At 33.7% G+C, this 60,948-nt stretch overlaps 3 protein-coding genes across 4 annotated transcripts; 2 read left to right on the top strand and 1 right to left on the bottom strand.

The window, feature by feature from the left end:
* Positions 1 to 13,996: 13,996 nt before the first annotated feature.
* On the bottom strand, positions 13,997 to 54,867 carry LOC132067756 (uncharacterized). Of its 2 annotated transcripts, none has more exons than XM_059461068.1 (33): positions 54,535 to 54,867; positions 52,014 to 52,075; positions 51,479 to 51,571; positions 50,236 to 50,407; positions 49,969 to 50,084; positions 49,729 to 49,815; positions 49,536 to 49,652; positions 49,383 to 49,446; positions 49,121 to 49,263; positions 48,737 to 48,784; positions 48,592 to 48,660; positions 47,757 to 47,832; positions 47,089 to 47,219; positions 46,303 to 46,362; positions 46,095 to 46,161; positions 45,879 to 45,943; positions 45,727 to 45,788; positions 45,522 to 45,645; positions 45,375 to 45,432; positions 45,122 to 45,234; positions 44,246 to 44,323; positions 44,068 to 44,130; positions 43,880 to 43,975; positions 43,654 to 43,763; positions 42,485 to 42,674; positions 41,808 to 41,922; positions 41,597 to 41,709; positions 41,415 to 41,492; positions 41,172 to 41,237; positions 40,663 to 40,794; positions 40,511 to 40,567; positions 40,343 to 40,423; positions 13,997 to 14,314 (listed from the first exon to the last, which is right to left on the bottom strand). In XM_059461068.1, the coding sequence occupies exons 1-33, from the start codon at positions 54,644 to 54,646 to the stop codon at positions 14,264 to 14,266; spliced, it is 3,069 nt and encodes a 1,022-aa protein (XP_059317051.1). In that variant the 5' UTR covers positions 54,647 to 54,867; the 3' UTR covers positions 13,997 to 14,263. The 2 variants fall into 2 exon arrangements, with proteins under 2 accessions (XP_059317051.1, XP_059317050.1); XM_059461067.1 differs by lacking the exon at positions 13,997 to 14,314 and adding an exon at positions 39,938 to 40,254 and having other exon boundaries at positions 54,535 to 54,865.
* Positions 34,625 to 36,068, top strand: LOC132067084 (uncharacterized). The gene has a single exon (XM_059460221.1). It carries the CDS (start codon positions 34,625 to 34,627, stop codon positions 35,930 to 35,932), a length of 1,308 nt encoding a protein of 435 aa, XP_059316204.1. The 3' UTR covers positions 35,933 to 36,068.
* A 1,814-nt stretch (positions 54,868 to 56,681) lies between the features above and the next one.
* On the top strand, positions 56,682 to 57,630 carry LOC132066196 (F-box protein At3g07870-like). The gene is made up of 2 exons (XM_059459559.1): positions 56,682 to 57,282; positions 57,545 to 57,630. Exons 1-2 carry the CDS (start codon positions 56,682 to 56,684, stop codon positions 57,628 to 57,630), a joined length of 687 nt encoding a protein of 228 aa, XP_059315542.1.
* Positions 57,631 to 60,948: the final 3,318 nt, after the last annotated feature.

Here is a 60,948-nt window from a genome sequence, read left to right on the forward strand (position 1 = left end):
AATCACTTATCATTTTGTTGATGAATGCCATTGAGACTCAAAATAAGGACGGAAACTTTTATCACATTGTTTTTGAGAATCATAAATTTTAAAGTTTTAAAAAAAGGTATATCTTTAATTTTGGAGCAATTAACGCTTGAACGGGTCAAGCAATATTAGTTAAAATTTTGGAGAGAAAAAATGTGTGGAACAAAATTGCTCTATAGTTATGTTAATTAAATTTTACAAGTACAGAGTACATTCTGATTATGAAGTTTAGACAAGTGGTTGTCATTACTAACAAGTAACAACTAATTGCAAATATCAAAAATCACGATTTCATTATGTAGGCATTCCTTTAATTGTGTTAACCGACTTTCATTTTGTTGCTTAGTATTGTGACTTGAAATCAGGATTTTTAAAACTGCCATATTATGTAAAATTATGAGAACCTTACATTTTAAAATTTTAGAAAAAAGAATAACTTTACTTTTTTCTTGGCTTCTTGCAATATGTATCTCGTGAAGAACATTGAAAGTGACTACAATGAGAGAAATATTTTACACTGAGCCTAAACGACGAGCAAACATTTGAACGAGTCAGGCAGTGTTAATTAAAATTTGGAGAGAGAAAAATATGTGGAACAAAATTGCTCTGCAGTCATGTCAACTAAAAGTACATAGTACATACTGATAATGAAGTTTTAGACGAGTGGTTGTTATTGTTAACGGCTAATTGCAAACCTCAAAAATCACCATACCATCGTGTTGTATGAAAAGTCTTATGGTGAGTGAGTCATGCCATGTCATAGTTGTGTGAGGATTTCATTAACCAACAAGTGTACATTTTGGGTCGCACTCCATATTACTTCTCCTTCTCTCTTAACCCACCCCCTTTTTCCTATCGCCCTACCAATACCCCACCTATAACTTACATCAAGAATCCTTGATTACTCATCTCCATTTGCCTAAAGCTTAACAAAAAATAACTTTTATGTTTTTTAGTTTGTTAACACGGGTCATTAATGGCACAAATTTAAAAACACACTAAGACATTGAAAGAAGTATGAATTTCTTGAAAATTGTATTTTCGCAGTTAATTAATGAAAGTCATTTAAAAGGAAGAAGGATAATGACAAGAAAAAAATATTGAATTACTCTTAAGTATAAGTTATATCTGAGCAAGAATAAACATCCACTAAAGTAGCCGTCTAGTCATTATGCTAACGCAGTGCATCGAGGTGTCATTGTACGCAGATGCAGATGTAGCCTTCTAATGTTGAGTTCCTTTTAACTCAATATATTTTACGCAAACTATAAATTTATATGTAAGAATCAACTAAAAGATTACAACAAATAGTAGATAAAACCCATAATTTTAAATATATAATGAGTTCAATGCTAAGAACCTTAAAAGTGAACGCATAAAACTTAAATCTTATATGCACCTCTGACTATCAAACATCAAACGGAGAAGACAAATATATGCAAGAAAATTAAAAAGAAAAATTGGTGAACAGAAAAAATCCATGACCAAAACCGATCTAGATGGAGCATCTTTCACTTATCTGTCTCAATTTAATGCCAAGCTTCATTTATCGAAAGTTAATTTAATTAATTTTTGAAACTAAATTAGATTATATCAACTCAATATTTTAAGATTAAAATTTAAATATTCAAAAGCTTTACAAAAAATACTACTCCATAAGTCGCAATTTTTTTCATCTTAATATTTGAAAAAATACATTCTAAAATATTATTCAAAGTTCACATAAATTAAATTTTGAAAAACAAAATATCTCACATAAATTGAGGTGAAAGGTGTATGTTTTTTTTTATGTAGGCGTTTATGACTTCTTTTCGTTTCAGGATTTCATGGAAGTAGTGTCAAAACTTACGTAATTAGTTGTCAGGATCCCGGTGTACTTTTTTTTTTTTTTGGAGAATATTTGATGAATTTAAGTGTCTTTGAAAAATAATGAAATTACTAAGAAAAAGAATTAATGTTATAGTGTAAGAATGTTAGAAATAGAAGAGTTAGGCCAGGAATTATAAGGACTTTCAGTGAATAGAAATATTAAGGTAGGAAGAAAAAAGTTTGTTCGAGTAAATAAGTAAAGCATTTGAAGCGCCCCCCCCCCCCCCCCCCCCCCCACACACACACACACACACACAAAAAAAAAAAAAAAAAAGAAGGAAGGTAGGAAAGGAAAGCAGCTGGACCGAATAGAAAATGAAAGAAATAGAGAGAGAAATAAGAATATAGGTGCTAGAGTAACATCTAAAGGCTTCTGAGCAATTTGGAAGATACTCATAAAGCAATAATTAAATAAAATAGATGTAGCAATTGGAAGACTCAACTGGATTGTTAGCGGTCATAGCCCTAGATTTATCTCTTCTCTGATAAAAATATGCTCTTTCTTGATTTGAAGTTCATTATTTGCTTTCTTTTATTTTTAGTTAGTTTATTTATATAACTTTGGATTTTATTTCTTGTTTAGATAATTAACATTAGTTTAATTTAGTAAATAGTTAATCATAATTCCCTGTGGGTACGATAGCTGAACTTTAATCCTATATTACTTGTACGACCGCGTATACTCGCGTGTGCGTTTGGGAGCAACACATCGTATATCGTTATTTAATCAATTTTTGTGCCTATAATTATATATATTATATACGTTATACACTGAGTATATGCTAACAACGATTACATACTATTATCGCCAGGCGGGTTTTTTTACCAGTTAAGAAATAGGCTCATCTTAAAAAGTATCTCCCGCTACCACCCATCATTACTACTTTAAAAAAGCGGACACCAACAAGAGTTTTGGTGGGATGGATAGGATTCCTCCATCTTTAACCAGAGGACTCGGGTCCGAGCCTCAGATATAAAAATAATCATGTTGAGAAGTGTTGCCCCTTAAATGAGCCTATACAACGCGAATTCGAATTAATCGGTTACCCAACATTTGTACCGAACACCGCGCAGAAAGAAAAAAGGAAAAACTATAATCAAATACCATTCGACCATCTTGTTTACAAAATATGTACACAGTGTATAGGTAGTGTATATACAGTTTATACTTAATCTATCTATCTATATCGATATTATTATAAAAACATGAATACAAATATTGATTGACCAAAATATCCTTTAATATTGAACGACTTTTATACCCTTTAAAAACTAAAAATATTTCTTTGTAGAAGCTATTACATGTTGGATTACTATTAAAATTTACCTAATATTGAAGATTTTGAATTCAACTAAAAATTGTTATTTGACTACAATAGTAAAAGTAAAATTCTATTGGGAATATGAGGGAGCCGACAAATAGTTTGTCTACTAATAATTTTGTAACCTCTGAAGATTTCCGATGGAAACACTTTAATTTTCTAATAAATACTTCATTGGAAACAATTGGAAAGATGTTATATCAAACATTTGCATTTTTTCTATTAATTCATGCAAGGAGGCTGAACCAATCTAGCAGGTAATTAGAAAATCAAAGTAAAATTAGCCAAACAAACGAATATTGATCTACTAGCCAACCATTGATTTGTCTATTCTTTAATTCATAAGACCTCATTTTTTCAAATCAATACCTAAAGGAAAGAAAAAAAAAATTGTGTAGTAATCCCCTAACTAAAGAATTATTTAAGAATCCTGATCGAAAACAACAACCATCTTACCAATTTAATTATTATTTATTTTATAATATTCAAATAATTTTAAATAATATTAAATCTAGATATAAGGTAAGTCACATGCAAGTAAAAATTTATCAACAATAATTACTACGTCTCAATCCAGAGTAAACTTTCATTAACCAGAAATTTCATTAAACTCTTCTTATTTTCATATTATTCTTTAGCATAATAATAATAATAATAATTTATATTTCCTATTGCATATAAATCTCTGATACAAGTAAAATATTTGTTACCGTGAATGCTAATTTTGAAATTATTGATAAGGGATATACACGTAAAACACGCTATATCTTATTGATTGACCAAAATATCTTTCAAATAGTGACGGACTTTTATAGCCTTACTATTACTACTAACATTTAATTAGTAATAATTCTAATTTTATTAAACTGCCAATCAGCCGTTACTATTTACAAATCCTTTTTTTTCTTTTTTGAAAACTAATTACCAATCCTATTTTAACTAACCTGCCTTATTGCAGACTTTTAGAACGGCTATTTACCAATCATCTCTTATTATAATCTTATTTCAATTGACCTACCTAATAGCTGACTTTTAGAACGTCTATTACTATACTAACGTCCTAATCCTATTTCGGTTGATCTTCTTCTCTTTTTCTATTTGAATTGTACTCATTACAACGGTTGATCTTATTCATCGTAATTTTTGTTACGGAGAAATGTTTTAATTGTTGTAGAGCCTTTGAGTCTTTACAAATTAAACCATCCTTTCAAAGAATGACTTTCAAGTTTCAATCCGTAGTTGGTTATACAAATAAGGATACGGAAAGGTCTCCAATTTGCTGCACTCCTATTTGGTCTAGAAGCCAAGTTCCCAATCAATGCCATGGGTTATGGGTTCAAATATTCATTTATATAAGGTTGCTGAAAGGGATCTCCAAAACTTGGTAATAAAGAGAAAATTTGGTTCCATGGTGTCCGATCAGATGGAAGAATCGAAAGGAGGCATTAAGCATATTGTTTGAAGCTTGGCGGTATATGTTAATATTGTAAAAGTTCCATGGTGTTGTGTCGAGCTTCCAGCATTGCAACCAACTAGCAGTGCGAAATGGGCGGGTCAAATCGGATATTGATGGGCTGAAAACGAGTTATACAAAAACGGATCAAATGTTCGATCTGCCCATGTCTAGCACAAATAATGGGTTACCCATGGATAATATGGATATTATATATCAGGAATAGTCAGGTGAGAACACAAGCTAAAAGTCAAAATAAGCTTAATCTCCTATAAAGCAAGAATTCATGAAAATTACAAAGCAGACAAATAGATATTAATAATACGGATATCCATATTATCCATCGAGTTCCATTTTTTTTTAATGGATAATATTTATAATTGTCCATTTTCTAAAAGTCGGTTATTCAACCCATATCTAATAGGTTGGATTGGATAGTTACTTGGTTTTTAACCATTTTACTAGGCTAATTGCAACTCAAATATCAAATTTACAGGTTGCTTTAGCCGATCCAATCATATACGGTAGAGCTATGCACTGAGAATTTGAACTAACTTAATGGAATGACTAAAACATAATTTTCACGCAAGGACAAAAGCTATTGCATATATAATACTTGCTTGTGAATTACCATAATTAGATAAATGTTGGAACGGACGCTAATGAGGATGAAATTTTGGTCGTGGATTTGAAATTAACTTGCACATAAGAAATAAAGCAAATCAGGGAGTTACTTGGACGAATACAAACTAAAGGTGAATATGATAAATGTACAATTTAAAATTTTAGTTGTATTTAATTAGTGCATGCTACAACTTCAATTCATATTTTTTCAATCTGTTAAGTTTTGAAAATAAAAATAGATTCTAATGTAACTTCAAATTAATTTTTTTCATTTTTCGGTTGCGCCCATAATAGATACTCGTTACAAATGCAAATGGAAATATTGCAGCCATCGGCTTGCAAAGCCTCACGTTAGGTTACTCTTGACACACCCTATCTTTTTGTTATTGAATTTCACTGCGAAAAGTTAGATTGAAAAAATAACTTACAATATAGATTGAAAAAATAACTTACCATACTAATAAAGTTTATATCTTTTAGAAATTAAGTTATTTCTTGAAGTAGAGAATTCCCAAGTTGGATAAAAGTATATAACGTTTAGGACTTTGAATTCAATTTCGAATATGTAAGTTTCAATTTAAGTGCAATATTTTGGCGGTTTATAAATCTGCTACCACAAATATCTTTGACTTTTCATTTACGAAGTAATCCTCACCTCTTTTGACATTAACAACACAAGTATACAATTCTAAAACATAAAGGATATATACCAAAAAGAACATTTTCATGGAAGTATTAAGTGAATATGATCAAACAATATTTGTATACTTTATAAAGTAAATAATATGTAATTTCAAATAACATTACCTAATATTTTTATGATTGACAGGGGATAACGTGCGAGGCACGTTCATAGAAACTAGTATTATATTAAAAGCAAGAAGGACCTTAGAAATATCAATTGAACTTTTTGCCCTTAATTAGAAACTCTACAGTAGATAAAATCGTCATTTTCTATTTACCTAATACTTAGGATTAAAAAATAATTTAAAAAAAAAAAAACTTGTTAAATCATTCCTTATTTGACATAGGTAGAAAACCTATTTAAGACTTTGAATTGAATTAAACTTACCTTATATACCATTTTCAGCCGCCTATTGCTTATATATGTATAACTCATTTGCACATTCTCACCATTGACGAATGGTTCTAGTGTCTTTTTAATTTTTTTTTATTATTATTATTAATAATTTTTTATTTTTTTTGTATTTTTTTTCATTCTAATTAGATGTGCACAGGATGCTTGTCCTCTTGTATGCATATGATCAAATTGACTAAAAGATGCAGCTTTCATTTCTTCGCGATCTTTTCTGTGTGATTTGAGATTTTATCTGCCTAATGTGTGTTGAATTTTATTTAGTATTTTAAAAAGTCGTTGTCACTGTCTGCGTCAAAAATTATATTTTCAATTCTTTTTCTAATTTCTAACAGGTGTTTAAAATACATATAGGCCATGAATAATTACACTGAATGCGCCATGTTATACGTCTGGTATGCAATATGCAAAACATCTGGAGTCAAGTGAGGAGGCACATCATTCTCTTTGTGAAGACCTTGATAATCAACCAAAATTTTAGCTTGAGCGGGAGAAAGCTCGCTCCATAGATGCAGGAACTATTTTGAGGTATAACTGCTACCCCTTAACTTAAAGTACGATTGTATAATTTTCTTTCTTTTTCGAAAGTTACGTCTACATAAAGCTATGCATTTTAGTCAACGAAAGTGATCCATGTTTTCTTTTTTAGTTAGAATTATGATATCTGTATAATAATAACGTTGCACACTATAACATTATCTGGAGTTCCTTTTGTAACAAGACTGAAAAATATAATTTAATTGGTTTTGCACCAACTTAGTATAAACAATAGAAATTGAGATGTTCTTTTATAAGTGTTATTTATTAATTTCTCCATGAATTTATAGGACTAAATCCCCTAAACAATATGCATGTGATCAGAGTCTATGTTTTTCATGAAAGAAATAAAAATACGACAATGTACAAACAAATAAAAGAAAATAAAAAAAAGTAAAAAAGAACATTAGAGTTCAATGATATTTTGACCTAGGCCAGTGTAGAAAATATTAGAATTCAATGGGATTTAGGTTAAAAGGTACACATAAATTATTTCTTGGGAGACTTCTTATGTAAATCAGAATTTAAAACCAAATACACTTAATATTGTACATTTTTAGTTTGTGTTTTATTTTATTACATGATATACTTGAGTTTAGAACTAATAATTTACAAAATATAACTCTGTGAGTACAAATTAGTGAAAGAAAAATAATGAAGTATTAATAAAGCACTTCCCTATTTGTACGTGCTAACAAAACAATAAAAAAAATATTTGATATGATCAATAGAAAGCCATATATCAATATGTTTCTGGAAGTAAAAAATAAACACAAATTAAAATAAGTACTTTTATGGAGCATAGTTTATTATGGAGCATAGTTTATTCTTTTATTGAATAAGCTAAATAGGATCTTAAATTATAGGAGATTCATCTTATGAATGAAGGTATTAAATATTTTTATCTGTAATTAATTTTATTATAGGGACTTAGTAGCTCAGTTAGTTGGCTACTTGAACTTTCACCTTGTTAGTGAGGGTTCGAATCCCCACATTATAATTCCCTCCCCATTTCCCCTTCCCCTACCCCCAATGTAATAAAAAACATTTTTTTTTTTAAAAAAGGGAGGTACATATCATGTTATTAAGGTGATCTTTATCAAATCAAAGACAGTCTATAATTAGGTATGATTATCAATTTCATATTGAGTTTTTTCTTTGTCTTTTGGCTTATTAATTCAATGTAACTATCTATGGAGAGCAGATTTTACATATTGCTTTTTCCTATATTTGACTGGAATCATGTATTTCACAGTGATGTGTTAGATAAGACGACTTTATATCACTCGGAGGCAACATATACGATAATTTATTTGTTCTAAACAGTTACAAGTTATTAGGAGTAGCTTAATTTTATATAATAAGTAATATTTGGTTCTTTATGTGTATTCGTGTGGTTTACTTCTTTTTGGGTAAAAATTTTTTTGGCATATATATTGTAGATGTATTTCTTTCTCCTTTTGTTATTATAGAATTATGTTAATCTAATTTATTAAGGTGATCTTTTTGCAATGTGTTAGATAAGATGACTTCGGATCACTCAGAGGCAACATTTATGATAATTTGTTTGTTCTAAACAGTTACAGGTTATTAGGAGTAGTTTAATTTTATATAATAAGTAATATTTGGTTCTTTATGTGTATTTTTGTGGTTCATTTCTTTTTGGGAAAATAACACTCTATGGCATTTTGGGTAAAGTATTTACCCGAAATGGCCATAGTTTTTTTCTTATATTTTGTAGCCTTCATCCCATTTTTCAAAAAAGTTAATTACCCGAGATAGCCACCATCCCTCCCCCCCCATATCAAACTCCAAGATGCTATTTTTTCCTTCCAAATCTCTTTCTAATGTTGGTGTTTTTTTAAGGGTAAAGTGTGTATAAAACACATACATTATGTTACACTTTAAACACTGTATAACACTGTAGAAGTGTGTATAAACACCTCTTATACGTTATTATACATTTTTATACAATGTTTATTCATTGTCTACAGTAGGTGTATAAAGTTGTATATTGTTGTATAATGTTGTATATACAAGCTGCGGCCATAATTTGTTGGGTCATAGGTTTGTAATTTAAAAATATGGCTACGCAAATGTAATTTTGTGTGCTAAATTGTACATTACTGAAGTTCCCCCTTTCTTTTTGGGTAAAACTTCTTCTGGCATATATATTGCGGATGTATTTCTTTCTCTCTTTTTTTTCTTTAATAGAATTATGTCAACCTAATATTTGATGTTTTCAATATATGAGTATTCAGAATATTTTAAAAGCGAGAGGGTATATAAGTATCAACCACATTATTACTATTATTTATTTTTTAAATTATATAGTGATCAAATACGGACACACACACTACGTTAAAAGCATGAACGTCTTTAACGAAATGTACATTCACATTTTTTTTAAAATAAAAGATTTTACACTAGACAAAATAGTCATTTTATTATTTTCCTAATATTTAGAATTTTAAAGTTAACTAAATTTTATGTAGTCACGTTAGAAAACTTTACCACCTTGGGTTCCCTTTTTTTTTTTTTTTTGGTTTCCCTTCCGGTATCCGGTACCCGCATTGGGGCCCGACTTTATGTTATTACAAAGAAAAATTCCTGTTAACATTTTCTTTTCCTTTAAGTTTTCTATCTATTGTTAATGATTAAACCACTTTTACATTAAAAAAAATAACGAATTTATAAGCCACCTCAAATTCTTTGTGCACATGTATAAAGTAAAAATTAACGCTATTCACGTTTGTGTTGCGGTATATTTCTTAAATTTATAAACAATTTATTATTATCTAATTTAGTATGAAAATGATCAAATCAATTCTCACTCAATAAAAAAAAAGTTAAAATCTAAAAATTTAAGAATAGATTTAAAAAATGGACAAGATTTCCCCATTATGTGAGATTATGCTGGGTATATTATTGTTGTTGTTATTTAATAATTTTTCTAATTATTTAGTACTTTCAAATTAAAGAAAATTTTGAGTACCAAATTATCCTTAATTGAGCGATCTAAGAACTCCTCATATGTAGAAATTTAATATTGAGAAAGATTTTACTTATATAAACATAAATTCTTTCCTTAGTTGAATTGTTATTTTTCGAAATTGTTATTCAATGTTTTTAAATTTTCCAAAACAATAGTAGTAGTTGTTAAATGACTCAATATACAAATCTTCTACCCAGAGAGAAACGTTAACCAATAACGTACACAAATTATTAACGTACACAAATTATTCAAAGGTAAATTAAAAAAAATAAGTTAAAAGTTTTTCTTAAAAAATATATAAAAATCCAATTCTCATCTCTTTAAAGTTAAAAACAACTAAGCATTATAACTAATTAGTGATCAACGTATAACCCTTTTATAAATGATAACTTTTACTTCTTTTTTATTTAATTAGTTATAATAAGTTTTATGTTAGGCAAAACTGTAAATTAATAATTTTTATAATATTTATTTAGAAGTAGACAATTATTAATCCCCTAAATTTATTTATTTTCTAATATTTAGGACTTTGAAATCAATGAAAATTTACATATTAAATATTTTATTATTAGAACTACCATATATGAAGTCCTAATATGTAGGATTTTCAAATCAACTAAAATTTGATAACTTAAATCTTTCTTTATTTGAACTACGTAAAGAAATCCTAATATTTAGGAATTCAAGATTGAGTAAGACTTTGCTTCTATATTTCACATAATATTCACCTATAAGTTAAAAAAATTGTACCACGTGATTAAGTAAGTTTGTATGCCAAAGCGATACTTCCCATGTAAATTTGATTTTTTTTTTTTCACATTTAAATTAAATTATAGGACAAATAGAAATTAAAGTATAATTCTCTATATAAATTATTGTACCCGCTTTGGTCACGCGCAAAGCGTGTATGCCGAAACTAGTATACATATATACATATACACTATTTATATCTACTTCGATCTTCCACCACATTTGATAAACTAAATGGCTGAATGATATATTTACATTAATTTCCAAAAAAGAAAGGGAGGCCGGGGTAAGGGGGTGCGGGTGGACAGTTGGATCTAGTGGAGGATAAGGGAGTGCGGATATATTTACATGCTGATATATATATAAATCGAATCCATTATTTCATTTCATGAAGAATAGTTTCTTTAAAGGAAATCATGTATGTATATTCTTAATTATGTGAATCATTTATCATTTTGTTGATGAGTGCCATCGAGACTCAAAATCAGGACGGAAACTTTTATCACATTGTTTTTGAGAATCATAAATTTTAAAGTTTTAAAAAAAGGTACCATATCTTTCCTTTTTTGAGCAAATAACACTTGAACGGGTCAGTCAATTTTAGTTAAAATTTTGGAGAGAGAAAAAATGTGTGGAACAAAATTGCTCTATAGTCAAGGTAATTAAATTTTACGAGTACAGACTATATTCTGATTATGAAGTTTAGACGGGTGGTTGTCATTACTAACAAGTAACAACTAATTTCAAACATCAAAAATCACGATTTCATTATGTAGGCAATCCTTTAATTGTGTTAACCATCTTTCATTTTGTTGATAAGTATTGAGACTTAAAATCAAGATTTTTAAAACTGCCAAATTATATAAAATTATGAGAACCATACATTTTAAAATTTCAGATAAAAGAATAATTGTACTTTTTTCTTGCAGTATGTATCTCGTGAAGAACATTGAAAGTGACTACAATGAGTTTACTCTGAACCTAAACAACGAGCAAACATTTGAACAAAGAATCCACCTGCAAAGGATGTGTACAGTCTTGCAAGAATGAGATCCACGGTGTATGAATCCGGATATAATCGGATTTCAATACGGATATCGAATATCGGATGAAAAAAAAAAAAAACATTTGAACGAGTCACGCAATGTTAATTAAAATTTGGAGAGAAAAAATATGTGGAACAAACTTGCTCTCAACAATCGTGCCAAATTGTCAACAAAAAGTACATAGTACATACTGATTATGAAGTTTCTAGATGAGTGGTTGTCATTGTTAACGGCTAATTGCAAACCTCGAAAATCACGATACCATTATGTCGTATCACTTTCACATAATTAAAATGCCACGTTAGTTCACCCTATCAATTATTTTTTGTTAAAAGAGCGAAAGTAAAAGAAAAAAAGGCTTTTGTTACTTTCACGAATGTCACAGTATCGAAAAATTGCTACAGCACTAGCAGATGGATAATACAACCAATTAGATTTGTTCTAAGCATGAAGAAGTCTTTCTAGTGGTCCATATAATGATGGGAAATTATTGAATTAAGAGTATATTTGGCATGACGTAAGTCTTCTTTCCATAAAAAGGAGTATTTTCCTTAGAAGATGTTTTCCCGTGTTTTCATAAATGGAAAATGTTTTCTGGGAAAAAATAATACTAATAAAGATTAAAAAAATATTAGTTAAAATATTCTCTGGTTCCTCTCTTAATCCATTGGTCTATATTTTTCGTTGCTTTATAGCATCAATTTGCTAAAGAAAAAAATACCAATATTCATCTCAAATACACATTTTAATTGAAGAAGAGTCATGCAATGTTAACCAGTGGAATGTTATATTTTGGCTTCCTTCGGTGTTGACACATCAACGAGCGTATAAAACTAGACCTGGGAGACAAAATTTGTAAACAATTTAATAAGATAGATTGAATAAAGATAATTTAAAGTCTTGTCAGTCCTTTATAACTTGCGAGCAATTGAAAACATGCAATTCGGCAGGAGCAGTGAACAATTTAATAAGATTGGAGAATGAAGATTACAAAGTCTTATCAGATCGTCGTAACTTGTGAACATTTGAACACATGCAAGTTACGTCAATCCCGCAAGACGTAGAAAAAATTTAATAAGAAAATGAAGATTGTACCAAAGTTATGCCTTCTTTGTCATGACTTGTGAAAACTAAGCACAAACAACTAGGCGATTCGGTCAACCAGACTTGTGAACAATTTAACAAGATAAGAGGATGAAAATTATACTAAAGTTCAGTCTCATCCTCATAACTTGTGAAAGATTAATTTTCCATTCTTCCGCTCTATAGAACTTGTGAAAAAGTTGTGATGCACTTGTAAAAGTTACGACGCATGAGGTTATTTTTTCACAAATCTTACAAACGAGTACAATGTTTAAATAGCCTTTTCAAATGATCCTATTTGTGCAAATCACCCTAAAAACCATTTCCTTAAAACATATTATTTTCAATGGCATACTCCACCATTCACATTGTCCAATGGAATCATAACTTCACAACTTATAAAACCAATCGAAGAATACCCACTTAAGCATCAAAGTAGAAACACACATGCATGATAGCCACTGTTCTAACTTTTTTTATTTTTTATTTTTTAATAAACAAGGTGTTCGGGCCAGCTTGCACCTACCTCAACTAATTCCACAGGGCACCTGCTACGTCGATGTTGTCAAACGAGCGCTTAAACCCCGAAGCGAGCCTCAAAACATGTTGAGTGCTTTGCCTCGCTTTATTTGCGCTTCAGTGTCATCATCAAAGTTTTAAGACATACTTTTCCTTGTCAATGAGCCTCTTTTGAAGGGATGTTACTAGATAATTGATATTTCACTTTATCGTAATATTTTTACAATTTCTCTATCCATATATATATTATTCATGCTTATATATATATATATATATATATTTGTATTTTTGCACCATTGCGTCTTTTTTCAGTAAACCCCTTGCTTTATTTGTGCTTTGCGCTTAAAGCCTATGTTTAACCATAGAGTTTTTTGCATTTTTCGTTGTTGATAACACTGCTACCTCCCACAAGCACAAATATCGGGCAACTATCCACCAAGACTTTGACAGATAGGACGAAATCACCTAGTAAAAACCGGGTTCTAACTCTTAACAACCTTACTAGGTTTGATATTCACTTTACACTGTCAATTCCAAATTATAATGACACCCAAAGTCACCAACCATCACAACTTTCTCAATCCATGACCTTTAAATGCTATAGTAAAAAAAAATTGAAGTAATTAGAATCAAGGTTAGAATAATATGAATACTAGGATGATCAAAATGGGGAAATTTGAAGCTAGGAAAATGCTTTTTCCAATAAATGAATGACACACATCATGTAATTTTACAAATGCCACAAATGAATATAAGTTATTACCTTAAATTACACACGTTTTAATTAAAGGAAAACAATTTTCTTTTATATAAAACTTCGCTTTACAAACAAACTCATAGCACTCACCAAGAACCAAATTGATGGGACAAAAACATCTTAGGCTAAAACCAGATACTTTCACAATTAACATTGTCCTCACCTTTTGTACAACAAAAGAATCCTCATTGCTTCAGCACCATTTGAATAGCATCTTGTTGAGCTTTCGTTAAACTCTGTAAACAACAGTTGTTAAAAGCATATAATTAGCGGTTCAAAATAAGATATCATATTGAGATGTTCCATTGAGTCATTTGAATGGACTCGTAAAAGATAATCGAAAATTGCTCGTCAAAATCAATGAGCATTTCTTGAGAAAATCTATGAGATAATTCACCAGATTTATCAGCAGACGTGATTAAATTGGATGGTCAGTTTAAATCAAGCTAGGATTTGATCCAATTGATCAAATCTAACACGGTATCAGAGCGGGAAGATCTGGACCGCACCAATTCATAAACACAGATCAATTCAGAACACAATTTCTCGAGAAATTGTAGTTGTTCGCAAATGTTTATTAAAAATCATAACTGTAAGTTTTCTTCTTCAAATCGAAGCTTGTTTTCAGTAAGTTGAAGCTAATTAAAGCATAAAAATGGAGAATCTCACAGTAGAGACACTAGAACATAGTCATCCCCTATATTTGCAACAATCAGATGCACCTGATATTGCTTTAATTGGTATAAAACTTACTGGTCCTGAAAATTATGGAATATGGAGAGATCGATGAGTTTAGCCCTAATGGATTAGCGACGGTGCAGCACCAAATTTAGTCACTACAATATTCTATGCTCCAAATGCAAAGTATGTGTGGGATGACTTCAAGGAACGATTCAATAAGTCAAACTTTACCAGAATTTATCAGATATGGACTGAAGTAGCATGCTTAAGACAAGGTACAGATTCTGTAACTGACTATTACACTAAAACGAAGAACTCGTGGGATGAATTTGATGTATTAATTCCTTCACCTTCATGTGGATGTGTGGAAGCTAAGCCCTATGTAGAATATTTACGTCAACAAAGGCTGTTAATGTTTCTAATGGGATTGAATGAGTCTTTTAGTCATGTGAGGAGTGATATATTGCTTAAATCTGATGTGCCTAGTGTGAATCAAGCTTATGCTACTGTTGTACAAGAAAAGAGTCAAAGACAGTTAGGAGTAGTGGAGGCTAACAAACAAGTTCTCACTATGTTAGCTGGTAGAGGACAAAATTTTAGAGGAAAAAGGCCAACAGGGACATTCTAATGTCTAGCTTGTGAGGTTTGTGGCTATAAAGGACATAAGACAGTGGACTGCTATAGGTTAGTTAGATACCCTGCTGATTTCAAAAGTAAGAAGAAAACAAATCAGACTGGTTCAAGTGGTTATGATCAACACTAAAACCAAATGCAGCATGGAGGTTATAAGCCTAGAAGTGCACAACAAGGTGAAACAAGCAGTTTCAGATCATATGCCAATAATGCGAAGGGGGGGGGGCAGAGCGGGGGGCAAGGACACCTTCTTGCGAAGAGAGCGAGAATCGATGAAAAATTTGCGTTTAACACGATTCGAACGAATGCAAGGCTAATATGGTAGGTATTGTTTCCTTAGTGTCTAATAATCCAAGTTCACATGATTGGATAGTAGACTTAGGGGCAACACACCATCTATCATCCTGCAAGGATCTGTTAAAAGAGATAAAGCGGTTAAAAAATTCAAGCACGATTCAATTACCAACAGGAAATAAGGCTTAAATCACTAGCACAGGCAGTTCCTTTGTGTTAGGTGATATAAAAGTGAAAGATGTCCTACATGTGCCTGATTTTAAGTTCAATCTTCTATCAGTTGCCAAACTTACTAGGGATTTACATTGCAGTATCAGATTTCCCCTCACCTTTTGTGTGTTACAAGATCTTTGCACTACCAAAGTGATTGGGATTGGTAGACAGTCTAATGATTTATACCTGCTGAAAAATGGAATAAAGGCAGCTGTGAATGCATCAATAAAGACTTCAGATACATTTGAACTTTGGCATCTCATACTTGGTCATCCTTCACTCAAGGTAATGCAACATATCTCAACCATCAAACAAGACTTGAAGAATCCTCTACAACAATGCTGCCAGATATGCCCTATGGCTAAACAAAGTAGATTACCCTTCCCTCATAGTACAAATAAGTCAGATCATTGTCATGACCCAACCCTCCATGACTGGCACCCACACTAACTCCTAGTGGGTGAACCAACACACAAGTCATCTAGTCCTTCAAGTCCGATTTTATATTAACGAAATTAGCCAGTTATTACTCATTCAAGCAAAAGATGACCAAAATAAGTCATGCCATAAATATACTGAAGTAACTACGGAAGTTCTAACTATTACAAATCCCCAATATCTGAAAGTCATCGTACAAGGACTCTAATCTAGAACATGTCTAAAGAATGAAATATGTCTAGCAAATAACCATAATATCCAGAATAGGAAATAGACATCATAAGAGGAAGATCTTCGGGCGGCCTGGCATGGATAGAAGCTCACCCTAAATCTGTCAGCAACGTCCTCAACGCTAGATGTGAGGGCGGGTAGCAATCTCTGTATCACAATCTGCACTCAAAAGAATGCAGCAAAGTAGTATTAGTACAAACACTATGTACGGGTAGATATCATAGGCTAACTAAGATTAGTATCATGCTTATCTCATAAAATCAATAGAATAAACAAGCCAGCCAACATACATGAAATAAATAACCATGAAAAGTCAACCAAGGACAAGCACTAATCAAGTCACCTAAAATATCAAGAACTCAGTCAACAAAAAACCACAACACGAGAATAAGTCTACTACAAATACCATAATCACTGTGCACACATGCTAACCGATGTCATTGCTCAGTAGTCATGACTTGCAGGGGACCCATGGTGTCCATGTACCACTTATTCTAGATATTCATCGGACCCGAGCATAAACCTCAGCTCAGGAAAGAACCTCGGACGCGGGCCATATCAATATATCCCTCATTTTTTAAACGAACCTCGAACCACGAGCTATAATCTAGGTCACATATGTGCCTTTCCATATATCTGTACGTAACGGTATTTCCTGCCCTCTTATTATCAATGCTCAAATCATCATTTCGTATCACAATATCACCGAGAAGATCATATTAACTTCTCATCACAACACATTAACTGTAGATTCAACACACATGAATAGTGGCACGAAGCCTACACAATCACTCAATCAATTTCACATAGGAGTTCAACCATACAATATTATGCATGAAGACTGGACATGCTTTTTCTTAATGAATTCACAGCACATACAATCAACTAATCAAATTCTAACTCAAGTAGACCATAACCTACCTCAACGTAGAGCTGAAACAACGCGAATCACTCCGCTACCGCTTTTCCCTTTCTTAAAGCCTCAGAACGTTCAAAGTCTAGCAATTAGAATGCTCAATGAGTCACAATTATTCTAGTCACAAAATTAATACAAAACACCCTTCCCTTAGCCCCATTCCAATGGGTGAATGATTCTTAGGTGTAAACAACCTAACAAGGGCCTTAGTAACCACTAACCATCAACTTACAATCCCATGGTCAAGCTACCATTTTTTATGGAACCCTAGGTCTCAATTCTCTTAGTTTATGGCTCTAAAGGTTCAATTCATAATTAAGAGGAGTTAACCCAAGCCATTAGATGACAAATAAGTGATAACCATCATAACCCATCAAGTGTAGAAGGTTTATTAATTCCTAGGGTTACTATTACCAATTTCACCATAGAAGACCCATAAAAGGGATAATAATCATGAAGATCCTACGGAATGATTGAAAGGGATAGATGAGACTTACCTCTCAAGAGTTTTCTTGCCCTAGCTTGGAATTTCACCCTAGATGCTTATGGGGAATTGTGTTGGAGTATTATGAATAAAGAATATGGGACTAAGTGTTTAAAACACGGCATTCTGCCATCCGTCGACTGCTGCGGCGGTCAACTTATCGCTGCAGCGGTCTCGCTATAGCGGACCAAAAGGAACCCCGACCACCGCTATAGCGGCCAATGCTCCGCTATAGCGACACTCCCATAGCGGGACATGGCCCGCCACAGCGGACACATGAAATACTGTTCGACCGCCGGTAGCTGTAGCAGTATAAGCCTCGCCGCAGCAGTCTAAATTGGGCAGTAAGCTCGACTTTTGCCCATTTTTTTCCTCTATTACCCAACATTTTATTTGAGGCCTTACAAACACAAACAAAACATGCACATATACATAAAAACGTCATACGAATCCTCCCGTGGCCTCGGAATTCCCAACAGAGTTCTAATTTTCTACGTCACCCCCTGACGGACTCAATAAAATAAAATAACAAGCACAAACAAGTCAAGTTTTCAGTTCTTAGACTTATAAAATCGAATTCTATTAGCTCGTATTACCCTTGGGAAGGTTTTATTTGGTAGGGTGATCCAACATTTTTCATAATGACCGGAAGGGTCGTTACAATCATATTTTCCAATTGATACATCTTGTTGTCTGGGGCCCCTATTGAACTCCCACATATGACAGGAAACATTACTTTGTTACAATAGTTGATGATTACAGTAGATTTATTTGGATATGTTTGATTCAACATAAAATTGAGGTTCTCACTGTACTAAAACATTTCCTGACAATGGTATGTACTCAGTTTGGTGTTAAACTACAAGTGTTGAGGTCTGACAATGGTACTGAATTTACTAACTCAAAATGCAAAAAATCTTTTTTCTTCTCTTGGCATTTTACATCAAAGTTCCTGTCCTTACACACCCCAACAAAATGGAATTGTGAAGAGGAAATACAGACATATTTTAGATACTGCTAGAGCTCTTAGATTTCAAGCTTCAATTCCCATAAGATTTTGGGGAGATTGTATTAAAACTGCAGTTTACCTGATAAATAGACTTCTTTCTGGTGTACTGTCTGGTAAGTCACCTTTTGAAATGTAATATGGAAAGGAACTAAGAGTTAATCATTTGAGGGTGTTTAGTTGTTTATGTTTTGGATCTGTGTGCCAAGGCAGGACAAATTTGCACCAAAGGCTGAAAAAGCCATATTCATGGGATACACAGAATCTCAAAAGGGCTATAGACTGCTTGACATTAAGTCTAAGACTTTCTATGTCAGTAGGGATGTGTCCTTTATGGAACATAGTTTCCCTTTTCAAGACCTCTATGATGAAACTGCGGATATGTTTCTTTCACAAGAACCAACTATTGTGGATTGTGAGCAGCCCTCTCTCTCCTCTCATAACACACCATCTAAGGAAATTGAACCAGATGTACCAACTGAACCAGATGTACCAGTTATTTCCACTTCTCAACCTTATGATGACGTTGTTCACAATGCTGAAGATAATGCTTCCAATCCTGAGTCAAGTACTGCTGATGTTGCTGACTCCATTATTTCTTCTGATGCTGCTTTAAGGCCAAGTAGGACCTCCAACGCTCTTTTGTGGCATAGAGATTAAGTGATTCCAAAGAAGGTTACTCTGCCACCCTATATCCTATTAGTGATCATTTATCTTATGACCACCTTAGTCCCTCATATCAAGACTATATAGCAGCCTTTTCAGTAGCACTTGAACCAACTTCCTTCAAGGAAGCTTCTAAGCACCAATACTGGCTTGATGTTATGCAAGCAGAGGTGGATCCTTTAGAACTAAAAACACTTGGACTGTGGTGGATTTGCCTCCTGGTAAGAAAGTGTCACACCCCTATCAGGAGTATGACGGGCTCAGACATAGCCGGGAACCACACGACTTATCCGTTACTTTGAACATTATAAACCATAACTCAAAGAACACCTGCACGCAGAAAAGGCCCAACATAGAAATATCCGATCATTCAGCACATATGTTCATATGCGGACCGACAAGGTCGCCACATCATAACATATATCATAAAGCCGACAAGGCTAACAGTAAGGTATCAAGAGCTCAAAACAAGGCCGACAAGGCCACCAATATATTATACAACAATATGAACCGGTGGAGCTATAAAATATCTAGCGTACACACACGCGTCTACGAGCCTCTACATAGAATACAAATGATCATAAGGACAATACCAAATAGCTAACGCCTCCAAAGTAAGTGGAGTGTTCTGAGAATCCGCCGATAGAACACCTATGGGTTTGATCCGTTCCCTACCTACTCGAGGCATGAGCGCGAGCGTCACAGAAAGGGACGTCGGTACGAATAATGTCCGAGTATGTAAGGCATGAATAACAACATAATATAGATATGAAAGGTAACATAGAATAAAAGAGATAACCTGTACGTCTGAATGCCTCATAAGGCGGATGTCATGCATGCTCAGCCTTAAAAAAAACTTTTTCTTACATATATATATATATATATTATATCATCATCATAACGTACCCGGCCCTTTCGGGACTCGGTGTGTAACATACCCGGCCCTTTCGAGACTCGGTGTATAACGTACCCGGCCTTTTCGAGACTCGGTGCGTAACGTACCCGGCCCTTTTGAGACTCGGTGTGTAATACCCGGCGGTCGGTCGTTGCACAATAGGTGCGTGCCGGCCGACTATAAGCGCGGCTTGGTGTAGTAAAATACATACATACATATATATATATATATATATGTATATATATATATATATATATATATATATGTATATATATATATATATATGTATATGTATATATATATAAAGCATGCATGAGAGCCAAATAAAAGCTATAACTACTTCGGAGTGACGTAAGGTCGGTAACCTCCGATTTTCATTATGGGATTATCATCATCGCTATATCTCACCTTGAAGGAACAATTATTATAAGGTGAGATCAACAACAATGAATAAAATCGAGAAAATCATGAAATAATCTCATAATAGTATTAACATCATAAGCTTTGGAATTTCTAGAATTAAAATCATCATCATCATAGAAACATTCTCACCTTTAACATCGTCATTCATATTGTAAAAACATGTCCATTGTTGTTGTCATAAAAGCTTATAGAATCATAAATCTTTGACTTGGAAAATAGGGACATTTTGAAAAATATTTTTGGATTATCAAGAAAGAAGTCATGCCTTTGAATCATGAACTCTATGAATCATGAATTTCTAGCTTTTGAGAATAAGAATATTCTTGGAGAACATTTATGGATTCACATAAAGGGATCATGGGACATTTGGAAAACATCTATTGGATTCATAAGAAAGGAATCATGCCTTTAGAAGAAAGGGACTAGCCTTAACATACTTGGAAGATAACTTCTCGACTTTCAACTTACTTCCTGTCTTGCAATTCACTTAAGATCATTCGTAGCCTCGTAATCTACATATACAATCATTCATACTATTGTTAGGCTCATCGTCATACGCTCGTCTTAAACCCTTAATTTAAATCCATTTAGAATCTGCCGAAATTCGGGCAGCATCTCCCCTGTTTATATGCCTAGCCCAAAATCATAATATCAACAACCAATCAACAACAACAATACCAACATCATCAACACCATTATCCATACCAATATATTTCCTAAAACATCCCACACGATGTTTTTCAAATTTCTCAACTAACCAACTTGTGATACAACTATTTAATAACTTTATTTCCGTAAAGAAGCCGAAATTAATACCAATAAGGAGAGATTCATACCTTTTCTTTGTTAGAACAATAATATCTCCAATATCTACCTTAAATCCAAGCCAAAATACACCGCAAAACGATACTATAAGCGCGACTACACGTTGCCTGGACCTCGATTATTATTCCGTCACTTGAAATTACTCAAAATCCTCACTTTTATGAGGTAAATATGCTCTCTTGCTTGGCTGAATTTTCTGGAATGTTTTGGGAAATTTTTGTGCAGAAAAAAGGGGTTTTTGCCCCTTATATAGGTGCTAAAGTCGGTGCCTTATCGTTGCATTAGACCGTACGCCGCTTACACTATCAGCTAAATTTGTAACGTCCATAATTCTCTACTCCGATGTCGTATCGACGAGCTATTTATTGTGTTGAAAACTAGACTCAACGAACTTTATTTTAGGCTTTTGAAACACCTTAAAGCTCCTCATATACCTAGAGATATACCCCTCCAAAATTGACCCAAAATTCTGTCCTTAATTCTGTCAACTTGTTCCAAATTTTTGACAAACTTATTTTCGTTGATTTGCTTGGTCCTAGAATCTTCCACAACTCCCCCTGCATGATATTTATCATTTATTATACTTGATAATGGCCATGTTCTTGTGTTTCAGGATAGTCTTTCCCGATTACGACTTACGAGATCATAATTCATCATTTACTTCATTGTTACGTACTTCCCATGGCTTGTACCTTCCAAAACATTATGGGACGTCTCCGATACTCCATTACTATGGTGATGTACGTGGCATGCTCATGCTCTGAAAGTGCGGGGTGTAACAGAAAGCAATTGGTTCTAAGTGGGTATATAAAATCAAACACAAGGCTAATGGTGATATAGAGAGGTATAAGGCCAGACATGTGCTAAGGGTTATAATCAGCAAGAAGGCCTAGATTAACATGAAACATTTTCTCCAGTGGCCAAAATGGTTACTGTTAGAACTGTCATAAGTGCAGCAGCAGCTTCAAACTGGCCTCTCTATCAAATGGATGTGAACAATGCCTTTTTACAAGGTGATCTATTTGAAGAAGTGTATATGGACTTGCCTCAGGGTTATCAGAAGCAGGAGGAGTACAAGGTATGCAAATTGCTTAAATCCTTTTACGGATTGAAGCAAGTCTCAAGGCAATGGAACCTCAAGTTGACTGAGGCTTTGGTTAACACAGGCTACACACAAAGCCTTCATGATCACTCCTTATTTACCAAGAAATCTGGGAATAGCATAGGAGTTATACTCATATATGTGAATGATTTGCTGATCACAGGTAGCAGCACAAAGTTAATTCAAGAATTAAAGGCATCATTGCACAGTAAATTCAAGATGAAGGATCTTGGCACACTCAAATATTTTCTTGGAATTGAAGTACTAAGATCAAAGACAGGCATTCTACTTAATCAGAGGAAGTATGCTCTTGAATTGATATCAGATTCAGGGCTTAGTGGTTCCAAACCAATTAACACCCATTTGGAGGCCAATATTAAGCTTATTACTGTTGATTATAATGAGCTTGTGGGAATTTCAAATGATCTATCTTATCAGGATGTCAATGCCTATCAGAGACTCATTGGAAGACTGTTGTATTTGACAATTACTAGACCTGATATTACCTTTGAAGTTCAAGTATTAAGTCAATTCATGCAATTGCCTAAGTTGTCACATTGGGAGGCTGCTTTAAGGCTGGTGAAATATATCAAAAGGTGTCGTGTCAAGGGTTATTGCTGAGCAGTAGTCCTAGTACAAATTTGGAAGCCTACATGACTCAAGGCGGGGCATTTGCCCAAATACCGGAAAGGTCCAGAATCGGTTTGTAATCAAGTTACGACATTCTCTTATATCTTGGAAATCGAAGAAACAACAAACAATGAGCAGGAGTTAATTTGAAAATTTGAATACGAAGCATGCATTCGTTGTTTGTTAAATCATATGGTTTAAGGCGTTGTTCAAAGATTTGGATGTTACAGTAAAAACACCAATCAAGTTGTATTGTGATAGTAAAGCGACCCCATTTAGATTGCTGCAAATCTAATATTCCATGAGAGAACCAAACATATTGACATTGATTGTCATTTTGTGAGAGAAAAGCTTAAGGCTGGCCTGGTGGAAACACGCTACCTCAACACTAAGCAACAACTAGCTGATCTGCTCACAAAGGGACTAGGTGGTTCACAACATCATGCACTCTTCTTGAACAAGCTTGGTGTTTTTTGATGTATACTCAAACTCCAGCTTGAGGGGGAGTATTGGAGTATAAGTAGTTAGTTGTAATTGTATTGAAGTTTAACTAGTTAGGTGTAATTACTAATGCAGTTAGTTTGTTAAGATGATGTCATCATTTAGTTAGAGGTACATGTGCACTACAAGTTATATAAAGCCATATTTGTGGCATCAGAATTCATATATCAAAAATCTCCTTTCTCTTTCTACAACTCTCTCTCACGATGCTTACCTTAGATTGAGATGAATCAAGCTAGGATTTGATCCAATTGATCAAATCTAACAACATCCAATTAGAAAAAGACGCATTGAAAATTCTCGAAATCAATAGTTGTTCTTCACCATTTTCAACTGTGTTTTTTGTTCCAGCCACTATTTTAATCCAAATTTGTTATAAAATACAACTACAACATTAATTTCTCAAATTTTTTATCAAATCAAGTAACCCATGCATTTTAAACCCTCGAGCTTTCCAAAGACCTCATTAATGACATAATCATAGTCACCAGACTCACCCCTACCATAGCAATTTTGCCAAGGTTACGGATTATTTTTCAATTTTTTGGACATGTAAAAGAAGCCTTAAAAGTTTGCAATTCGTGGAACAAAGTCCCAATTTTTCTTCCAGGGAGGAATTGAAGCCTTTTGGTCCCATTTGCCTTCTGGGATTTCTAATTTTCACAGTACTCAAAGTTTCTTTTAGGCTATAGTTTGTTTAAGTAAAAAAATCCCTTGTTATTAGCTTTTGTGTCATTGACACTGGATTAATTATGCAACTTTGTCATGTTTCATTGAGCAACTAGTATGAGCCTGAAATAATTCAAAACATTAAAATCACTAGATTTGTAAACAGCACATGGATCTTCTTCTTGTTAAACTTGTGCAATCAGATTACCTCTCCCACTAATTGTTCAAGTAAATCATTAACTATTTTGGGCCAGCTTATTATCGGTGTTGTCCTCATAAGCGTGTACAGATCAATTGCAATGGGGGAAGTGGCGGTGGAGAGAAAAAAAATGTGTTTATGGGCTCTTCACGTGCCTATATTGGGTGGAACTCACTCTACGTGCCAGCTCGTTGATAAGTTGGTAAAATAACAACTTATCTCTTCTTTAATCTTATATTTTTGCTATGTTTGATTGAGAAAATAGTGCATTTAATATCGTTTACATCTATTTTACAGGTTTTATGTGATTTAGAAGTGATCGGAAGAAACCAAGCGAAAATAAAGTCAAAAAGAGACCAAATTGGACAAAACTGGACAGTTTTGCAAAAACGGGACAGTTTTGCAAATCTGAAAACTTGGGGCTTATTTTGTTATTTTTGGACTTGGAAAGAGTGGAGAACTACAAAAGGAAGACAAGGGAGCAATTATACTCATCTTTGGCCATTTTTACACAAGTGTGGAAGCTAGGGTTCTTCCAACACTTTGGAAGAAAAGATTGGAGCACTTTAATGAGCAAACTCTTAACCCTTTCTTCAATTCCTTGTTATGTATTGAATATTTAAGTGTGTTGTATTTTATTCTCTCACTTGCATCTTGTTTATGAGAATATCCATTATCAAGTGTTGAATTAAATCTCTCTTGTTTTGCTTATGTATTGAACAATTTTATTTCGAATGTAAAGTGGGTCAATGTTTTCTATCAACTTTTCATGGTTTAATGTCTCTTAATGGTTGCAAACATTATTTGTGCCTAAGTACTTTTACTTTGCTTGAGAAAGAAAGTGAAAGTCGGAAAAGAGTTAGATAGCAAGGATTTGGGTCATTAAATCCATCTTATAACTGAGCTAGAGACATGATAGTTAACTTGGTTGAATTGATTGTGTTTAACATCACACTCTAAGGCTTGAAAGCTTAGAGTGAAATTCAATGATTTGGTTGAGATACTTTCAATGATATTTTAGAAATCATTATCTTTTAACATAAACCCGCTCGTAGTTGTAAAATTGTAAAATACATTGGATCATTACTTGAGAGTAATTTCTCTTGCTTTCCTTTGCTTGTGAGGCCATTGATCATTTTACTTGCTTTCTAGGTTAGTTCTGTCTTTGTTAGATTTTAAATCAAAAATTCAAATACTGAAAAAGTTTTTGGCTTAGCTTAGTTGGTGATAATTCCTTACTTGTTTAAGCCGCCTAGTATATTATTCCCCGTGGGATCGACCCCAACTCATAGTTGGGTAAATTATATTGCATACGACTGTGTACACTTTCTCTTTGAGGAGTGGATTTGGACGTTATCACTCGGCACATAGGTTCAGCCTTTATTAAATTTTATAATATCTATTAACTTTTAAATAAAGATAAGTTTTTATACATTCGGATAATAGAAAACAAAATTATTTAATGATAGGATCTTAATATCAAATATATATATATATATATATATATATATAGACTTAAGAATATACCCGGAAAGGAAATATAGAGCATTAAAAGATCATAGTATTATAAAGTGTAATTTCAGTAACGGAGATCATATATTACATAGTGAAGACCATATAAGGTCTTTATTTTTATAATTCCTTTCTGTTCGATATTTTCTTACATGCAGGAAAACAAAAAGAAGTAGATAATGAAGATGAAGAAATAAGATTATCGAATATACAACCAATAATGAGACCATTAAGAATAATACCAGAAGATTCTCAAGCTGAATTAATGAGTATAGAAGACCATGAAGCATTAGTATGTAATGAAGATAAAAAATTAGGAACAATAAAAATACTTGCAAGAATTAAAATAGATGATTATGAGATAGAAACATTAGCTCTAGTCTTTGAATACTTTAATCACAGGGGAAGATCCAAATAGTGGATTATTAGTACTACAAAGAAATGCGGTAATAAAATTAGAACAACTAAGCAAAAGTAGTTGGTTTCATATTAAGAAATTTTTAGACGATTATTTTTACTCTTTTGTACTATTAGTGGAAATGCTTTGGGGGGCATTCCGAGAAGAAGAGTTTTTAGAACAGCAGGAGAACCCTTAGACAATATCAAACCATCAGGGAAAAGAATGCCTATCCTATTTCTGTCTAAATAAGGTTTTCTAGCTGCTGATTTTCTAAGATAATATTTCTTTCTATTATATTGAGGGTAGTTTCTATTATAATGTGTTCTGTCTAAATAAGGTTTTCTAGCTGCTGATTTTCTAAGATAATATTTCTTTCTATTATATTGAGGGTAATTTCTATTATAATGTGTTCTGTATTTTTTATGCTTTTTCTTTTTACAATAAAAATACTTGTGAAAGTGTAGAACACTTAGCAAATACCTGTCCAAAAAGAATAAATAATAAGACAAGAAATTCTCAACTAATTGAAGATTTTCAAGAAACATTAATAAATGTAGATGAATATATGTCAGATACGAAAAATATATATTCTATAGTAAGTGTAGACACTGAAGAAAAAATCAAAACATATATATATATATATATATATATATATATATATATATATATATATATATATATATTCAAACATCCTAATCTTTAATGCGCGGTTCAAACCGAATCATAATTCTCGTACGAATTATATAATTTCAAAATGTATAAATATCTATCATAACATATATCTCGATCATTCATTGTAAGATGAATTTTGCTTGGAAGCATGAGGACAAATGTTTTTAAAGAACGAATAATTGCAAGGGAACATAAACATTGATAAACGTTACGTATCAATCAAATGACAAAAAATAATTAATGGTGCAAATCTCAAGAAGCAATAGAACGGTACCATCAACGTTTTTAAGCGACATCACTAAAACGTGTTTCTCAGTTTTAACACAACATCATTAAAAGCTCGTTAAAAGAGAAGTAGTATGTTGGTCAATCTTATAACATTATTTGATCAATCTTGGTCATTGTAACATACTTTCTCCCTCATTCGAATTTTGTTGGTAAAACAGCAACAAAATGATTTTTTTCCTAAAATTTTCCGACAATACTTGAAAATTTTCAAATATCACAATATATAACTTTACACAAGCATGTATTTTGGAAGCTGACAGCTACAGAAGCTAAAAACCTAAGACTACAAGACAGGTCGGAAGCCACTCGCTCCCGTGCCTCTAGTGAGCTAGAGACAGTTCAAAAATGTCAAATCCAAACTGGACTAAAGGAGTAAAGGTTGAAGATCTAATTAGAGACCTAAAGCAAAAATACCGTAAAATGGCTTCTTTTTCTGTCTCTGCTAGACTCTTTTGTAATTGCTTGTTGAGCCAAACTGACGAGAGATAATATTACGTTTTATCTTCTGCCTTGACTCCCAATTAACTTTGAATAATTTAAAAGATATTATCTTAATTTCTGCCATCATATTTCTGGTCCTCAGTTCCATCATCTTCTTTCTAACTTTTTCCTTCAAATAACACTAGTGAACCCTCTTAATTAATCACATTTAATTGTCTTTTCAGCAGACATCACATCTGACAAAAGTCTTCTTAAATGAAATTACAATTAATTCGTTCTTTTTTTCTAATTCAACTGTCTTTTCCATCTTTGAAACTTCGAATCAACAATAAATGATTATCAGATGTTATTGTGTGTTACAAGGAAAAATGTGATTACTATTTCTTTTTACAATGAGATAAGGAAATTAAAAGAGAAAAAGGTTCCTTAGGGGACATCCTATAAAAAACAAAAAAAAAAATTTGCTAGGCGTTTGGGCATAGATTTAGTTGGAGTTTGGGGGTAAAAACTTTTTGAAGTTAACATGAAAAATAATATTTGAAAGTGAAATTGTGCTTAGAGATGCATTTCACTTTAAAATAAATAAAATTTATGAGTAAAAAAAAAAAATCACTTAAAAAACTGGTTGAGAAACTCATAAAAAACTAAACAAAAAATTTATTCCATTATATAACCAAATAGTATTTTGAATTTTTTTTTATCCTAACGGGTTAGATAAATTTGAAGAATTTTCCGAGAAGTACAGCAACAACAACAACATACCCAGTGAGTCCCACAATGTGGGAATGCAGGGAGGAGTAGATATACCTATTACGTAACCTTACCCCTACCTTAAGCAGTGGGGGAGGGGTACATTTCCAGGAAGACCTAAATAAAGTTAAAGTATGAAAAGGTTAGATATGGGTAAATAATTCAAAGTAATTATGAAAATGAAAACAACGAAAGTGAATAAGTCATGATAAACCATTTTATGCAAACAGATACTCGCACAAATCAAGGAAAAACAGCTCGCACAAATCAAGGAAAAACAGTCTCACATGGAAAACTAATTCCATAGCCGTCAATCTCAGCAATCACTTTAGAAGTTAATAGTCAATTAAAATATTTAAAAAAATTTGGGTTTTCAATTTAAGGGAGTAGTTTCAATTTTTATCTCACTTGATTTAAGTCATGAGTCAAAAAGAATTCCTTTTTCAGGTAATTATAAAAAAATAAAAAATAAAAAATAAAAAAATAAAAAAAACCCATTTTATAAAAGGGATTGAGAACATTAATCATTATTGACAGCTAAGAGGTCATAATAGTAAACCCCAAATGCCTTTTACTTTTCTTTTTTAAGTTGCTTTAAAATGTGTTTCACTTTTTATTTCCGGCAAGTTGTTATAAATTTTAGTACCACAAAGAAATTATTGCGACTTTTCATAATACAAAGGTTAATATGTAATCCTAAGCGTTTTTCATTATTACACACACATTACAAAAATATTTTCTTTCTTAATAATCGTGGCAATTAAAAAAATCGATATTCAAAAGCAGTATATTTGTCACCGTATCGTGTTATATATATATATATAATATTTTATACACTGAGTATATGCTAACAAAGATTACATACTATTACCACCAGGTGGATGAACTTTTTTTACCGGTTAAGAAATAGGCTCATCTTAAAAGTATCTCCCGATACGACCCATCACTACGACTTTAAGGTCTTTCGGAAAAAAGCGGACACTAACAAGAGTTTTTGTGGGATTGATAGGATTCCTCCATCTTTAACCAGAAGACTCGGGTTCGAGCCCTAGATGTAAAAAAAAAAAAAAAATCATGTTAAGAAGTGTTGCCCCCTTAAATGAACCTATGCGACGTGAATTCGAATTGATTGGTTACCCAACATTTGTACCGAACACCGCACGGAAATAAAAAGGGAAAACTATAGTCAAATAGCATTCGACCATCTCGTTTATAAAATACATTACGGTATATAGGTAGTGTATATATAGTCAATACTTAATATACATATATATATATATATATATATATATATATACACACTACCTATATATAATTTGATCTTCCACCACATTTGATAAACTAGATGGTCGAAGGATATATTTACGTTAATTTTCCAAAAAAGAAAGGGGGTGGGGGTGGGGGAGTGCGGGTGGACAGTTGGATCTAGTGGAGGATAACGAGTTTGGGCTTGATTGTTATATAGTGTTTATCTCCATACTATTTAAGGAAGTGGGCCCAGCAAAAATGAATAAAATTCAATATCCAATTCACATCAAAGAGTTGCTGAGATAAACATTTAATTTTTGAGTGTAAGATTTTCTAAATTTTCATGAGCGCGTCTTTGATCTAGCTAATAGATAAGAAGTTATTTTCTTTTTCTGGCTAAACTTCTCGTGACTTCTGGCCGCCTTATTCCATCACCACAGTCCAAGTGTAGAAGAATTTGTATACCATCAAATCATTTAAAAGACTGCAACATATGAATGTGCATAATGAGTAAGTAAAGTAAGTTGGAAAATACAAAAGTTCTGATGTGACAGGTTCTATTACGTTGACGGTATAAAAAATTATTTACATGCCTATATATATAAATCGAATCCATTATTCATTCCATGAAGAATATTTTCTTTAAAGGAAATCATGTATGTATATTCTTAATTGTGTGAATCACTTATCATTTTGTTGATGAGTGCCATCGAGACTCAAAATCAGGACGGAAACTTTTATCACATTGTTTTTGAGAATCATAAATTTTAAAGTTTTAAAAAAAGGTACTATATCTTTCCTTTTTTGAGCAAATAACACTTGAACGGGTCAGGCAATTTTAGTTAAAATTTTGGAGAGAGAAAAAATGTGTGGAACAAAATTGCTCTATACTCAAGGTAATTAAATTTTACGAGTACAGAGTACGTTCTGATTATGAATTTTAGACGAGCAATTGTCATTACTAACAAGTAACAACTAATTTCAAACATCAAAAATCACGATTTCATTATGTAGGTATTCCTTTAATTGTGTTAACCGCCTTTCATTTTGTTGATAAGTATTGAGACTTGAAATCAAGATTTTTAAAACTGCCATATTATATAAAATTATGAGAACCATACATTTTAAAATTTCAAATTAAAGAATAAATTTACTTTTTTCTTGCAATATGTATCTCGTGAAGAACATTGAAAATGACTACAATAGCAGACCTTTAATATTGACACCATGGACTCCTACCTTTGATTTTGAGCAGGACTTCCCAAACACTATGCCACTGTGGGTCAGATTTCCTAATCTACCACTTAGTCATTGGGGATCAGTGCCTCCGAGTAAAATTGCAAGTAGAATAGGAGCTCCCATGTTTGCTGATGAATGTACCAAGAAGCAGACAAAAGCTTCATATGCTAGGGTGTTGGTGGATGTGGATACTACTTAAGACCTGCCTAGAGAAATTATAATTACTGATGAAAAGGGGAACTCTCAGACACAAGGTGTTAGCTATGATTGGAAGCCTTTATTTTGCAAAGTGTGTGCTCAACATGGGCATGAGTGCAAGGAAGGCCCTAAGAAACCACAATAGCAGAAAAATCACCAGAATCCACAACCACCAAGGGATAGAGGTGGACAGAAGGGTCAGCAGAAAGGGGTACAACAGTTGGTTGGGAAACCTGTAATGATTAAGGATGTGCCACAAGATCCAAACCAACAAGAGGATCTAGCTGACACTGCAAACAAGGATGAGACAAATGGTATTCAAACACATAAGGAGATGTCAAAGAATCAGGGCCCTAAGGTAGTACCACAGACAACCAAAAACACTCTAGTTACTAAGAGTAGTGGCAAAGTAACAGAGGTGTTTGTGACCCCATTGCCTAGAGGAATCAGTAGGGGTACAAATGTGGGAAGTCTTGGAAGTATGTCATACGGAGCAGCACTACAAAAGGGTACAATCATAAATCAAAACACTTTCTCCCCTTTGGCACCAGGAAGTACAGGAACTGCTGGGTTAGGAAGGCCTCCAAATGGAAGGCAAGCGTATCTCAATGAATTGGTTATTCTAGAATGTGAGGGGCATTAATAAGCCCTTCAAACAAAGGGAAATGGGGGTATATCTGCAAAAACATAAAGTATGTCTAGCTGGATTAGTAGAGACTAAGTTAAAATAACCAAATTTTCTGGCTGCTGTAACTAGGATTGCAAAAGGTTGGAGCTATGCTAGCAACTACCCTCATACAGTAAATGGAAGAATTTGGTTGCTATGGCAGTCATCTGAGGTGGGGTTCACTGTTCATGATGTGCATAGTCAATACATCCATGGAGTAATCACTGATAAGAGAACTGATTTTTCTAGTGCTATTACTTTTGTCTATGGAAGTAATAGCCATGAAAAGAGGAAGGAGTTGTGGTCTGGACTACAAAGAGTAGGTGCTAACCTAACAATCCCATGGTGTATCTGTGGAGACTTCAACTCACCCCTAAATATTGAAGATAGAGTTGGGGGTCTACCTGTTAGTGAAGCTGAAAGTAAGGATTTTCAGCAAGTAATAGATAATTTGATATTGGAAGATATGAAATCTATAGGGAGGGTCCTACATTGACTAATGGACATATTTGGAGAAAAATAGATAGGGCACTATGCAATCAGGAGTGGATTATTCAGAATGGACACATCATTGACCAGTTTTAGGAAAATTATTTCTCAGACCATTCACCTGTCCATATGCAGATTACTAGAGCAACTACACATAGAAGGAAGCCTTTTAGGTTCCTCAACATTCTAACAGATAATGAGCATTTCTTACAGGTAGTGAAAACCACATCGGAGACATCAATACAAGGTATATCTATGTTCAGGCTATGGAGCAAATTAAAACGGTGTAAGATTCCATTAAAGCAACTCAAAGCTGAAGGTCTGGGAAGCCTAGACACAAGGGTGGATGAGGCAAGACTTAGACTACAACAGATTTAAGAAGAAATTACAGTTGATCCAAGTCAAATGTTGTTGGATAGAGAAAAGGAAGCCATAGCAGATATGACAAAATGGATGACATTCAGGAAAGGGTATTAAACACAAAAGTCCAAAGCTCATTGGTTAATAGAAGGTGATGGCAATAATAAATATTTCTTCAACTGTATGAAGGCTAGAGCAAGTACTAACTGTATCTCCCTACTTAAGGACTCTACTGGAAGAACTCTACATAGGCATGATGACATAGCAGTAGAAATACTAAGGTTTTACAAGGGGCTGTTAGGTTCTGCTGCTGCTGTGATCCTTGCTATAGAATTACCTATCATCAGGAATGGACCCAGTCTTACCATACCCCAGCAACAGGCTATGTGTGTGAAGATTACAAGGCAGGAAATAAGGGATGCCTTTTGTTTGCTATAGATGACAACAAAGCTCCTGGCATTGATGGTTTCAATGCTTATTTTTTCAAGAAAACGTGAAGCATCATTCAAGAGGATCTTTGTACAGTTGTGCTGGAATTCTTTCAACAAAACAGGCTGGTTAGAGCTATCAACAATACTTTGGTCACTCTTATCCCCAAAAATTCACATCCAGAGACTATTAGAGATTTCAGACCAATAGCATGTTGTTCCACCAAATGGCACAACCACAGTAGCTGGCTTGGCTCCCTCTTGCTCTGGTCTACACTCCCCTTGTGAGTCGCTCCCTAACGAGCGATCGGCTCATGTTTGAGCATGATCAATCACTTCGTGCCGACCTGTTGCCAATCCACTTTCCGGCCTCATATGAGAATGGAAAACTGGAGCATTTTATCCATCGGTGGATGAAGAATCGCGAACATAATAATTTCTGGTTGACCATGTTCCCAGAAAAAAGATACTTTTGAGAAAGGACGAGCTCCCGCTTTGAGTTCGCTTCCTGTTTGGCTTGACTTTTCCTTCTTCCGATGGTTGCTCCTATAACTCGGGCTTGAAGCTTCTATTAGCGCATACAAGATCATCTCAAAAATCATCTTAAACAGAATAAAAGGGTTCATAGATGGAGAAGTGGGACAGAGTCTCAGCTTTTATCCCGGGAAGACTAATTGCAGACAACATAATTTTAAGTCATGAGCTGGTTAAAGGGTACACTAGAAAGAACATATCACCAAGGTGCATGAATAAGGTGGACCTACAAAAAGCATATGATTCAGTAGAATGGTACTTTATTGAACAAATGTTGAAGGAGTTGGGATTCCCAAGAAAGATGGTCACCTGGATCATGAACTGCATTCAAACTGTAAGCTATACATTTATGGTGAATGGGGAGATGACTGATACTATGAAAGCCAAAAAGGGATTGAGGCAGGGGGACCCTATGTCCCCATAAATATTTGTCCTGTTGATGGAATATCTAAATAGATGCCTAAATACCTTGAGATCAGAACCAGATTTTAACTACCATCCAAGGTGTCAAGGGATGGGAATCACACATCTATGCTTTGCTGATGATCTCCTCCTCTTTGCCAGAGGAGATGAGAGTTCTATAAGACTACTACATGACAAATTTTCACTATTCTCAGAAGCATCTGGATTGAAAGCAAACTTAGCCAAGAGTCAAGTATATTTTGGTGGAGTGGATGATAATACTAAGGCAACCATTCTGTCTATCTTGGGGTATGAAATAGGAGAGTTGCCTTTTAAATACTTGGGGTTGCCGCTGTCTACAAAGAGACTCACAATTCTACAATGCAAACCACTGGTAAATAAGATAACAGCCAGAATTACTACATGGATGGCCAAATGTCTTTCATATGCAGGCAGACTTCAGTTTGTGAAAGCAATGCTATTTGGAGTTCAGGCCTATTGGTCTCAACTATTTTTTATGCCAAAGAAAATAATTAAGATGGTAGAGGCAGTATGTAGGAGCTATATGTGGTCTGGAGAAGCAACTATTGCTAAGAAAGCTATAATAGCTTGGGACAAGGTATGCTTGCCTAAGAATGCTGGGGGGATGAACTTACTGAACCTAAGAATATGGAATCAGGTGGCCATTTGCAAACTGTTATGGGCTTTAAGTCAGAAGAAGGACAGACTCTGGATTACTTGGATATACACCTGCTATATCAAGAATCAGGATATTCACACCATGGATAGCCCCAAGCAAGCTGCTTGGATGATAAGGAAGATCATACATATGAGGAAGCACTGGCAAGAATTGGGAAATATTGATAGCCTGATCATAGGAGGAAAGTTTCATTTGGCTACTGCTTATAAGAGACTTCGTGGAGCAGTTGAGAATGTGGCCTGGAACAAACTCATATGCTACAATATAGCTGAACCCAAACACAATTTCATCCTATGGGTGAACTTACATGGGAAATTGAGAACAAAAGATATGCTGATTAAATGGGGCCTCAGTGTGGATCCTTTGTGTGTGTTTTGCAACTCTACAATGGAAACTCAGGAACACCTATTTTTTGACTGCCCATTCACAAAGGGAATTTGGCAGAGTATGCTCAATTGGCAACAGTGGGATAGAAGAATTCAAACATGGTCTGTTGAATGGGGACGGGTACAAACAGAAATCACGTGGAAGCGACCTAGGAAGGTGATTCTCAGGGCAAGCTTGGCAACAGTGGTTTACAGCATTTGGATAGAGAGAAACAAGAGAATTTTTCAACACAAGATCACACCTAGACAAAATATGGTGCACCAGATGAAGCTCAGTTTGTGCACCAGAGTCCGAAGGAATCAGAGGCTGTTTAGCTATATTAACTCATTATGAGTTTAGGAACATTGTAATTAGTTGAATTTTTTTGTTATAGAGGGCAGAATGAGAAGGGACTGAATTGGTTAATTCACCCTAGTTTTGTAATGAGTTCACTTGGGAATTAATAAAATTTCCTTTAATCGCCAAAAAAAAAAAAAAAAAAAAACTTGAAAAATTGGAAGTGTTTTTAATCTAACTTTGACTATGAAGATAGTCAACAACATAACGTGAAAGCAATGAATGGAGAAGCAAGTGACAAAAAAACGGGTTTTACTTTCTTAACTTTGTTTCCTACTATTTATTTATAAATTTCTACTATTTATCATTTTTGTGAAATTTATGATCACAGACGATAGGATAGATGACGCACTTATGATGATGATCATCTTGAAATGCATGTTCAAAATTTTAAAATATTTTCTTAAATTGGCATATTATAATGAGTATGTAGCAAGAATTAAAGAGCATGTTAACTTGACTTTGCAAGAATCTCATCTAAATGTGGAAACTGTTATGCCATTTTGAATCATAAAAATAATATTTATTTGGTATCATTTTTATTCATCGAAGAATAAGAATATTCTACAAAAATAGTGTCTTTATGGAAGAAACGTGTGTTACAGCATTCAGTTGCTCTAACTTGGCAATGACATAATGTGTCGAGTTAAGTTTGATTCATCCATTTTATGGAAAGTTCACCTGAAATAATCAAACTGTGAGGGCGGTTGACGCATGATTAAAAATCAATATTCAACTTAGTATATAATATATTTTGAGGACCTTGAGATATAAAATATACTTAAAATTTGTATTTCTTTAATACCTACAAAATTCTGAAAGAATACGTGATTTATTTTCGATTGGTTGATTGTAATTGATGATATGAATGGCATGATAGAAACGAATAGGTTTCTATGTTATAGTCAATTCCACTTTATTCCCTTAATAATTAAGAGTTGGGAAATTATACCCTCTCCACTTATTAAATGAGAACGATAACACCCTTATGCAGTATTTTCTGGTGAGATTTTTTTTTTTCTTAAAATAAAGTTTGAGTAACTGTCGCCCAAAAAAAAGTCAGAATAATTTTGTTTTTTCCAGGAATATTTTTGGTGCTATTTGTGTTCCCGAAGTTTTGGCGCTACGTTTTGAAGATGAGAATTGCTTTCTTTAATATCGAAGTATTACTCCATATCAATGGCTTAAGACTTTGTATTTGTGCACATATTCAACGTATATATGCTTTCTGATCTTTTTTGTAATATTGTTTCTCAGATTTCATGCTTCAAATGGCAAAGTAAAATTATTACTCCCTCCATGCATTTTTACTTGTACTAATAATAGGTATCCATTTTTACTTGTCCAGGTTGGAATTAAGAGATAATTTATCATTGCATATCTATTTTACCATTATTATTAGCTATTGGATTGGAAACATCAAGTAATTGTTAGTGGTTGCATAATCTTTAAAGTATGTTTGATTGATTTCAATTATTTAGATAACATATAATAATTTTGAGTGATATAGTAAAAATAGCCATTTTATTTATTGCTTTTTGAGGGGTGTGCCAAGTCAAACATAGATAAGCAAATATGGACGGAGGAGTAAAATAGTAGAGTTTAGCATTGGTTGTATCAACCTCTATTGTTGATAAACCATGGATTGGGGTAACTATACAATTATATAAAAATATTTACAAAAGTTTAGTACCATTATCTAATCAACATTTCGTAGCAGTAGAAGAGTTAGATACCACAACAAATTCCTCTCTATTATGTATACGGCTAAACTAAGTCATTAACAAACCAATTGATTTTTGTCCTACTTTTTTGCTCAAAAGATATGTTCGCTCTTGGATAACTACGTTCAGTCTTCTTCTTCATTTTTAGTAATCTAACTTTGTCTTGTGTTTATACCATAATTATACGTGGTATGCTTGAGATATAAAAAAATTATATCATACATATACTATATAATTTATTTCATTAAAACAAATTTGTTCCTTGAATATACAATTTTTACCTTTATATTCTTAAATCTGTACCAGAAATATAAAAGTAATCTGAATTTTCCATATACTACATTTATCCCATAAAAATACATGATATATTTCATATATAATTTTTTTATACCATGCATATCATATTTCCATGAATATACAATTGTTACCTTTATATGCCATAAATTTATACCAGAAATATAACAATAATCTGAATTTGCCATTTACTATATATGTACCATAAAAATACATGGTATATTTTAGATATAAAAACTTTATACCATGCATATCATATATTACAAGTATAAATTTATCTTTAATAATTTTTTTAAAAAAATACTTTTGATATAACATATTGATACCATGAATATATTCCCATAAATTTATATAAAAAATATAACAAAAATTTGACTTTGCCATGTTCAACATCTTTTCAGGACTTTGCTACCACATATGTCATCGCTTAACAACTCTTTGAAGCAGAAATTATTGAAGCAGCTTAATTTAATTCTCCTTCCTCCAAATAAAAGAAAACTTAAAAGGAAAAAAAAGTAGTAATATCCAATGTAAAAGGAAAAGGAGTGAAAAGAGACGATTTTTCATCCCCTGTAGTCCGAAAACTATGATCAATTAACACATGGAATAGTTGCAAAGCGTCAACAGCAAAAATCTAATAGAAATGGAAAAATAGTCTATCAATTGATGAAGAGGGAGAACTGGAGTTAATGGCGGTGTACCCATCACGTAGAAGAAAGAGAAATGAGAATAATAAAGATAAAAAAGTAAGAGAATAAATTTGATCCCTCTTTTAGTGGGATAAGTCTAATGTGAATTCCTAATTTAGTGGGATAAGTAACTGCTAAATATACCAATAAAGTAATAAACAGTGTTCTTTTTGATGAATTTGAGAAGTTAAGCTATTTATGTGCTTAATTTTTGTGTAGCAACTTATGGTGTAATTTTCTCAATTTTCTAATTGTCTAATCAAATGTTTTCCTTTTATTAACAGGTTGTTCCAAATAGTTGTTATATCCCAAAAGAAGTACGTTATTTTCAACGGATTAGGTGAATGGGACAATAATAAAAGTTATGAGTACATTTTTGTATTTTATTTCTAGAAGAAAAAAAAACCTCTTTATTCAAAAAATGAAAATTTTCACCAGGATATGTCACATAAGGGGTTGTCATTCTCATTCAATGTGAGTCAGTATCCTTTTTCTCAACCTTAAAGTTAGAACAACTGACAGCATATTAGGTATCAAAAAAGTGGGGATTATGTCAATCTCTATATTTGAAAGGAACTAGAACAACTGACACCATATTAGGTATCAAAATTCGGGTAGGGGTGGGGTTTATGTAATCGGTCAATCTCATTCGGGAAGTAGTAAATAAATTAAGTCACTTCAACACAACTAAACCAAGGATAAAGGAAGAGTCGTGGCTCAATTAGATTATGCAAGGACTATTGGAAAGTCATTAGCCAATTTCTTTGGTTTCTGATAAAAACTAAAAATTTGAGTTGTGTTCGTAATTTGACATACACGTGCAACGCACGTGACGAGAAACTAGTGTGTGTGTCATATATATATATATATATATATATATATATATATATATATATATTTGTATTTTTGCCCCATTGCACCTTTTTTCAATAAACCCCTCACTTTATTTATGCTTTGCGCTTAAAAGTCCCAGCTAACCATAGAGTTTTTTGCACTTTTCGCTTTTGATAACACTGCCACCTCCCACAAGCACAAATATCGGGCAACTCTATCCACCAATACTTTGACAGATAGGACGAAATCACCTAGTCATAACCGTGTTCTAATTCTTTAACAACCTTACTAGGTTTGATATTCATTACACTGTCAATTCCAAATTATGACACCCAAAGTCAACAACCATGAAAACTTTCTCAATCCATGACCTTTAAATGCTATAGTAAAAAAAAAATGAAGTAATTAGAATCAAGGTTAGAATAATATGAATCAACCATAGGACGATCAAAATGGGGAAATTTGAAGCTAGGAAAATGCTTTTTCCAATAAATGAATGACACACATCATGTAATTTTACAAATGCCACAGATGAATATAAGTTGTTACCTTAAATTACACGCGTTTTAATTGAAGGAAAATAATCAAAAATTATAAAACTTCGCTTTACAAAACAAACTCACAGCACTCACCAAGAACCAAATTGATGGGAACAAAACATCTTGGGCCAAAACCAGATACTTTCACAATGAACATTGTGCTCACCTTTTGTACAACAAAAGAATCCTCATTGCTTCAGCACCATTTGAATAGCATCTTGTTGAGCTTTCGTTAAACTCTGCAAACAACAGTTGTTAAAACCATATAATAAGCGGTTCAAAATAAGATATCATATTGAGATGTTCCATTGAGTCATTTGAATGGACCTGTAAAAGATGACTGAAAATTGCTCCGTCACTATGAGAGAATTTCTTGAGAAAATCTACTAGATAATTCACCAGATTTATCTGCAGACGTGATTGAATTGGATGGTCAGTTGAGATACTAAAGTAATGATAGCATTCAGATATGATGCCCACTGTCTGAACAAATACCTCATTAAGGGGGTCGGCACCACTAAGAAGGTCATCATCATCTCCATCATCCTGGTCCTATTAAAACGTATTAAGGTTTAAAAGTTGACTAATTCGAAGGAAATTGATGAATGACAGATGAGAAAGAGAAAAATAGCAGCATTTGACAAAACCTCGTCGAAAGCTTTGGCCATTGCGTCAAGGTAATCATGGGATGGTCTACCACGGGGTATGGCACTGCTTGATAAAATTAAAGATTCATCCGTCTCAACGTCTCCTTCTTGAACTTCCTCCCAATCACTATCCTGGCACAACAAATTTGTGCAAGATTTAGTAGGCGTTTGGCCATAGATTTCCAATTTTTTTTTTATTTTTTTTTTTTACTTTATTTGAAATTTATGAAGTTGGAGTTGAAGACGGAATTGTGTTTGGTTATACTTTTTGCAAAGGAGAGAAGAGAACACTTTATTTGGAATTTATGAAGATGGAGTTGGAAAACAGGTTTGGAGCACTTTTCCAAATTTGGAATCCATTTCCAAGTTGGATTTGGAAATTTTATAACCAAACACTAATTTTGAAATAAAGTGTAACATTATTCTGCAAAAAAAAAAAAATCTCATGGCCGTTGGCTAGCAATCCTATAGGCTTGTCTTTATACAGTGCTTTTAAGGACAGCAATTACCTCATCGCCGCCAACTAAAACTTGCTCTTGAATTTCGATCAAGGCGTCCGCTAATAAAGCAAGTATCTATACCATAAACACAATTCTGTTAGAAAAATTAATGGTTAACTACTCAGCAAAGTTAGATTACATATCTGCCTATAAACACACCAAAGTAAAAGAATGCATAAAAAAATCCGAAAACAATTGCTGAAACACAGATTAAAATGCAGAAATTGTCCATCATAGGAACAGTAACAATACCTTTGCAGGAAGAGGCATCAACGTCCATTGATCTGGAGCTGTTTTAGCTTTTGAGCGTGTAGTTATCCCTGCAGTAGACTTTCAAAATACACAAAATGAATTTGAGTCTTTGGTGGACTCTGCTTTTAAGAGAATAAAGCACAACTATAACCAACCAGAATTAGATAGCAACTATAACCAACCTGAATTAGATAGCCTTGAACATTCAGTTTCCCCAATTCAACATGCTTTGTAGATAGAAGTAAAGCCAAAGCTGTAGTGGTAACTTTGATTTGGTACGCCCCCTGAATTTCCCCTGAATATTAGCATGTTTTTTAGTACCGAATAAATACAAAATGCAGTTACATGTTCCTATATAATGCAACTGAAGGACCAGTAAACCCGTATGCTTGCCTTGCTGCTTTGTCCACTCAATCATTAAGTACGTGAAGGAGTTAGGATGACCTTCTACTAGGATTGAGACTAACAACTCGATAAATTGTTCAACGTGAGGAGCACTCATGTGGACCTACATAGAAAGATACACCTCTAGATCATTCCGGCATCTCCATGTTGCTATAGAAAATCAAGTACAAATGAGAATAAGCAGTTAAAACACCAAGATTCCCAAATTCATTACTCAAAAACTTGCAGATACTAATATATCTGTAAAGGAAGGATCTTTTACATCTTGTATATCAAATCACTGATTCAAAAGCAAAGCAAGGATGGAAACATCATAATATGTGAGTGCTACCAGAAGATGTGCTGACAAACGATTACCAGAATTTCAGTTTCTAGAAAAAAAATGTGAAAAGAAATCACAAATTTGTTTTGGTTCTGATACTAAAGCATCCCAAAGTATTGTGAATTAAAAGCTAAATAGGAAAAAGAACTTTTATGTATGTTGTGTATAATCAACAAATTTATGTTAGACTCTACTCCTTATTTCCTTTTAACAACTACCCACCAAAAAGTGGCATTTCTATATATACAAATTTAGTTCATTGGAAACGAGACTGATACATAACGGAGCAGTTACCAGCCAAAAATGAAAGACAGATCCTCAAATGAGGATGAGGAAACCATACCAATCTGGCAAATATAACCAACAACGAGCTTCTTAACCCAGAAGTTTTACAAGATTGCATGCGCCTCACAAGAGCAGCAACCAGGTCTCTGATATGTTGGGCCATCTGTGAAGGGAGATGCAGGATAAGTTGAAGGATATAGCTCCCAACAAAAAGTGCTCCAGAACTCTCTAGATCAGGGTCCAAAAGCCTGCACGCAAGATTGTCATCAATCAACCATTCAAGTAGCGTAACATCAATAGTTCAAGCAGGCATAATAGATGTGAAAAGCATATGAAAAGCATAAGCCTCCCATAGTTTTAAACTTCTACTTTTGAAGTATTACAGCAATCTACAAGATTTCAGTTTTCACGTTCTAATATTGTTTCTCCTTTCTTATCCTTTCTTTGGGCATTCCATCATTAACAGCAATGTAGCACATTCCTAAACAGATTAATCAACTTATGTTGGTATGTGTCTTGAAATGACATCTGTATGCCATGTTAACGAGGAAGATAAAAAAGATCATCAAGCATAAAAAGATGATGGCAAGTGGTCGATGAGCTCTACCAGCCCCATATTACAAATGAAGCATGATAATCAGACATATAGAAATTCAAAGGTTCAATCAGCTCATGAAATTGCACCCAAGGGTGTGGCCTAGTGGTTGTACTTCGATTATCTTATTTATATGTGGTAGCTACTGCTTCCTTTTTTCAGACTGCTCTATCTTGACTTATTCGCTTTCTTTAGTTTCATTTGCATTTTGCTTTGAACTGCTTGTGCTTATCTAACCTTTCTCGTTGTGTTTTCTCTTGAGCCGAGGGTCTTTCGGAAACAGCCTCCCTATCTTCCGAGATAGGGGTAAGGTCTGCGTACACTTTACCCTCCCCAGACCCCACATTGTGAGATTTCACTGGGTATGTTGTTGTTGTTGGTGGTGTGGCCTAGTGGTCAATGAAGTGGGTGGAAAACCATGAGGTCTCAGGTTCCAGAGACAAAAACACTAGGTGATTTCTTCCCATCCGCCCTAGCCGTAGTGGACAGAGTTACTTGGTACCTGTTGCTGGTGGGAGGTGACAGGTATCCCGTGGAATTACTCGTGGTGCGCGCAAGTTGGCCCGGACACCATGGTAATTAAAAAAAGAGGTTCAATAAAGCTCATGAAAAAGGAAGAATGACAACCCAACCTTGAAGCCACATCAAGCAAACTTCTCATCGCAAATGCAGTATCACCACCCCAAGCAAGCAATTCTTCTTTCGCCACAGATATAAGAGCAGCTAAGCACTGTGTTGCATTCTGGATCCAAACCAACACCAATAGGTTACTTCTAGCTTCTGAACATACTGAGCAACACTAAGAGAAGCGTAAATTAGTAACAATTTCCAAGTAGAAACAGAGTCCACAAATGCAACCTGCATTTCACCATGATCATCACTTTGAAGGACTATACGAACAACAGGATCAAAAGAGACTTCATACACCGCCTTTACAATTTCAATTGGGGCATTCTGAAATAAACACATAATCAATACATTAGATAACTTTAAAAGTTAAATAAAGATGGTATCAATAAAGATTCTTATTTTAGGTAGAACATCACCTTCAGCAACATTGTCACGAGATCTAGTGAACCAGCAACTAAGCCCTCTGGCTGCTGTTGTGGCTGACAGAAGCCAAAAACTTCTATCAGGCACAATAACTAATACAACTACATTTTAAATAAGATAATCTAATTCCTAAATAAGCACCCCTAATAAGACATAAAATTCAGAGCATACATTATTTAGAATGGGCCCAATATAAGGTATAACTCGAGAAACCAGTGGGTGTATACAACCAGGAGCATTTTTTATTGCCTGCAAGCAAAAGGGAAATTGGAGGTCAATTTATATTGTGACAGAAGATAATATATAACTAAAAGTCCTTAAGCAAGCTGTCATAAAGCAGCTATCTATAAATTCAATAAGATAAATGCATGAAAAGTGAGAATTCATCTGAAAAGGAATACATTATATACACACACATAAACAAAATATATATATATATATATATATATATGCACACACACACACACACTATATATATGTGCGTGTGTGTGTGCGTGTGTGTATAAAGTCTCATTACGGATTTCCATTTACTTCACACCACAAATATATTCCGCTCATTAACCTGAGCCTAAGGAAAGGAGGTAGGTTCAAAGACAGAACTGATTTTACCAATACAGTTAATAGTCCAAAGTTCTCCAGGTTTTCGCATGACATTGCGTGATGAGTTGATTTGCTTACACTTATCAATCAAAACCAAAGGGTAGCAGAAACAGGAATGGTACTACTTGTCAACCTTCAGCTTTGATAGAACATAAATCCATTACCAATTCATTTTTTGGCTAAAATTGATAGGAAACTTTGCTTGAGTAATACAAAAATGGTCAAATAACTAATTCATGCACGGTAAAAGGATTTTAGCTAACACACTAAGACATGACTGATTTTAATAGTTCAGCCTGTCATCTAAAATTCACCTAGCTGACTGTGATCACCCATATATAGACTCTATCACGCATTAAGTAACATGTCAATTCAATTTTCTGGTTAAGTACATATAACATTGTTAAATTAGATTTTATGTAATCAAAGAATAGCCTTTCATACTACCTCCAGAACCTCAAGAGCATCAATGCTGACAAAAGGATCTGCAACATTCGAAGCCCACATATTGAGGATAATGGGAGAGAGAACTGGCTCAGTAGACACTGCCAACTCAGGGCCTACATAGGTAAAATATATTAGAAACTTCAAACATAGAGCGCTTGGAAAATTTTAAGAGATGCTCCACTAGAAAACTTTGTAACTCCAATCCGGAAGTGCGTGATAACTTAAACGTATACTCGGTTTATATTCTTCTAACCTGCTTTTACAGCCTCCTGTAGTGTCTCAAGCACTAGATGCATGGTCTCATCAGAAGCCTGGGGAGCAGACAGTCAACCTTAGCTTCAACAATAACAGAGCGAAAAAAAGGACAATAAGGAGGAAGTTTAGTTTCATAGTTACTTACATGCTTAAGAAGATCTGTGAGCGATGAAAATATATCCAAGAAATGAGGACGGAGAATGTCTTTATTTGTATCAGGTAAAAGTTGAGAAAGTGCTCTACATGCCCCTACTTTTACAGGTGGAGGCCTGTTGTAATTAATCATCATCAATAACTGAGCTCTTTATTTTTCTTTGATAGTGGAATTAAGTACTAAATTAGGTTCTCACATATCCATGCCAAGTGCTTTGATGGCTGCATACAGGAAGTGCTCGATTAGACTCTGGCTGACCTGAGCAAACAACAATTAATTGTGAGCCATATAGTTGCATAGAAAAACAAAAGATAAAGTCTTAACTGTTTTGATGAAAATAACAATTACCATGGAGGAGAACTTAGCAATGGAAGAGAATATACGCGCGTATAAGAAGGGATATTCATTTACCCCTGCAAAATCCACAAGAGCACTAATTTATTAGAGATATCTCCGCATCTACCTTAGTGTGCGTCTAAACTATATCCAAAATAGCAAACCTCACACATATAGATCCATACGACGTAACCTAAAATCCAATGTGATCTACAAAACCAGATTTACCTGTTGACATGTCTTCCGAAAGAATTTGCTCTAAGGTATTTCCTAAATTTTTAGTGATTTCAGGGACCTGAGAGGAAAGTCGAACAAGATAAGTAATTACTACAATTTACACAGAAAAATGAATCTACCAGGAACTCTCTTTTAATTTTTAAGTTAACAAGCAGAAAGCCAGGAAATCACCATTTAAAGTATTAAAAGTAACACAAACCTCAGCTTCAAGTAACTGTTCAGACACTGAAGCCAAAGCGAAAAGTGTGGCCTCCCTCATCTGCGAAAAGTAAGAGTTATCAGGGGGCATGGTGCAAGAGTATTACTCGTAAAATGCTACTGAATTGGTTTAGAGAAAATTTTCATTTTGTAGCAGTTGGATAGGTTTGATAGAAGAAACACTATATACCCATATTTTAAATATCACTTTGAGTACTGAGAGATGCTATTGTTATTCCCAATAAGACGACTTGGTAACAGATCGCTTCTTCCAAAGCGCGCATATATACTTCTAGACATCATATTGGTGTACAATAAATGAAACCATTTGTCTTTATAAACAAGATCAACCAACAGATTATTAGACTTCAAACTTTTCATTCATAAAATGGAAATAATATAACAATACGTTGAAATTAAAAGTAGATCATGATGCAAAACCAGACTACTAGTAGATACCAAGCAAGTTAGAATATTATTCATGGTTCGACCAAAAGTTAACAAACTTTAGCAGAAACAGCCACAAACCTTTGCTGATCCTACATTGCTTGTCAGAGTATTTTTTTTTCTACCATTTTAGTCCTTAACTAGACTCTCCGTATCCCTATAGTTAGTTATTATAGATCTCCCAAAGTTCAGGCTGGAAGTTGAGCTTACTCATGCTAGACGCATTCACATATCTAATACCCATACCAAAGTCCATGTATAGCATAGAGTGTTCAGAAGACGATTGAACAAGCTACTTAGCATCAAAGCTGTCAAAACATAGTATATCTTTTCCACTTACTCTCCACCAGCCTGAAGCACCAGATACTTTTTCTTGCTGAGACTCCCTAAATCGCGTCTTCGCAGAGTCAATGATAGCATGAATTCCTTGTGTACCACAAGAACTAATGACTTCTTCCAACAAAAGGGCACCTGGAATGACAGTTTCATATCAAAGGAAGTACCGGATAGAGCAATCCGACAGCATAGATATATCATGCCCAGAGTTGGCATGCAGAGTTCTGAAACTCAACAATCAAGTTGTCATTAGATCAAAAGAAAGAACAGCCATCAGTTAAGGTGCCCAAAATATGAGAAAACAAAAGATCCTTTTTTATTTTATTTGTTAGCATGGGCTTAAGTTTTTTAACAGTTCACATCGAAATGAGAAAACTCCTCAGAATTAAAGCCCAGAAGGAAAGTGAAACAAGAATATGATGGCAAGAAAGATCATTCAGGGTGAAAAGTAAAAGATATTTTTGGATAAAGAAATAACACGATTACCACCATGAACACATTAACGGAAGCACTAAACTTTCTGACTAAAATCTCATAAGTCGGATAGATGTAACCCTTGCTGCAATGCTATGTTAATGATCCTAAATGTGAAATAACTAATAATTCCTATCCATTGAGACATTGTTTGTTCACTGGGAGAGAAAGAAATAGAGAGACCTACAACCAACTTACCAGAAGCACGACAACTGTAAGTATTATCATCCTCATCAGCAACATATTGATTGGCATCAACAGACCAGTTATGAACCTGGGATCAAAATCAAAAGACGAGATAAACACAGAAGGCATATGGAAACTTCTTTTGGTAGTAAGAATTATGTAAGAGACTAAGAGGTATAAAAAACAAGTTGTGATCAAGTAGCAAACAAAGAAGTAGGTGCATTGATTCCATAGAGAGGGGAGACAACAAAAATTAAAATACTGCAGAAATGATAGCAGACACAGCATCTTGATACTAGTAATCAGCAACTGAAAAAAAGTTGCCCATATATACTGAACTTAATATATATCTCCTGAAGTTTGGCAGACAAGGAGGCATGGAGCCTATTCCTTAATCTGTCAGAAGGTGCAGTGGAGAATCCCAAACACACTGAAGAACATTGTCACTAGGGGGAGAGGAAGGAATAATAGATATTTCGAAACATATCAGAAACACTACAGTCTGTCAAATTTGGATGTTTACAATCTTTAACATTTTGGTGTAACTTGAATAACATAATCACTTTGACAAACTGACAACTTCCTTAACTCCTCACTATGCTGAAAGACAAGCATATCACCAGGTACACGATTAACGTATGAAATGCAAGCACAGCTTGATTTTTTTTAAATGATAGCATCATGAGGATAGGAAAAGAAGAAGTTTGACAAATGATTTATGTGTTTTTAGCATGCCAAGATAACTTAAAAATAAGTGATTTCTTGTTCTTTTACGCCATAATAAACCAGATCTGCAAAACACAGCTTTTGAATTTCAAACCAATTGAAAAAGAAAACTAATTATTACCTGTTGTTCTGTTGTCTGCAGAAAGGCAATCGTGTAGTAAACCAACTCCTTTACATTGTTCCCGACTACCTACAATGATTTCTCCAACTCTAAACCATTATAAATAAGAAGGCGCAGACAATTAATTGAAAGTTATGCAACATACCTTTACAAATTTGGGGCTGCCCAAAATAGTCAATAGAAACTCAAACAACTGTGAGACCACAACAACAAAAAAGTATCACTCATATAGACAAAGCTAAGACAAAAGAATGCACAAAGATGAGAATAACCAAATTAAGAATTCAGTCAATGTCCACATTATACCTGAGATAAACAAAATTCAGATCTAATAATTTGAAGATTAAATACGATTCTGCTTTCATATGAAAGAGGAGAAAGAATTCCAGGTTTCCATAGTCAAAAGAACATAACAAATCTAAAAGTCCGAACATCTGAAACTTTTTTACTGAAAATAGAAATCATTTTAAAAAATAAATGAGCTTTGACTAGTGATTATTTGACTACAAGAGAACTCAGTCTCTTTTACCTGGATGATGAATGATTCAAGACTTTGCTCCGCACCATCAGAATCATATCGCCCATCATAAGGATCTTCTATTCCTTCGATTGATGATCGTGTATATACTCCTAGAGATGATACAAATGTCTGCCACAATGGCCCCATAAAAACTGAAACGAAAGAAGTAGCCAGAAATGTCGGAATATTTTACCATCTATGCATGACCATGTCATTTTAACATATAAATTAAAGAGAAACTTAGTCCTGGAAAATAGATGAGGATACTGACCACTAAATTGACTTTCCATAAGGCTCGGGAAGTTCTGGAGGAACTGATTCAAGCATTTTATAACCTAAATGCATCAGGGGGGAGTTATAGTCTCTGACACAAAAATATAAGATACAGCATCATATAATTTTGACGAAAACCAAGAAAATCAACCTCCATCCGGATGCTCCAATCATCAGGGTCTTCCGATGGCACTGGATGTTCTAGAATAGAAGAGAATTGGTTGATCCAAGATTGAAGCATAGGTGACATCATTGCATTTGTCTCCGTCTTAACACAAAGAATAAGCAATGATGATATAATTACACAATGTTGTAAACTTCAAGTTTTTTACAGAATAAAATACCTTATACACGCCGCTCATAGCCCCTAGCATCGAGGTGCAAGCATAAACAATTGAAAGAGCCTTCATGCGCAAAGGTTTCTCATAAATCTGCAGAAAAATAGAAGAATCTGAAGAGCAGTACTTTGTGGGGGACACAACAAGCAAAAGAATTAAAAGAAATTACTAACCACTACCATTTACAGACATTTAAGATATCTACTTCCGTAAACATAAAGGTGAGGCACAGTAAACTAAATTAACCTGAGGTGATGATACAATTGTGTGCAAGCAAGGAAACAAAACAGGAACAAGTTTCGGAACCATCTTATCGTCCAAATCCGCCGATACAAGAGCAAAGCACCTTAAAGCTCCGTGAACTGCACAATTTTAACATCAGACTTCTAAATTCTAAGTTTTAAGCAGTCAGCAAAAGAAGGGTGCCAACCAATAAGTTGCATGACAATTCAGATGATTAAAACAAGTTTATTGCAATCTAAACTTCATGATAAGGTGAAAGAAATGACTCACCAGCATTCATATTTGTTTGGTCAGTGATACACTTCATTAGTGACGGTAAAAGATCAGGCCACTCTTCTGGCCAATCGTAATGGGCAATAGATGCCACACCCATACCAATGGCTGTGCAGATCTTTCTATGAGGATCATCGAGCAATGGCAACAGCAGGCCACGTATAGCAACCTGATAAAACACACAGAATCACACCAGGAATCCGTATAGAGATAGTGAAACAACAGAGCTTCCCTAAACACCTGAGATGTAATCCCAAAAACTCAATAGGATCTAGACCCTCATAAAGTAGGTGATGCGGGAAGCTTGATTTATTGCTATCCTAATTATCACTAAATCAATATTGTCGAGAAAATTTAGGTTCATGCAGGAGCCCTCTCTCTTGCTCAATTTGCTAGAGGTTTCTTCCTTTACAAATCTATAACTTATAAACAAGATGAAAATGTCTAAATATCCTCTTGTCATATCTCTTATATCTATCTAAAATCTGATCTTCTCACATACCAACTGTAAGTTGTTATTATATTGATCACCATAATTCCTCTAGTTCTACAAAAGAAAACCGTATGGTCATGAAGGTTACTCCAGCCAATGTTTATCCTTTTCTACTAAAACTAGCAGTTACAAAAGCCAAGTTTTCTCACCACATTGCGCACATATACATGCCTTTAAGAAGGAAGAAAAAGCAATTTTCTATAGCCAACTGTTATTTCCTTCCAGCATCAGAAAGGGGTGTAGTCAATGCAAAATATGGAAAAGACTGTCTTTACTGCTATATTCTTCTTATTCTAAACCCCGAACTGCCCATACAGAAAATTAGCGAAAACTTATTTAACATAAGATAAAATAATAACTGAGAAAATCACTGATATCCAAACCACAAAAACTCTAAGGAGGCCTCGACCTGCAAATGCTTGAGGCCTTTGTCTGTTAAGATAACAGCATCTTCATGAAGCAAGTTCATGCTACCTCTAAATTAAAGTTAGAGACTATATCACGATAATCCAGTTAACCATACTATAACAAACTAATCAGTTGTTATAGTATGACTATTCGACATTTAACAGCACAAACTGACCAATAAATCAGACATTTAAAGAGGAAAAGGTTAATAAACACCAACAGTAAGTTAAACCCACATATTAAAGGACTGCAAAATGTCTTAAAATTTTACATTTCGAAGAAGCTATAAAACAATGGTAAGAAATTAAGAGATGAACCAAATCCAAGGACAAGAGCGACCTTTTCATCACTTGAAACAACAGGATGCTCAAAACCCTCCTCATCCTCCTGCCAGTGCTTCTTTATAAATTGCTTTAGAATAACAGCAGCTAGGTAAAAAGCAAGTTAAGCTTACAAGGCCAAATGGAAGCAAACATGACAATCAACAAAAAAAATGACATACAAAAGCTTAGTCATCATGGATTATCACATTGGTACAGCCTGAAAGGAAAGAAGCTAATGTATACTCCCCCAGTTCCAATTTATGTGAAGGTGTTTGACTGGGCACGGAGTTTAAGAGAAAACGGAAGACTTTGGAAACTTGTGGTCTAGAATAAGCCATAAAAAAATTTGTGTCTATAAACCATTTCACAAAGGGTAAACTGGAAAAATGAAAGTTAAGTTATTACTAAATTTGGAAAGATGTCAATTCTTTGTGGGACTGACTAAAAGGAAAGAGTATCACATAAATTGGGACGGTGTATATATGTATGTGTGTTTTTGTATGTATATATGTATACATACACACAAATATATAGTAATAAGATCAGGATATCTGACGTAATCCCAAAGGTAGATCTCTCCTTGCCGCAATTCTACACAATGCGCTTCCAAAACCTTCAGTAGAAGACAAAATTAACAAAGATTAAAGTATCTTCTATATAGAAAACTTTCAAATAACATGAATAAATTTATGAAGAATCCTGGAATATCTAAACCCAGCCATGTTTATAGATCAGCAGAATCCACACATATAGAAGAAAGCTTAGCTCTAGACTTGTAACTTTTGCCAGTGGTCAAGACATCATGGATTGCTATACATGTTTATAGGTCAGCAAATACCTTGTGCTTTGACGATTTCTTTTTCTCCTCACTTGGAGATATGGAATATGCTATTAAGAAAGTTAAGAACATTCATCTAAGCTGTAAAGAGAAAAATAATATTACGACAGGTTACAAACCAACAGTCATGTTAGATTGCAATGATTAATAGCGTACAAACAAGATTTTTGACCAAGTTCCTCACATCGCAATAACCAGCAAACCAACACACTGTTTTTGCTCTTTCTTTGAACTCCATGGACTTCAATCTTTTTTAGAAAGGTAACAGTGGACTAATCATATGCACAAAGACAGTGCTGGAAGCCAATTTATAATTCAAAAAAGCAAAAGTATGTCCTTGTTCATCTTACAACAACTCTAGAAACTCCAGTAATGTTTCAGCTTCATCTACATAGTTTTCTTTACACCAAAAACAAATTAACAGTACACATTTCATCTTGAATCTTTGAATTGAGAAGCTTCTATCTTCAAAATACCTTGCATTTCTTTCCTTCCAAACAGTCCACCATGTGTAAGCTGGGACCATTTTCCACCATTTCTTTTGTCTTACATTGTTCCAACACCTCAACAGATCACATGCTCCTATCTTTCTTTCGAGTTTCTAAATTCCGGCAAAAGCCATATATGACATGTTAAATGTCCATATCTACTATGTATATTGACAGTCTGCGACTGCAAGTAGCAAAATACTGTACTAATGAAAATGTCCAAAACTTGACATGTATAGATTTTAAAATTTCAACAAAAGAATTTTGGAAAGAGAAAAATATTTATAAAATCGAGGGGCCATGGTGCCTAAATCCAGAAGCAGTTCCATCTTTGTGACTTTCATTTTATTATATTTTATTGTTTGATAAAGTCAAGTGATCTTTGTGACTCTCCTGGTCACTTGTTCTCTAGCTTACTGGGAGGTGGGGAAGATGCTTCTTTTATTGCTCCAGATTCAGACAGAAAGGAAAAATCTTGAATGATTTTCCAAGTGCATTTCACCTATCTGGACATTGCAATATCATTAACCAGTCTCAAAATTTATGTCATCTCCAACTTCAGCTTCAACCTTTGGACCTCTAATACAAGATTTACGTTTGATTGACCATAAGAGTACTAGATATACGTTTGATTGACCATAAGAGTACCTTAAATTTGACATCAGCAGTTAATTTCTACTATTCGAACAGCACATTATTCAAAATCCAAACTTTAAGGAGAAAAAGACCTTAAGCATCTTCTAGCAGCTCAAACACAAAAGGGTTTCTCAAATCTTTGACATGAAACAATTAGCTTCAGAGCTTTTTTTTTTTTTTTTTCTTGATAATCACAACAACCAGTAGCACATAGTTCAAAACTCATATATACTGGGTCCGCCCTCTACCCTTTTCCGCTTAAATACCAGGCTTACAGCTCGAACACGTGCACGTTATGCGCACATCAGTTAGTTTCTAAATTTGAAGTCAATACTTTAACACCATTCCAACCAACACATTCTCCAAAACATCCAAATTGAAACTCACAAAACTAGTCTAAGACCCAAACTTTACATAAATAAGAGAGCTTTCCGCATCTTTCAAGCAACTGAAACACAAAAATTAACCCCTCCTCCAAATCTTTTAGCATGGATGCACCGACACATCAATTTATTGAAATAAAACACAACTGAACAAGTACAGAATTCATATAAATGACGGCAGCTAATTTATGATCATTCTATTAATATCAGGTACAGTAAAATTGAAACTCACTAAACTACTCCAAGATCCAAACTTTACATAAATATGAGACCTTTAAGCAACTTAAACACAAAAATTAACAACCCCCCACTATTTTTTCAATTAATTGAAACTCACAAAACTAGTCCAAGATCAAAACTTTACATAAATAAGAGATCTTTAAGCATCTTCCAAGCAACTTAAACACAGAAATTAACAACCCCACATCATTTAATTGAAATTAAATACAACTGAAAGTACAGAATTCATATTGCTGACACCAGCTAACTTATGATCACTCTATTAATATCAAGTACAGTAAAATTGAAACTCACAAAACTAGTCCAAGATCCAAACTTTACATAAAAAAGACACCTTTAAGCATCTTCCTAGCTACCCAAACACAAAAATTAACAAACCCCACTATTTTTTTAATTAATATAGCTGACACCAGCTAATTTTTTTACCATTCTATTAATATCAGTTACAGTAAAATTGAAGGGCTTAAAAAAAAAAAAAGATTGTTACCAGGTTGAAGTGTGGCTTGTTGAAGTGAAGTTTCAGCAAAAGAACGAACTTGTTGATTTGGGTCAAGTGTTGCATTTAAGCAGTTGATAAGCCATTCTTGATCCAAATCCATTTTTATTTTTTTTATTTTTTTTTCACCAAAAAACAACACACTTAATTCACTCTCTCAGTGTGTGTGTGTGTGTGTGTTTTTGGCGCCTTTTGGGAATTTGGGTTTTGTAATGTGAGGGTGTTTATAGGTGTTGTTAGGGTTTCAATAATTGTAATAAAAAATAAAAATAAAAAAAAAGGGTTTCAATAATTGTTTTGATTTCTTGATAAACCGGGTTCAGTGGTTACACCGGTTTTCTTTTTTGGTTCGAGCCCAAGTGATTCTTCACTTTTAATGGACAACAAAGAAAAACATGGGGAAAATCGGTTAAAAACAATACACTAACATATCACTCTCTCTTCTCTCCGTCTGTCGCAATTTATGTGATACACTTTTCTTTTTTATTTGTATCAAAAAGAATGATGTATTTTTATATTTAGCAATAATTTAACTTAAAACTTCCTCTGTTAATCTTATTGAAATAATTTACAATCACACAAATATCTATAACTTGTTTTAGACCATAAATTTTAAAAGTCTTTCTTTTCTTTCTTAACTTTCGACCTAATTAAACTATATCACATAAATTGAGACGGAAGGAATATATAAAGGGGATGTTTGGTGCACTAAGTTCCCTCTATGTGTGGAGGTTCGGGGAAATACCAAGCCTTACACTGCATTTCTGCAAGAAACTGTTTTCACGGCTCTAAATCGGGGACCTCCTGATCACATGACAGCAACTTTACCAGGTACGCCAAAGTTCCCCTTCTAATAAGATATTATTATATCAAATATAATTTAAATTTAAACATTAAACATTAAAAAATAATGACATATTTTTAAATCACAGAAGAGTGCTATTTTTTTTTATATTTGATTGAGATCGGTAACTATGTATTAATTTTTGGTAAGGATATTTTTATGTTGAAATGTTAATTTTCTACTTATGTTTATGAAATTTGCACGATTGTCCTTATTCGGGTGGTCTTTAATTTTTGTCCATCAAATTGCTTGTCTATAATTTTTGTCCTCCGCCTAAAATTTCTGGGTTGAAGATTCGAATCTTTTTTTTTTAAATTGTTTTTTTTTTATTACATAGGGGTAGGGAAAGGGGAAATGGGGGAGGGGATTACAATGTGGGGATTCGAACCCTCACCAACAAGATGAAAATTCAGGTAGCCAACCAATTGAGCTACTAAGTCCGTACATTGAGGGTTCGAATCCCCGCACAGTTAATAATTTTTTTAAAAAAATCTCAAGGCATAGTTTCAAACTTTGTCTATCCCTAGCTTTGTACTCCCTCCGTCCCATAATAAATGTCACCTTAATAAAAAAAAAATTGTCCTATAATAAGTGTTACCTTAGGAAACCAATACATAAATTGACTAATTTTTTTTCTTCAATTCTACCCTTAGACAAAATAAACCTACAAGTCAAAGTAACATGTAAATAATGATTGAAAAAGCCACATAATAACTTGGTATTGTTGGATTCCCAATGTCAAAAGGTTTACTAAAAGTAATGTCTTTTTATTATATAGGGGTACTTTAATAAATTTTACATTGCATTATTAATTTTTTAATATACGTATTTTTTATTAAGGCGAAACTTATTATGGGACGGCGGGAATATTATATATAGCTTTTTCATATTCAAAATTCAAAACCCGTTTTTTAAAGCGTTATATTTCAGTTGTTATGAATCTAAGAAAAACAAGAAAAGCCCTAAAATGGAACCCTGCAAACGAAGAAGAATGAATGAGGTCACAATTATGGACCTTCCAAATGTGATTATGGTGGGAATATTTTCAAGATTGCCAATCAAGTCCATTTTCTGTTGTAAGATCATTTGTAAACTGTGGTATCATCTTTTAACCTCTGACCCTTTATTTCTAAAGTTGTATCACACAAAATCATGAAATTTCCCTTGCATTTTGATTTAGGGTGATCACTCTATCGCTTTAGTTCTTGAACTCAAACAAGATTATGACTATCATTCTTGCCCCTGGAACAGACCCATTGTGTTGAGCCCTAAGTTTCACTTCCCTCCACTGAAAATGAAACCACAAGTGTTAATTGGTTCATGTAATGGGTTCATTTGTTTGTTGCATGGTTCGACGTATGATGAAAACCATTCGGTTTACATTAACAATCCTCTTTTGGGTGAGTATTTCAAACTTGAATTGCCCGAATGGGATAAAAGTGTTTGTCGTGTTGCTTATGCATTTTGCTTTAGTGAAGCGTCTGGAAAATATAAAGTATTGAGATTAGTAGTTAGAGAGTTTAGGGGTCGTCCTGAAGTATCTGAATTGGAGGTTTATACTCTTGGAGTTGATGAGAACTGGAGAAATGTGGGCCAAGTTCCGTGTCGTGAATTGTATGAGTTTCGCAAGGTTTATGTCAATGGTGCTCTTCATTGGATGGATCAAGGAAAAAATGACAGCATTTACTCCTTCAATATTGGTACAGAAAAGCTGAAATCGTTGCCACCTCCACCTGGTCTGAGAACTCAATGGTGGTGCTCGAAGCTAGTAGAGTTGGGGAATTGTCTATGTTTGACCGATTATTGCAGACAGCGTGTTGATATCTGGCGGATGAAAGAGTATGGGATTGCTGAATCTTGGACTAAAGATAGCATCTTGGTTTCTCTTTCGCAACGTATGCGTAATTATAATTTTGAGGCGATATTAATTTGGAAAGATGGAGAAATCTTGATGCGAAGGGGCACAAAACTAACTTCTTACAAACCAAAAGAGAAGAAGTTTAGGAAGGCAAATGTTTATTGTAATGTCAATGGAGCGACTAGATACATTCCAAGCTTTTACTCGCTCAAGACTATCATGGGGGGCAACTTTCAAGTCTCAAATGTTTATTCGAAGACTCAGATAATTTATTATTTATCTAGTCTTGCTTCCTCCAGGATATTATGTTTTTGCATCTCTTTTATCACTTGCCAAATTTAATGGGGGTTTACCAATTGCAACTGATTTTCCTCTTATGTCCTAATCTTTTTTGGTTGTTTTTAAGCAGCAGGCTTATTATCAAGCAAACCATTTTTCTTGCTACCTACAATCTTCCATTGAGCAAATTATTTCCCCTTTTCAAAAGACATTATTTGTGAGCGCAAACCAGAATGGTTTAGCTTGGGAGCTATCTCCTGTTTGTATGATATGCTTAATTATTATCTTGTCAAGCTTTCTACTGATAGTACTTTTCTTATCCCTTGAGTTATCAGTATCTGTTGGTTTTTTACGACCGGTTGAAGTGAACTGAGTTTCGGCTACGATCAACAAGTCTTGTTGAGAAATATCTCTTCATAGTTGCTACTCTGAATTTCATCTCTCTTCATATTGGTGTAGATTTGCATATGCTGACAATTCTGATGACTTTATACAGTGCCTAGCTAGTTAATGGACTGTAGGCGTTTGGCCATGAAAACCAAATATTTTTCATTTTATTTGAAAATTTGAAGTTGGAGTTGAAGATGGAGTTGTGTTTGGTTATAGTTTTTGCAAAGAATATTTGGTTGTTTGAATGTAGTGAAAGTGAAAAAAGGTGAAAACAAGGTTTTAGGTGTTTTTTAAATTCAAATACAAGTTGTATTTGGAATTTTCATGGCCAAACATTGATTTCCAAATAAAGTGAAATAATTTTCCAGAAAAAAGTGAAAAATTCTCATGGCCAAACGGGTAAAAACATAGCTGAAGTTGCTAGATTTTTCATATGAACATCTATTGTCTTTTGGTAGAACAACATCTTGGTTTAGTATTGGATTATTAATATAGAACAAATCATGATGAAGGGAAACTTCAACTAAACCAAATGAACTTTTGCAAGAGCCTACCAATAACAGGAGGTCTAATGTTCAAATTCTTGCGAAAACAAAAATAGTTGGTCATTTCTTCTCTTGTGTCCAAACCTTAATTGGTGGACAGGGTTGTACGGTATTTGTGTTAGTGGGAGGTAACAGGTACAATTGTAATTTATTTTATACGCATAAGCTAGACTAAGCACCATGATTATATATATATGTATATATATATATATATGTATATATATATATGTGTGTATATATATATATATTTTAAAAAGTCCATGGGATACAAAAGCTCTTTTTAGGAGATTTTTCCTAGGCAGTGGTGCGGAGCGGGACGCGAGTGAAAAGGCAATGCGGGGCAGGTTGACATTTTGCGGGTTGAGATAGTGTTATACCCCATTTTAACCGGGTTAAATTAGAGTACAACATATTGGCGATTCCTATTTTTGCTTGTTTTAAGGAGTCGCCACCTAATTGATTTTAAGGTGAATTAGGGCACCTAATTATTAACTAAGGTAATGCTAACTAAACCTCCGTTAATAGTCTGATTAATCAGTGTGATTTTAGGTAAGGGTTCTATATTATCCTAAAGGGAAGGGGTTAGGCATCCGATAGGATCCGTTAACTACGGTTATCCGGCCAAACTTAGGTTAATTAATCAAGGTTAAATATAGTGTTTAAATTTTAAGAAAAAACGGCTAAGAAATATTGCTAAGATTTGAAAGAAAATGTAACAATGTTGTTTTGCAGAAAATAATGAATTTGCATAAAAGATGATCTAAAATAAGACTTATAAATGTTATCAAGACTTTAAATGAAAATATATGATAATGCTATAACTTATATAAAAGGAGGTTTTAAAATACTATCTAAAATAAGCTAATAAGTGTTACTAATGCTTCAAAGGAAAGTATAATAATGCTATTCAAAATAAAACCTGCTAAATATGATAATTTGCATATAAGCAAAAGAAAATGCGAGTTTATGCAGTGTCTTAATAAATATTTGAAACGACTCAAATGAGGAGATATTAATTGATTTTTGCAATTTAAGAGTATAAACAAAATATAAAAAAAAACAGCTAATGTGAGCTTTCCTCATCCTTTTATTAACTATAGTTTAAAAATACGCATAATTGACTCAAAACTTAAAGAATTATTTATAAAATATACTTGAGTTCGTGTGACGTTTTGAAATGTCTATGATAGTAAGGATGTGATTCCCCTTTACTTAAAATATATAGTCATGCCATTTTGCAAATCAATTATTCCCAATAAAATAAATATTAGACATTATAAATAATTTTAACATGAAAAGAAGAGAATAAAACTTAAGGAATTAAATTCTTTAGTCTTCCCTAACCTAACTACCCACTACTGAAATTAAACCTACTAATTCATTAGGGTTCATCTAAACTAAGAAAAACAAAACAAACAAAGAGTTAGTTATATGATACAAATTAAATGCAAAATGATAAAATATAGGAGCAAGTAAGTTTAATGGGCTTCTACCCATTTTCAAGACAGCGGCAATACCGCTCGTTGGACTTTGGCCCAATAATAGTTTTATATCTTTTGTTGCGGATGGACCGATGAGGAATGACTGGGAGAAGATTGCATTGGGCTTTTAGCCCAACATCGAATGCGGAGAAGAATGAGTCCCTCGGCCTCGTAGGCGGTGATCATGCATAAAATGAAAGGAAAAGGATTAGTGTGTGATCAAGATAGTTACTAATGCAAAATTCATAACTCAAAGAAAGAAACTTCAAATACCATCACATAACAATAAGAAAATTAAATTTAATTGGGCTGTCCATACACAAGCATATCCATACACGAAATCGCATTTACACATGTTTCATGTTTTGGACAAAATGAAATCACAACAGGTCCAGCAAAGAAACAAAGCCAAGTAACAACATTCAAATTAGAAACCTTACACTAGTGGAAGAAACAATTTAAACCCACTGCTTTAGGGAACATATTGCGACAGTCCCTTAATTATTTAATAACTTAGTCAGATTCTAGAAGTGATTCTGGAAACATACAGTTGTAGACAAACATAAAGCTACGCCAATAATAGTCTATTCCCTTTTTACTTAAACTATCATGGAGCTATCTCCATTTTTTAGCTACATAAAACCCAACCTATGGGAGTTATCAATCATGTGCGTACTTAGAATTAAACCCCGAACATGTAGAAACAATCAAACATGCAGAAACAAATCATTACTGGTGGATTAAAGACACACATGGAGTCCATCAGGGGATGTATTAACACTATATTCTCAATCATAATAGAGATTGAATCATTAAGCACCTAATAGAGAGGTAAAGCTAAACATGATTTAAACTAAGAACACGCTAAACAGAAGCTGAAATAGGCATAACATCGATCGAACAGATCACTCAACATACTGAATTTCGGCTAAACAGGACCCCAGCTACCTAATAAGGTGAATTAAATATTTTTAGCATGATTAAACTTAGCAAATGAGAAGAACACAA

The sequence above is a fragment of the Lycium ferocissimum genome, chromosome 8 (genome assembly GCF_029784015.1).
Source record: "Lycium ferocissimum isolate CSIRO_LF1 chromosome 8, AGI_CSIRO_Lferr_CH_V1, whole genome shotgun sequence".
NCBI classification, from domain to species: domain Eukaryota; kingdom Viridiplantae; phylum Streptophyta; class Magnoliopsida; order Solanales; family Solanaceae; genus Lycium; species Lycium ferocissimum.

Excerpts from the sequence above, each read along its gene's own strand:
- LOC132067756 (XM_059461068.1), bottom strand. The coding sequence starts at position 54,646 with ATGGATTTGGATCAAGAATGGCTTATCAACTGCTTAAATGCAACACTT. Across the intron at positions 44,324-45,121 it reads ATGCTCTTGAGGTTCTGGAG|GCAATAAAAAATGCTCCTGG; the intron begins GTAGTATGAAAG and ends TTTTGCTTGCAG. Across the intron at positions 44,131-44,245 it reads TTGGGCCCATTCTAAATAAT|CCACAACAGCAGCCAGAGGG; the intron begins GTATGCTCTGAA and ends GGCTTCTGTCAG.
- LOC132066196 (XM_059459559.1), top strand. The coding sequence starts at position 56,682 with ATGAAACCACAAGTGTTAATTGGTTCATGTAATGGGTTCATTTGTTTG. Across the intron at positions 57,283-57,544 it reads CTTGGTTTCTCTTTCGCAAC|GATATTATGTTTTTGCATCT; the intron begins GTATGCGTAATT and ends TGCTTCCTCCAG.
- LOC132067084 (XM_059460221.1), top strand. The coding sequence starts at position 34,625 with ATGGGAATCACACATCTATGCTTTGCTGATGATCTCCTCCTCTTTGCC.